Source organism: Heteronotia binoei, chromosome 2, assembly GCF_032191835.1.
Source record: "Heteronotia binoei isolate CCM8104 ecotype False Entrance Well chromosome 2, APGP_CSIRO_Hbin_v1, whole genome shotgun sequence".
NCBI lineage: Eukaryota > Metazoa > Chordata > Lepidosauria > Squamata > Gekkonidae > Heteronotia > Heteronotia binoei.
In genome coordinates, this window is record NC_083224.1 from 87,550,950 (window position 1) to 87,623,038 (window position 72,089).

At 43.9% G+C, this 72,089-nt stretch overlaps 1 protein-coding gene across 3 annotated transcripts; it reads left to right on the forward strand.

The window, feature by feature from the left end:
• Positions 1-542: 542 nt before the first annotated feature.
• Positions 543-36,173, forward strand: PI16 (peptidase inhibitor 16). 3 transcript variants are annotated; one of them, XM_060231521.1, is made up of 6 exons: positions 543-1,209; positions 17,919-18,137; positions 22,691-22,800; positions 29,462-29,550; positions 32,012-32,911; positions 35,967-36,173. In XM_060231521.1, exons 1-5 carry the CDS (start codon positions 1,048-1,050, stop codon positions 32,893-32,895), a joined length of 1,464 nt encoding a protein of 487 aa, XP_060087504.1. In that variant the 5' UTR covers positions 543-1,047; the 3' UTR covers positions 32,896-32,911; positions 35,967-36,173. The 3 variants fall into 3 exon arrangements, with proteins under 3 accessions (XP_060087504.1, XP_060087505.1, XP_060087503.1); XM_060231522.1 differs by having other exon boundaries at positions 35,970-36,173; XM_060231520.1 differs by lacking the exon at positions 35,967-36,173 and having other exon boundaries at positions 544-1,209; positions 32,012-33,176.
• Positions 36,174-72,089: the final 35,916 nt, after the last annotated feature.

Below are 72,089 nucleotides of genomic sequence, written 5' to 3' on the forward strand. Positions count from 1 at the left end.
TTTCAAGTTGCACAGAATGTTCTGCCAGTCAGAATGAAAGACTGGTAATTGTCAACTATATGCACAAAGGTTACTTTTTAAAATAATGAGTTGGATCATACAGCTCCACAGTCAGAAGAACCTCTTGTATTGGCAAAAGGCTCCATGCTTCAAGAAAACTCTGGCGTTAGTGGAACAGAGGCATAGGATCCTATTCTGCATGGTTTACAGTGCCAGAGAGGAAGAATGTGTTGTGTCAAAGAACTGATACAAAATACTTTTAAAAGCTGATGGTTTACAGTGGGATAATGTTGCAAGGAGAAAGGGGATAGCATTGCTGTGGCTGAACTCTTTCATTATCAAGCGAGTGTTAGAATGGAGCTGTGGGGTGGCAGCCCCTTGGGGCACCAGAATTTCCCCAGTTATATAATTTGTGCTGTGCTCTGCATTTGCAGTTGACTTTCTATACAGACTTATAGATCAATCCTGCTACAACCCCCGCCCCCTAGCCTGAGCTCTTTATATAGACAAGGGTCTGGAAGGACCACAGGGTTGATCCAATTTGGTAATGGCTTTGGTCCTGATTTTTGCTCAGTATTGTTGGCCACCACACACAGTTCCAGTATCCAGTACAATTTTGCTAATGGGTACAGGCAGCCTTGAGTATGTTTTGTGTCTGGTTGGCATGTAAAATGTTTGGGGAGGAGTATTCCATGTGCAAGCTTGAATGGGCTAGCTTTTAGGGTTTTTGGTGGGTTAAGCATCAGATTACAGCAGCCTGGTCCCCAAACCAACTTTTGGAGAACTAGTTGATGTGCAGGTTTTTTGCACACAATTGATTTCAGATAATGGGCATGGCTTGCCTGACTGTCCCTTAAGGACCATTATTCTTCTTCCATCAGTGATACTATGTGAGATGGGTGTGTTCCCTCTATGGCTCTGAAATGCATTCTAATAAAAAGATAAATTTCCTCCTTGCAATCTTGGGCTTTGGGTGTTCCTTATTCTGGGAAGGGATTTAAAGCTGTCTGCCAGACCCGTGGGCTGTTAAAACAAGACAGTGCCACAATGCTGAGCTCAGGCCTGCGAATTCCGCCCCTCCTCCTCCTGTTGCTCACAGCCATGGAGCTGAGCTGGTCCCTTATAGAGGAGGACAAGAAGCTGATTGTGGACCTGCACAATCAGTATCGATCAAAGGTTTCTCCTCCAGCTGCAGACATGCTGAAAATGGTAAGCAAGTTGTGTGTGTGTGTGTGGGGGGAATTCAGAGGGTTTCCTTTGTAGAAGAAATGAAATGAAAAGAGAGAACTCTTCACTATTTCTCTTTAAATAGCCACTTTCCTTTTGTATTTTTAAAATGAACTTTTCAGACTTCCTTTTGCTTTGTGTTTCTGCATCTGATTTGCAAGACAAGGATGTGTGAAGGTTTGGCTTTGTTTGTTGACAGCTGAGTGCATTCACAATGTCCTCTGCAGATCTACCTACTTTTCCCTAGTGCACTTTACAGACAAACATTTATTATATCTAATATGATATATCTGTATATAAGATATACTACCAAACTGAACTTCAGAGGTTCAGCTTAAGTGGCTTGGTTTCTGTAAGCACTAGCCGCTTTACTGGTATCCTAGGATTTCACAGTTTACCAGCATCCTGTAGTAATGAATTAGATGGTTTATAAATGAAAGGCAGAAGTTTGGATTCCATCGCCAGAATTCTGTGTGATGCAGTTCTGGGCTCCTGTATGAATTTGGGTAAGTTCCTTTTCTTCTGTTCCCATTGCCTCTGAATGAAGAGCACATATCTGCTAAGATACCAGATCTACCTGATTATTGTGGGACTATTACAGATGTTTGTTTGATTGATTAAGTTATGGCTGCATGCTTGTAACTCATTAACTGCAGGGAATTAAGAACTTCCTCTTCAGGCTATGCCATTGTTGCTAATTAAAGGGGATTCTTCCCTCTCCCCAATTAATGACGCCACAGTTAATGCAACCCTGTTTGTAACACAGTTATATAGATGTCACAGGTATCTTTTGGACAGTGCCTGTGATGCCCTTGGTGCCAGTGTACATCATTCATTTCCTGACATGCCTACACAGATTTTGATATGGTTTTATGAAAGTTTGTTTTTTTAATTTGATTGTTGTTTCATTGATTTCTATTATTTTGTAGGAATGCTCTTCTAACCCTTTAAAGGAAATAAAAGTGACAAGCATGTGTAACAGTCTCCAGCCACATCCCATACAGAACTTCTCTGTATTACTGGAATGCATATCTCCCATTTGGCTGCACTCCCCAAAATTAGCCAACCCCTTTTGTGACATTTGTGCTGATTTCATGCCACTGATGCAGGAATGAAGAGCAAAAGAGCATAAAATTTATGGGCAAAACCATACCCCCATCCAACCTCTCCTCTAATCACAATCCTTAAAACCTGAAGCAAAAGCTTCCTAGTTAAGACAACACAGCTATTATTGGCAACAAGGTTCAAAGGAGGTTTGCCCTTTTCCATTCTATTCTTGCCATAAATCAGTACTTATTTGTCCTGTGCAGTACCTTGAAATATTTAATGTGAATGGGTAACTATTCCCTTTTGCTGTCTATGAAGTCTTTCAAAGAGAAGAAAGGGACCCTTAAACAAGTGCAAAAACTCCCAATGATGTGTCCTTGTGAATTAATTTAAAGGAGTAGCAATATACCTATGTAGCCTTCATTTTAACTTTATGTCTTTAACTTTAGGTTTAATTTTTAAGATTATCTAAATTTGATTAATCTATGTGAGTTTGCAAAATCTATGGTTAGGTGGCAGTCTTTAAGCCATTTGACATCTTAGGTTGACTGCCATCTTTCTGTTTATTTGTTTTAGATTGTGATTTAACTTACTGTGGATTCTGGAGCATAAAAAGATTCACAGCATCCACTCCTGGTATTTCCCAACAATGGAGGCCAGAATGCTACACTTTCACCTGTGGAATTTTTAAGTGGAGGAGGAGCCTGGAGGAGAGTATAATGGGGCAGAGTGGCTGCTGATTGGACAGCAGCTACTAATTTAATATTTGCAAATCCCTTTGCTCATTGAAAAGAGCCCCATGGCACAGAGTGTTAAAGTTGCAGTACTGCAGTCCTAAGCTTTGCTCACGACCTGATTCGATCCCCAGTGGAAGCTGGGTTTTCAGGTAGCCAACTCGAGATTGACAGCCTTCCATCCTTCTGAGGTCGGTCAAATGAGTACCCAGCTTGCTGCGGGGAAAGCGTAGATGACTGGGGAAGGCAATGGCAAACCACCCAATAAAAAGTCTGCCGTGAAAATGTTGTGAAAGCAACGTCACCCCAGAGTCGGAAACGACTGGTGCTTGCACAGGGGATCTTTCCTTTCCTTCCCTTGATCATTGAAGCTTGATTTAAAAGTTTTGCTGGTGGGGTAAAACAACTCACCTGTATGGTAGGGTAAAACATCATTGCTAAATGAGGCGAATCCCACCTTTTTAAACTGGAGGAGGGAGAGCAAACAAATGAATTGGGCTGCACTAAAAGAGAGCTCTAAGACACCATGACTGCAGGAACTGGGACTGGGTGGGGTGATTATTTTACACATAATTTAGATGACTGGGGGGATCTGAGTGTGCAATATTAAACTGAAGGGAATCTGTGGGTGGAAATTAATTTGGGGGAACATTAATTGAAAGGGAAATGTTTCGAGTCTTCAAAAAATTGGGGCATCTCATGCCCTCCACTGCTTTGAATTCACCTGTGGTTTCTGGCATGAAGCGTCTCTCATCCTCTGTAGTTTGTCTTCTGTAACATGAACGTTGAGGCAGCAAATGTGAAGTCATAGGATGGGTCTGATAGGTGAGTATCAAAGTCTGGGTCTGATAGGTGGGTCTGATAGGTGAGTATCAAACTGTCACTGTTTGTAGAGAGGAACTCCATGAGCACAGTTGGAGCACACAGGAAGAAACTGAGGTAGAATCAGATGAAGAAAAAGTAGTGGAAAAGGCTTGCTTGGGTACGTGGGACTTGTAGCACCACCTCTTTGGGAAGGCTCTACCTGACCCTAGTTATGTAGTATGTAGATAAGTTAATTTTTAAGTGTTAACTTTAGATGTTAACACATTAGCACCAATGCTGAATCATCAGATGGGAAGTGACAGCCAGCCCACATCAAACTAATCATCTCTCAGATTAGCTCCCATTATTGGGAAATTACTTTGTTTGATGGGTGGCAATAACCCATGATGACTAAACACAAGACAGATAATTCAGGATAATGATTTCTTGTACTTGGCAATATGTGCCGTTATCACATAAATGCCTTAAGAAATAAAGTCATCCTTAATCATTTGCTTTTTGTTTTGTTTGCTAATTGAACCACATTACCTCCATGGTTTGTCATTTGGTGACTCACAAACGAATGAACAACCAAGTCTTTCTTTTTGCATCCAACAAAGTAGGTTCTGGTGCACAAAAGCTTGTGCCACAAAAAATTCATTAGACTTTAAGATGCCACAAGACTCTGTGTTATTTTGGCTGAAGCTGCATAATAATGGCTACTCCCTCCCAAAATTGTGTTTGAAGTGACTCCAGTCATTATTTGATGATGCAGTCATTGAGCAATAAAACTGCTTGTGCAAGCCTACTCTTTAAGTCTCTTAGCTTTGAGACAACACCAGCTCTAGCTGTGCTTTTGCTGAAAGAAATTAGCAGAGATCAGCTATGTAAATTGTGATAGATGACTATATGGGTAAATGGTGCAAATTTAATCTGAAAAACACACATGGGGAGGAGAAGTAGGACAATAGCCCAGAAGGAGATTAAGCAAGATTTTGCGAGGACTAGTTGCATAGAACTTTGTTGCAGTATATGTTTTTGCTTGGAACAAACAATCCCCCAAACCTGGAAGCAAGGCACAAACAGTGACATGTTCTGAGATGCAGGGCTGGCTCTGCCACTAGGCAATTGTCTAGGGTGCCAGCCTTCTGGGGGCGCTGAATTGGATGCCCCCCATATGACTCAGTGATGTTATCAGTGTGTGTGTGTGTGTGTGGGGAAACACTAGAAGTTAGTCTTGCCCAGGGTCACAGACAGTCTAGGGCTGGCCCTGCTGATATGCAATGAAAAAGCTGACCGGACTTTCAGTGATTTTCAGTAATGAGTCTTATGAAAAATAACTAGTCTAGAGGACAGACTTATGAACCTATTCATCTTACTGAAAGAAAATGTGGTCATGGTAAGAGGTGTATCTTGTTTCATTGCTGGCCTACACCCTTGCTGATATTGTGAGGTCACTGCCAGCTGGCAAGTGCTGTGAGCATCATGAGTCAGGTTTAATCCCACTAGTAACACACAGAAGGGACTGCACCAGCTCCTGTGACAATCACCATAAATCTACATGTAGCAGCAGGATCAGAATCGAGGACATGGCAAGCATCCATTATACCCAAACAATGCCAGGAGTGCTGAACCCCAATGCTGGCCAGTACCTGTTCCTAGGGGTGCCCTTGCCCACTTTCTGTCCTGTGTTGGTGGTTTCAAAGGAAGAAGCCCTCTGGAAATGTTCCTTTCAGCCCCAAAATGTGGATGCTAATATTATCTCCATCTGTTTCAGCACTATTTTTTATGGCAAGGTTTTTGGTCCCCTGGTCAGTTCCTCATGTTGCCAATTCCCACTCTGAAGTCACACTTTCTACTTTTGTTTGGGTCAGCAAAGCTGGTTACCATGGCAATGCTCATATATATTGAGCTATACTGGCCAGCCCATATTTTAATGAAACAAAAAACACAGCTGCTGGATGCCTATATATGGAACCTGGCTCTGGATCACAGAAAAGGGAATAATAAACCTAAGTTGGACTTGCTGTTTCAGCTTCTCTCAGAGCCTGTATAGAAAGCTGCCACAGCCCTAGAAAGTGAGGAATGGCTTGTCCTATGGCTTCAGTCTTATACTCATTCTCTTCCATCCTTTCAAAGCTGTTTTAATTTAAAAATGCTTCTTATTTGGTCTTTTAGCAAGAAAGAGTATTATGCCAACTCAGACTTAATCTAATTTAATTGTAATACTTCCTTCCCAGGAAATCTTAGGACCTGTAATTCTCTGAAGGGCGCTAAAGAAATTCACCAAGAAAGGCTCTGCACCCTCACAAAACTACAAATCCCAGAATATGTTAGGGGATGGTGGCAAGTTAAAATGGAATGAAATCAATGTTTCATTGGATATGACCTAAGAAAACAATATCTGTCATCTTTTACAGCTGTTCTTAGATTTCATAATATACTAACTATGGGCCTAACTATATGTTACATTATCCTTGTGTTCTCTCCAGGTCTACCACAAGGTCTTTAGATCAGATGTATTTTGCAAGATTCGTGCTTGGAACTCAGTTCTCAGGCATGTTGGGACGTAATCTAGTTTGGGATTGTAGCATGTAGGGGGGAGTGAAGTATACCCTACCCAGTTTTCCTGACCTAAAACAGTTTTGGGATGTCAACATTTACCTGTTGAAATTTACATGTAGCAATTAATACACTGAAGCTTCACCAGTGCGACAGACAATGGCTCCCCAATACAAATTGGGTCCCTATGTACCTAGGGACTGATCTCCAAGTAACGTTAGCAGCCAGAAGCCAGCAGGAGCCTATGGAGCAGGGAAGAGGCACTGCCAGCAAGTGATGTAAAGTCACTTTCTGGAGGAACCAAGAAGTAACATCACTGCACTCTAGGAACTGCTGGAAATCCTATGGTAAACCCATAGAGTTTATGGTGACTCTTAGAGCAGAGTGATTCACTTCCAAATTTTCACTGGAAGTCACATAACACTGTTGCAATGATTGCAGTGAGGGTTGGAGTTGGAGATCTCACATCTCTAGCAGGTAAGTAGCAACCCTGTTTCCAGATATGGAACTTGCCAGGCACATCTGAGCAAAAGTCCTCATGGCATATCCCTAGGCTTGCCAATCTCCAGGTTCTAGCGGGGATTCTTCCACTTTCCCAGGTTCCTTCCCACTCCCAGTGAGCTGGCCAGCGGGGGGAAGCCCTGCCCCCACAGCCATCATGTGCCTTTCCACCTCCAGAGGCTTCAGACTCCGCTTGGGATGGTGTGTCCGTGTCTTTAAGACTGAATGGGGGTGGGGGGAGCAGACAGAAGAACATAGCTGCTCCCCGTCTCTGTGAAAGCAGCGCAGACCCTCTTGGTTGCACAATCTTTTCAGAGGTCGTTTGCATAGGAAAGGTTAACTTGGAACCTTTGGTTGCTCTGTGTTACTTTGAATAAATTGGAAGTTCAACAATGGAGGGGGGAAGAAATGTCTGCTGGGCACTTCATTATTCCCTATGGAGATCGATTCTCATAGGGTATAATGGAGAATTGATCTGGGGATATCTGGGGCTCTGGAGGGGCTGTCTTTTGAGGTAGAGGCACCAAATTTTCAGCAGTGCATCTGATGACTCTCCTCAAAATGCTCTCCAAGTTTCAAAAAGATTGGACCAGGAGTCCAATTCTATGAGCCCTGAAAAAAGGTGCCCCTATCCTTCATTATTTCTAATGTAGGAAAGGCATTTAAAAGGTGTGCGGTTCCTTTAAATGTGATGGCCAGAACTCCCTTTGGAGTTCAATTGTGCTTGTCACAACTTTGCTTATGGCTCCACCCCCAATGTCTCCTGGCTCCACCCCCAAGTCTCGACGTGTGTGCCGTTCCCGACGTCTGTACCATTTGAGTAATTGATCAGGAGATTGGTAGCATAGAGAATACTGAGCACTGGTTCCGGATTGTTAATTATTGATTGAATGCAGCTTTGGCCAGTAAGGAGAACCATCTGTGCCTTGTGAAATTGACTACTGTGTTTCATGTTCATTTTGAATTGAGCTGCAGTTCCAGAATAATTGATTATTTGTCGGACGAAGAATCAACCGAAACATGCCTATTTTTTAGTGGAAGTGTATCACTTCAATTTATTTCTTCATTCTGGAAGATAAGCTGGCATCTTCTTCACATTCATTGTTATTGGAGTGCACTTCATTCATTTGGCATCCATGGACTCTACTTAATAACTTTAGTATTATTCTTTCTAACTACATTCTATGACCTAATGATATTATAAATGTATTGCTGTAATTTCTCGTGATATGGATGAATAATTACAGTTAATAATTGATACTCAATTCTTTTCAATCATTTAGTGACTGTAGTAAGAATATATTGGTAATGTGGTTATCTCCAGGATTTCAATCCTCAGGTGGAGGCAGGGGATCCCACGGGTTGGAGGCCCTCCACCTGCTTCAGGGTCATCAGAAAGCAAGGTGGGAGGCTGGCCACTCCATTATTCCCATTGGAGACCAATACCTGTAGGAGAATTGATCCATGGGTATCTGGGTTTGGAGGGGGTGTTTTTTGAGGTAGAGGCATAGTATCCAATGCCTCTCCTCAAAAGACCCTCCAAGTTTCAAAAAGATTGGACCAGGGGTCCAATTCTATGAGCCCCAAAAAGAAGGTGCCCCTATCCTTCATTATTTCCAATGGAGGGAAGGCATTTAAAAGGTGTGCAGTTCCTTTGCTCCTGGGCTCCACCCCATTGTCTCCTGGCTCCAACCCCAAGGTCCCCAGATATTTCTTGAATTGGACCTGGCAACCCTACAACCAGCTGATTGACAGTGAGGAGGTGGGGGCTGGGACACCTGACTTCAGCAGTAGTTCAATTATGGCTTTCCTCCCCATCCAATTACTAACCAGGGCTCACCCTGCTTGGCTTCCAAGATCTGACTAGATCAGGTTGTCCTGAGCTATCCTGGTCAGGTCAGGTTCCTAATTAGTACTGAGAATAATTAAATGTATATAAAATATTTCTCCTACTGTTTGGCTAGGATTCTATGATACAATGAAAATGAATTAAAAAAAACCACAAATGTGATCAATCCAGAATGTAACCTTGTCTCTTTATATTATTACCAATTCCAGGTCTTTCCATGATTTCATTTGAAACTTGGATTTCTTTTTGTGTACTTTCTTACATTCCTGAGTTAGCCATATAGACTGAGCTGTTCTATTGCTTTCCAAGAATTTAATAAATTTTGCCACCCTACTTTTATTAGCCTGAATTTACTATCAACCATTTTTCAGGCTGTTGGTTTCTTTTCAGTAACATGGTTTTCAGTTCTTCGGTGTAGTTATGCTGAAACTGAATGGTACTTTGAGGTGCAATGAACTACTCCATTTATACCACCAATGCCATTTTCTCTTGCAACTATCGACTTTAAAAAAACAAACGTTAAATAACATTCTCAGAGTGAAGGGCTGAAAGCAAGCCTGCATGAACCAGTATTGAACCATTTAGAAAATACTTCAAAACAAGTGGTACCTCCAGGCTTCTTTGCCCTCTCCCCAGGCTTAGTCTCCAGGCTTATTTTCTCCCACTCTGACCTTTTCTACACACCTCTAGGAGACTTCCGTGCTCCTCCTCCTCAACCTGTCTGAAGCCTCCCCCTTAAATCAGCCACCTGTGGATGGAGACCCCTCAACCTGACCAATCCCTTTCCTCCTTCAAAAGGGGTTGTGAGACTGCCCATCCTGGTGGCCAATGGGGTTTCTTTTGAAAGTCCCCACCCCTTTTGGTTACCCTCAGTGTGGGGTGGGATCAGAGTCCTGTTGTCAGGGCTTTCTTGTAGAAAAAGCCTAGCAGGAACTTATTTGCATATTAAGCCACACCTGCTGAAATCACCATTGTTTCACACAGGATTTTTATTTATTTATTATATTTATTACATTTGACTTATATCCCGCCCTCTGCGCAAGCGGACTCAGGGCGGCTCACAGTATCATATCTACACAGTTAAACCAATAAAATATATAAAACCATAATTTACATTTTCCAGTTTAAAAACATATTACAATTTTTAAAACCATTATATAGTGCTGAATCCATACATTATAAGCGGCATTAAAAATTCCAAGCAGTGATCACCGGCATTCTATGTGATGTCCGGTGGCAGCCGTCTTTTCGTCAAGCATCGAAGGCCTGCTTGAACAACTCGGTCTTACAGGCCCTGCGGAACGCAGACAGATCCCGCAGGGCCCATATGGCTTCTGGAAGGGCATTCCAAAGCTCTGGTGCTGCCACCGAAAAAGCCCTAGATCTTGTCACGCATAACCTGGCTTCTTTTGGTCCGGGGGCAGAGAGTAGGTTTTTTGCCCCTGAACGCAGTGCTCTCTGGGGGATATATAGAGAAAGGCAGTCCCGTAGATATGCAGGTCCCTGACCATAAAGGGCTTTAAAGGTCAATACCAACACCTTGAAGCAAACTCGGAACACAACAGGTAGCCAGTGCAGCTCTTTCAGCACTGGCTGAATGTGCTCCCATCGTGGCAGCCTCATTAGCAGCCGTGCCGCAGCATTCTGCACTAGCTGTAGTCTCCGGGTTTGCGTCAAGGGTAGCTCCATGTAGAGAGCGTTACAGTGATCTATTCTTGAGGTGACCGTAGCATGGATTACCATCGCTAAATCGTTGTGCTCCAGGAAAGGATGAAAAAAGGCAGATCTAACAGTGGCTGCTACCTGGGCCTCCATTGTAAGGGAGGACTCAAGGAGCACGCCTAAGCTCCTGACCTTAGGGACCGGTGTTAGTGGCACCCCGTCAAGAGTCGGCAGATGGATCTCTCCCCTTGGACCACCCCGACTCAGGTAGAGAACCTCCGTCTTTGTCGGATTCAGTTTCAGTCGACTCAGTCTGAGCCAAGATGCCACGGCTTGTAAAGCCAGGTCTAGATTTTCTGAGGTACAGTCGGACCGGCCACCCCTCAATAGATAAAGCTGGGTGTCATCCGCATATTGATGACAACCCAGTCCATACCTCCTGACAATCTGGGCAAGGGGGCGCATATAGATATTAAATAGCATCGGGGATAGGACCGCTCCCTGTGGCACCCCACAACTAAGAGAGTGCCTCTGGGATACTTCCTCCCTGATCACCACCCTTTGTCCCCGATCTTGGAGAAAAGAGGTCAGCCACTGTGAGGCAGATTCCTGAATCCCCACATCGGCAAGGCGGCTGGGCAGTAGCTGATGGTCAACCGTATCGAAAGCGGCTGACAGGTCTAATAACAACAGCACCGCTGAGCCGCCCTGATCCAGATGTCACATGAGGTCATCTATGAGGGCGACCAGAACCATCTCCGTCCCGTGACCTGGCTGAAAGCCGGACTGGAATGGATCCAGTGCGGAAGTGTCCTCCAGGAACCCCTGTAGCTGAATTGCCACCGCCCGCTCTATAACCTTACCCAGAAAGGGAAGGTTCGACACCGGCCGATAGTTCGCCAATACGGCCAGGTCCGCTGATGGTTTTTTTAAGAGAGGGCGGACCACTGCCTCTTTAAGAGGTGTGGGAAAGATCCCTTCTACTAGGGACCTGTTGACAATACCTTGTAGTGGTTCACGCAGCCACGTCTGGCTCGCTTTTATAAGCCAAGACGGGCACGGATCCAACCTACAAGTCGTAGGGCGCACAGCTACAAGGATCCTGTCGACCTCCTCCAGGCTGAGTGGAGTGAAAGAATCCAGAATTGGACCAAAAGACGCGCTTGGTGCCTCAAGTTCTTCTACTGTATCAATTATAGCGGGTAAGTCGCGTCGGAGCAATGAGACCTTATCTGCGAAAAAACTCACAAAAGCCTCACAGCCTAGTTCCAATTCTCTAATATTTTGTTTGCCCTGCGGCAAATTTGTTAATGACTGAATTATACTAAACAATTGTGCTGGGCGCAAGGTCGCAGATGCAATTCTGGACGCAAAGTGAGCCTTCTTTGCAGCCTGAACTGCCATCTCATATGTCCGCATAAACGACCTATATGATGTTCTCGTAGCTTCGTCATGAGTGTGACGCCATTGTCTCTCTAGTCGTCTTAATCGCCGTTTCATTGATCGCAGCTCCAGGGTATACCATGGAGCGGATCGTGATCGAGGATGAAGAGGATGTCGGGGAGCGATTTCGTCGATGGCCGTGGAGAGCTGGTCATTCCAGATCTCCACTAGCTCATCCAGTGAATCGCCAGAGGGCCAGGGATCCCGCATGGCCATTTGAAGCCGCAACGGGTCCATCTGGCTACACGGGCGAGCTAAAACCTGCTCACCGCCTAAACGGGATAGGGGCGGCATGTTCACGCGAGCCTTCAAGGCCTGGTTGTCAGACCATGGCACTGCCTCGGCAGATATCTGATCCACCACTACTCCCGCCGCAAAGATCAAGTCTTTTTTTTTGTAGAAAAAGCCCAGCAGGAACTCATTTGCATATTAGGCCACATCCCTGATGCCAAGCCAGCTGGAACTGCATTCATGCTCAGAAAAAGCCCTCCCTGTTGTACTTTGTTGTCTTCCCCTGCTGTTCAAAATGGCCTTGAACTGTTTCTCCTGCCCCACCCCCATCCTGTTGATGGCTTCCACTGCCAGCAGCTTCCCATCCTGACATAAGCTCACACTGTCATGGTTGCTAGATCCCCCAGTTGAGGCAGGGGGCCCCACCACCAGGCCCTGCCCCCCAGCTGCCAATCAGCTGGCTAATGGGGGACTTAACAGTAGAAAGAGGTCATCACACAGGAAGCGACATCATGCCATGCTCTGGGATTTGGGCAAAAACTCTACAGTAGCATCACCCACAAGTTGTTGGCATGATGATGTCACTAACCTGTGCAATGCCAGTGATGTGGCCTGGGCCTTTCTCCTGGTAAGGCCCCCATTCTCCAACCTGGCAACCCTGTCCTAGAGCTTTGGGTTTGGAGACAGAGGAGGGTGGAATCTGGGAGGAATGAGAGCTCAGTAGGAATGTGATGTTATAGAATCCTCCATTCATACCATTTTCTCCAGAGGAACTGATATATGTAGTCTGCCTATCAGTAGTAATTCCATGGCCCATCTTGGCAACCCTAGTATCTTGGAATTTTTCCTCTATCATTTCAGAATCCACTACCTCTTCTTGCTGCATATGTAAACCAGGCCTTGGTTTGAGAGTTTAATTAACTGTGATTGAAAGTCACTTATGAGAGTTTTATGGTTCAAATCTAAAAAATTCCATGCTATATTCCACTACTTTTACTCGTATAAAGGTTGGGGTCCTTGACACCCATAGATTTGTGCAATATACGCTTAGGCTCTAAGGACCCTACAGACAAACTTCAGAGTGCACAGGATCCTGTCTGGGCTGAATATAATTCTAAACATTTATTTTGTTAGCCGCCCTGAGCCCATCATGGGAGGGCGTGATATAAGTGTAATAAAATAAATATATAAATAAATAATAAAATAAATTTTGTTTAAAAACCAAAGGAGAGCCTGTGATGTAACTGGGCCTTTTGCCATTGTAAAATGTAGATATTGTCTGTAATACAATGGAATTGTGAGGAGCTTAAATGTCTGTCTAATCTCCACCAAATAAAATATTAATAGACTATTAAAATAGTCATTTTACAGCCTTGAAAGTAGAAATTAATCAGCTGCTTCCTTCACAATGAAGCTTAGTAAAGCTTCACGTATTCTGAAGGCACTGTATAAATTATTATTAACAGAACAAAGCAGGAGTCAAGGACCAAATTTAAGAACATAAAAACATAAGAGAAGCCATGTTGGATCAGGCCAATGGCCCATCCAGTCCAACACTTTGTGTCACACAGTGGCCAAAAAAATGTTTATATATATATATATATATATATATATATATATATATATATATATATATATATATATATATATATATATATCACTGTGGCTAATAGCCACTGATGGACCTCTGCTCCATATTTTTATCTAACCCCCTCTTGAAGGTGGCCATGCTTGTGGCCGCCACCACCTCATGTGGCAGTGAATTCCACATGTTAATCACCCTTTGGGTGAAGAAGTGCTTCCTTTTATCTGTTTTAACCTGTCTGCTCAGCAATTTTATTGAATGCCCACGAGTTCTTGTATTGTGAGAAAGGGAGAAAAGTACCTCTTTCTCTACTTTCTCCATCCCATGCATTATCTTGTAAACCTCTATCATGTCACCCCGCAGTCGACGTTTCTCCAAGCTAAAGCGTCCCAAGCGTTTCAAACTTTCTTCATAGGGAAAGTGTTCCAGCCCTTTAATCATTCTAGTTGCCCTTTTCTGGACTTTCTCCAAAGCTATAATAGCCTTTTTGAGGTGCGGCGACCAGAACTGCACACAGTACTCCAAATGAGACCGCACCATCGATTTATACAGGGGCATTATGATACTGGCTGATTTGTTTTCAATTCCCTTCCTAATAATTCCCAGCATGGCGTTGGCCTTTTTTATTGCAAACGCACACTGTCTTGACATTTTCAGTGAGTTATCTACCACGACCCCAAGATCTTTCTCTTGGTCAGTCTCTGCCAGTTCACACCCCATCAACTTGTATTTGTAGCTGGGATTCTTGGCCCCAATGTGCATTACTTTGCACTTGGCCACACTGAACTGCATCTGCCATGTTGACGCCCACTCACCCAGCCTCAACAGGTCTCTTTGGAGTTCCTCACAATCCTCTCTGGTTCTCACCACCTTGAACAATTTAGTGTCATCAGCAAACTTGGCCACTTCACTGCTCACTCCCAACTCTAAATCATTTATGAACAAGTTAAAGAGCATGGGACCCAGTAACGAGCCCTGTGGCACCCCACTGCTTACCATCCTCCATTGCGAAGACTGCCCATTAATACTCACTCTTTGCTTCCTATTACTCAGCCAGTTTTTGATCCACAAGAGGACCTGTCCTTTTACTCCATGACTCTTAAGCTTTCTAAGGAGCCTTTGATGAGGAACTTTATCAAAAGCTTTCTGGAAGTCAAAGTAAACAACATCTATCGGATCTCCTTTGTCCACATGTTTGTTCACCCCCTCAAAGAACTATAACAGGTTAGTGAGGCAAGATCTTCCCTTACGGAACCCATGCTGAGTCTTCCTCAATAACCCGTGTTCATCAATGTGCGTACTCATTCTGTCCTTGATAATGGTTTCTACCAGCTTTCCCGGTATTGAAGTCAGACTGACTGGCCTGTAATTTCCCGGATCTCCTCTGGAACCCTTTTTAAAGATGGGGGTGACATTTGCTACCTTCCAGTCCTCAGGAATGGAGGCAGATTTCAATGAAAGATTACATATTTTTGTCAGGAGATCCACAAGTTCAACTTTGAGTTCTTTCAGAACTCTTGGATGTATGCCATCCGGACCCGGTGACTTATTAGTTTTTAATTTGTCTATCAGTTGTAGGACCTCCTCTTTTGTCACCTCAATCTGACTCAGGTCTTTCAACACCCCTTCCAAAATTAGTGGTTCTGGGGTGGGCAAAAAGTTCTCATCTTCCACAGTGAAGACGGAGGCAAAAAATGCATTCAGCTTCTCAGCCATTTCCCTATCCTCCTTCAATAATCCTTTTACCCCATGGTCATCCAAGGGCCCCACTGCCTCCCTGGCTGGTTTCCTACTTCTAATATATTTGAAGAAATTTTTATTGTTGGTCTTTATGTTTTTTGCAATATGCTCCTCATAGTCCCTTTTTGCCTGCCTGATCACAAACTTGCATTTAAGACTTTAAGACTCCTGTGTTGGTCTTAAAGGTGATACTTGACTCCTGCTTTGTTTTTCTGCTTCAGACCAACACGGCTGCCCATTTGGATCTATTATTAGCAATATTCATTCACTGTGTAGGGGTGGGGGAGAAAACCATTGTCAGGCATAAGGACAGGGTTTTCTGTTACTCTTGCCCCAACTAGCATCTTTATGCTCTATTTCTCTCTCACCCTTATCTGTATTCATGGGAGGACTTAGCAACATGCTGATGCTGGGGTAGGATAGGAAACACATCCCAGGCATCCTGTCCCTGTGGCTCGTGTAATGTCTAGATCAGGTCTGAGTCTCATGCTTGGAAATGGAGTGAAACCAGAACAGTTTCATTCACCTCCATCAAAGCAAATGTCTTTTCCCTCCTGTTTAAATAAATGACATCTCTGCATTATAAGCAGCCAGCCAAATGACTAACTTCAAGAAAATTTTCCATGTGTGCCTTGGAGCCTGTTAGTCAAAAATCTGTTTCATTGCCTAGGTTTTTTTGGGGGGGGGGGCGGGGGCTGGGGGGCTGGACCATGCTTAGAATCATGGATACCTTGGGGTTTTTTTTATTTTATTTTTAAACTGACTCTGTATCACAGTGTTCCCTAAACCTCTCCATATATTTATTTATTGGCAACATTTCTATCCTATCTTATCTCTTTGGACTCAAATTCTTCTCTTCTTGCTTAGCAACTGCTGCTAAGCAGTCTATGGAGCACAGCTGGAGAAGAAGGGACTGTCTATCACTGCACTGGAAGGATCTGTTGGCAAGCAGCTGTTGGTCTCTGTTAAGTAACAAGCTTTCCAGATGTTTATATTGGCTCTAGTCTAGCACAGCTGTTAAACTGGGCATGCCTTTCTCTTCTCAGGAGGGAGGAGTTCTTAATATTTACTACGCATACCTCCTAACATGGTTGGATGAGGGAATGGGAGGGGGGGTTGTTCTGTGCTCTGTTGCAGGCTTCAAAGTCACTCTGCACATCATGCCAAATGAAGTGGAAGACTGTGGGACTTCTGGACTATAGCCTGAGATGCTAGCTTACTATACTCAAGACTATATAGTTTTATATGTTATCCTCTGTAAAACGCTTCCTGGATGCTGTAGACTAGCACAGACAGAAAAAAGCTAAATATTTCTTGCTGAAATGCTGGCTTATTACACTCCGAATGTTTTTAAAAATATGTGGGCAACATTAAAAAATGAAAGACTCCACTTGCACTGCAGCCTGGAGTGGTCATTCCAGAATTTTCTGCTTCATTCTGCATAATGTATAGATCAGCTGTCAGTTTAAAATTGATCAAGTTTAATTTTTGTTTTATTTAAAAAGTAGTGCCTCAATTTTAATGACTTTATGCATATATGTTTATAATCATTCATTTATGGTTGTGTAATCTTGGACAAGTATCTTCTGCTTTTAGTACCTCAATGATTCAGCAGTAAAATGGGATAAATTTTACTCGCTGAAGGCCAGCTGTAGCTGAGGGAATTCTGTTGACTGCCCATACTGAGCCACGTCCCCTTCCATCATCTTGTCCAGGTTTAAAATTAACTCCCTGTTATTAACTCCAATTATGAGGTTGGAGTTGAGTTTGTAAATATATGGAGCCTAACTGTTGGACTGTCTCATTTGGAAAGCTCTTATACAGAGACTTTGGGAACTGAAATCGCCACAGATATTCAGCATTGCAAAGAGAATGAGACACAAACCTACTGCCGTCTGATATGCTTTCAAGCAACAAGCTCAAATTGAGTTAAACAGAGCTCTTGGAGACTTAAGTCACAACATAAATTCAGCATTGCGGAGAGTGAAATGTAACCTTATTGCTGTTTGATATGCTTTCAAGCAACAAGTTAAAATTGATGGTTTATGCTACAAGCTGAATCTGATAGCACAAAAATACAGGATATGCCTTCTAGCATCAGATTGATACTTTGGACGGTTGTAGTGTACATTTCGACAGACAGCTGGCTTATATGTTTTATTATCTTACTGTTTTAAATTGTTGTAAATTGATGTTTTAAAGCTAAACCTATGTTAGATTTTATATGTTGTAAGCCGCCATGAGCTGCTTCGGTGGGAAGGGCGGGATATAAATTGAAATATAAATAAATATAAATAAATAAATATTGAAATAAATACTGAAACTATAAGATATTTTGATATTGTATGTGATTTCTATACAGTGGATAAATGTGGTTTTAACATTCTTTAGTAATTTTCACAGAATATATTATATTACAGATCACTGTGCATGCCAGATACTCTGACCGATTTTCAGTAGGCACTCCTCACCCCTGGTGAATACAAAAAGGCCATCTGCATAATGATGACATCTTGGTTTGTCCTAATTTTAGAGCTGGGATCCAGAGCTGGAAACTTTTGCCAAAGACTATGCAACAAAATGCATCTGGGAACACAACAAGGAGCGTGGCTGGCGAGGCGAGAACCTCTTTGCCATGACTGGTGACTTGACTGTGAAGACAGCAGTGGAAGACTGGTACAATGAGTACCAGCATTATAATATGACCACGTTAACATGTGCAGAAGGGGAGATGTGTGGCCATTATACCCAGGTATTTATCTATATTACATGCTTATTGGAGATTAGATCAACAACTGAGAAATGGCACTAACTGTGCAAAATGAAGAAACTCTATGGTGGTTGTCTAGAATAAAAAGGGCATTCAACAACTGAGCGCTAGGAGTTGTATGGTCTCTTGTTTTGATCACCTAAAGTTCTCATTTTAGTCCTCAGTCATGACCAAGATTTCAGCAAAATGTCATCTCCCACAGCTTTGTCTCAAGAAAAGTACCTATGGATGCTCCCAGGTACCCCCCTTTCCTCCTCTGGCCAGTGTTGTACTAGTGATATCTCTATTTTGGTATTAATGATATAATCCATGTGCAATGGATAGCCATCTTTTGCAGCTGTTCACAGAACATTACCTACCCACTGTGGAAAAATGGAGTTTACTCAACAGGTACTACTTAAACTGCTAGTCCTCAACAAGGAGGTGACAACTTTAAGTGAATCTAGAGCTTTTTAAATAATAATAAAAAAGCAGGAATGCACAGGAATGCAGTTCTGACTGGCTTGGTGTCAGGGGGTACAGCCAGGGTGCTTTTTTGTAGAAAAAGCCCAGCAGGAACTTATTTGCATATTAAGCTACACCCCCCTCTGACATCACCATTGTTTCACATAGAGCTTTTTTGTAGGAATAGCCTTGCAGGAATTGATTTACATATTAAACCACACCCCCTGACACAAAGCCAGCCGGAACTGTGTTCCTGTGCATTCCTGCTAAGAAAAAAAGACATGGGTGTGGCCTAATATGAAAATGAGTTCCTGCTGGGTCTTTTCTACAAAAAGCCCTGTGCAAAACAATAGTGACATAAGGGTTGTGGCCAAATATGCAAATATGTTCCTGCTTTAGAAAAAGCCCTGAGTAAATCTAGATATTCCCTCTCATATTTAGAGTTTAGTCAGCGTTTCCAGCAGTTGGTTTTTAAAAGAATAGTAGTTGGAAGCTGACAGTCAGACTCTCTGTAAAAAGTAAGAATTGCATCCTAGATCTTCAGCCAGCCCCAAGGTAGGGGGGAAATTATTAAAATCTTACTTGTTAAAGATATTCTCGACTGAACAGAAACTTTCAGTTTCTCTCTTACACTTCAGGAAGTGTGAGCTGAAGCATATGGCTAAATTCATGGGTGCAGGGACTAAGTTGCCCCAATTTCAGAAAAAAAAAACAATTATAGACTACAATTGATACACAAGAAAAAACACAGCTGAATAGCAAAAGACTACAACAGGGATGGCCAAACTGCAGCTCAGGAGCCACATGTGGCTCTTTGGCACATATTGTGTGGCTCTCAAAGCTCTCACTGTCGCATTGGCTGGCTTGGAGAAAGCATTTGTCTTTTTAAGTCACTTCTCCAAACCAAGCTAGCCGGCAGCTTGGAAAATGCATTTAAAGTTAGTTGCTTTCTTTCCACTTCTCCCTCCCTCCCCCATCTATTTTCCTCCCTTCCTCCCAAACATCTAATGTTTGTGTCTTGTGGCTCTCAAACATCTGTCATTTATTCTATGTGGCTCTTATGTTAAGCAAGTTTGGCCACCACAGGACTACAACATCTGAGCACAGAGAAAATTAAACAGGTTTAAACACACATCCTCTTCCCTTTAAATGTACAGTTTATCTCTATGGCGTTAAAGAGATATAAGAAGTGACTTAATGGTTCCAGGTCTGATGTTCAGGCTCAGTCTATCACAGATTTTCCTTCTCTCTTTCCGTCTGGTAGCCTCTTTTTAGATCATGTGCCTTTGTGTGTCTTTTAGTGTCTTGAATATAACCACTCTCCAATAATGACTTTTCCTGAATGTTTCTCTAAGGATGGCTGCTCCCTTCTCAAATGGAGGCCTTCCTCTTTCTACAACTCCCCCCTCCCAATCAAAATATACCAAGGCAGGGAAAGGTGAGCTTAATTCAGCCATCATTGTCTACAATGACCAGGCCAGAGTCTGATCTTTTCATTCTCTTCTTGATTTGCATTAATTATGCTTCTGGTTTTATGACTTCTTTATTCAGCTTAGAAAGTAGGAGTGGGGGCAAGGAGAAGTAGTTCTTTCTTCTAACCAGACTACCTATCAAGGAAGTTTGAGCATCTCTGAGTATTCACAGAGTATAAACCCAAAATTTACAAAACAAAACAGAAAATTCTTAGACTGTTGTTTGGGTGAAGTGTCATTATATCACACTCACCCCTTTCCTGCTTCCACCATTGCTGCTGCTCTGGGAAAAAGTTTCTTTGGGTGTTTTCGCACTCACCTTCAGCCGGCGCCGCGACCCTCTTGACGACGGAGGATCTGTGCTGATTTCCCACACGAAGCGCTGGAGCAACCAGAAGAGCCGCCAATTTCCGGCGCGAAGCCCGCTCAAACGTAAATCGCCAAGAAGCAGGAAAACGCTTGAGCGTTTTGTCTTTAAAAAGAAACAAATAAAAATTGTGTGTGTCAATGCAGACATGCAGTTCATATGTTAACATTAGCATCTACATTTTTGGTCTACATTGAAATTGCCATGATTAGGTAGGGTTGCTACCATTAAGGTGAATATCCTTTCCAATTTTTAAAATTTATAAATGTTATTTTAGAGATTATCAAGTTGTAGTGTTTGCTGCAATGAAAAACTGGAAATGGTACAGTAAGATGTAACTTTGAATTTTAAAAAAATCACCTTTGGTTGCACAAAAGAGCCAGGAAAGAGAAAATGGGCATAATCCCCACTGCTATCTTCTCTGTGGTATAGATTCAAAACTTTATTATTATCAGGTCCTTTTCCATTGGCTTTGCAACTTTACAATTTCATGGTCTAATACTGAGTGGCAGTATTCTGGAAATAAAATATGGTGTGTGTTTTTTAGAAAATTTGCTTCATAGTGTGTAAGGTTTATATCTGGATCAATGTGACTGAACCAATGGAAGGTTTGAAGCCAAGTATTTAATATTAGAAATATTGTAGCAACAAGAGTGAGAAAACATGAGTCCCTTAAACAGAAATCTAATTTTGAATAACTAATAGTAAACTCTGCTACTAATAAAAAAAACCTGAGTGATTTGTATTAACTCTTTCAAATCTTAAATATTAAACTAGTAATTTCCAAAGAAAATGAAGAAAAAACTTGGCATAGCAATATCAATGGAAATGGATTTGAATGAAAACTTTCTCTAAGTCAATAACAAAAGATCTGAGAGGAAATTTTTACTAAACCTAATTTCAGTGTTATTTAACACTAAATAAGTTGAGCGGTGTATATAATTCATTAATTCAAATTTCTTGGTGCTGTCTTGGCTCAAAAACAGACATTATACATATATTCTGACAATATTCTACAGCACTAATAGTTTGAAAAGATGTAGTATAATTATTTTATTCTATTGACTTCCTTTCTTACTGAAACTCAAGGCAGATTGCAGAATATAAAATAATCAGACAGAAAGGCCCTCCAATTAACAGTGCAGTAGGACTAGAATTACAGAACTAACAATAATGGAAACAAACATACAAACAAAAATGGTTTCTGGTAAGATATAGTGTAACTGAGAAAATGGGTAACAAAAGTAGAAGACAATACAGTAAAAGAAAGGTGATATATGCAAAAAATGTGATAGATCATGAACCTATCCCTTATAAAGCAACTTCCCATGCTGTTCCATTGTACTACAATTCTAATTCCTTCATAAAAATGTCCTCCTGAACATTTCTGCTTTACATAGTCTGTGGAATGATATGGTTGCCAACCTCCAGGTGGTGGCTGGAGATCTCCCACTATTACAACTGATTTCTAGGTAACAGAAATCAGTTCACCTAGAGAAAATGGCCACTATGGAAGTTGGACTCTATGGCATTATGCTCCAAATCTCACCCTCGTCAGGCTCCACTCACAAAATCTCTAGATATTTCCCAGCCTAGAGTTGGCAACCCTGTAGTAGGCACATGGGCGGGGGGGGGGGGGACCCCTTCCTGACCTCCTCAGGCAAGCCATTTCACAAGGTGGAAATTGACTGAATACCAATGTAATTTAGTTGTAAAATTGGGATAGCATAAAACTAAAATTCAGGATGTGGATTTGCATAGCCTCACATTGGAAGGAGTTGAATCCATATCCAATCTTGGATTGGTTTAGGGGGGTTTAGAATGGTAGAAGCAGTGTCTAAACGAACATATCATAAAATAATGGAAATGAATTCATAATCAAATTAACATTTTTAGGTGTTCAATTGTTGAATGGGTAATGGTGGATGATTAAGCAGGTAATGGAGAGAGGTGGGATTACGCACCATTGCCAGTCAGGAGAGTACAAATCATATTGTGAGAAAACAGTATTATATCAATTCATTCTGGAACAAACTGAACTATCATTGTGATGGAAATTCCACAAAAATCATTATAAATGGACCATTTGTAAAGAGGGAAAATGAAAATATAACGGTTTAGAGAAAACATCAAGTAGATTCTCAAGAATAAGTGATTTAGCAAATGGTGTCAATACTAGAGTAAAAGTCTAGTGCAGAGTTACTTGTAGGCTTGAGTACCAATGGTAACATGATCTTTTTCTGCTGCTGTAGGTGGTCTGGGCAAGCAGCAAGCGTGTTGGCTGTGGGACAGAGTTCTGTAAAACCCTGGAAGTTCTGAATGAAACCGATATGCACTTGCTGGTCTGCAACTATGAGCCACCGTGAGTTTCTTTGAGCCAAGGGGTAGGGCTGCGGTATTCCAATCTTGAATCCTTATCACATGAGCTCAGGGTGATTTTTCCTCACTCCTATGATAAGACTGTGGCTGTACTGTCACAAAGCTGCCACAGTGAAACACAGCTGGGGAGGCGATCTGGCAGATACGTGTATGTGTCCAGCATGCCATCTGGGAAGTTTGGTTGCATCTTGTGCTAGCAAAATAGAAGAAAATTCTGATCAACTAAAATTAATGAAATGGCAACATATTCATATAAATGTACATGTGCAAAGGACATACAAAGAAATGGTCAGATATGGATTAATAAATCATAATTTACAAACTTCATGCTAAAAGACTGTGATAAGTTCCACTGGATATACAGTTGGCTTCTACTGGCTGAAGATTTACAGCTGTTGTGCTGGCAGTTGAATAAGTTCTGCTGTGGTGTAAACCATTCCACAGCAGAATGCACCTGTTTAAAGCAGAACAATGTGGTGTGAAAGAAGCCAGTACTGCTCCTGATGAAGTGTAGAGAGCAACATTATGATCTTGCCAGCAGCCACATCTGTTTGCACTGGAGACCGAGTGGCTCAGTTGTATGTTTGTTTATTTACTGCATTTATAGTCTGCGTTTCTCACTGGGAGTCATGGTGTAAAACAATAAAATCAAATAACAGGAGATATCTAATAAGTAATGCAATAGGACTGTGATTACCAAAATTAGAAAAAGTATCAGGCTTGACATGCCAAGTGTAGAAAATGGAATTACAAAAGTAGAAAGCAATGCAAGTAAGAGTAGAATGAGGCATACAATGAATAAATAATACATACCATATACAGTGGCATAGTCTACAATCCAGTTCCCGTTATAAAAGCACATTCCTGAACTATTCTCTTATAATGACAGCCTTATTCCCTTTATAAAAATGCCCTTCAGAAAAATTCTGTTTCACATAATTCGCAGAATGACAGAAGCCTGAAAGCTTTCCTGACCTCCTCAGGCAGGCCATTCTGCAAGGCAAAGGCTACAACTAATAGGTATTGATCTTACCCATTTGCAGGGTGACACCTCAGAAGGCTTTGCTCAGGTGAGTGAAGCTGTTGTGGCAAAGCTGTCACTGTGGCACATATGTGTATGTATTCACCACGCAATGAGTTTGATCTGGAAAGCTTGGTTGCATCTTGTGCCAGCAGCCTGTGAGTTTTGCATTAATTCAAGTATAAGCAAATCTTACTTGATAATTGTCAGGTGATAATAAGGGAGAAGATTCCAAGAAGGCTTCATATACATAAATACAATGGTAAAACAGGGTAGCCTGGTGGTATTTTTTTATTTATACACTTCCAGAGTAAAATCTCAGCTCAGTTGACACCAAAGACTGCCACCTACTAGTTCTAGGCATTTTCCTATGTATGTGGTGGAAACGCCAGTTCCTGCTTAGTTAGCTCTGTTTAAGAACAATCCTAAACAGGTCTACTCATAATTCTTCTCAGGTCTCTTCAGTAGCACTTACTCCCAGGAAAGTGTTCTTAGGATTGAACTGTTTGCTAGCAAGAAGAATGGACTGCATGAGCTCCCTTATTCTGAAACCAGTGGCTCATCTCTTCTTATCTTTGTTAATAAATAGAATCACAGAATCATAGAGTTGGAAGGGATCTCCAGGGTCATCTAGTCCAACCCCCTGCACAATGCAGGAAACTCACAAAAACCTGCCCCTAAATTCACAGGATCTTCATTGCTGTCAGATGGCCATCTAGCCTCTGTTTAAAAACCTCCAAGGAAGGAGCCCACCACCTGTTGTTTTGAGCACACCTGCCTCTGCTGTATGAATCTGCAGGATCCTGAGTGAGTACTCTAATTATGACCTGCAGGTAAAAGGGAACATCACAACAAGGATCTGACTCAATACAAGGCAGCCTCAGGTGTTAATGTGCCTTTGTCATAACTCCAATTCACAATCCAGTCTCCAACAGCTACTATTAGAGAGTTTATTGTGTGAGTATTCTTGATATGCTTTAACATGCTGGTTGGGGACAATAGTTGCATAAGACTGTGCAGAATAGGAATTTAATATTTTCATAGATCCTCTTTAGGAATCAACCATGGTTGAACTACCATTTGTAAGCCGAAATGCCCTCAAAACGAGGTTGGGGAATTAGTTAGGTGGGCACCTGGCTCACTAGGAATCTTTTTACCAATATATACCAGGCTCAACCATCCAGAGGGTGATGCTCAATAAAAGGACTCTAATTTAATAAAACCAATTATAATTTATTGTGAAAAATATAGTTCTTTCATACAAGATAAAAATACAATCACACATTCACACAGTCCTAAGAAAATACAGATAGATAGGGGAACATATAAGGGTAGACAGACAGGGCGATATTACCTCTCATAGTCTTCAAGGAAGGCTCCGGTGGCGACAGTTGAGGGAATGGGGGAGGACCCAAAACTGATCAGGAATCGGGGATGGATCTATGCAGCGGAATGTGGGTTGCTGATAGAAGCACACCTGTGGGTAGCTAGTCCACAGGTTATAAGGACTCACCTGAGCCCTTAGGGAATGGGAGGTGACGGGGAGGAGAAATGGGAGGCTCTGTGATGACCATGAAGGCTGGACATCAGCAGAGCCAATGGTGAGTCCCTTGGTGGCCCCTAATTGGGTGCCAGCTTTGACCAATGAACTTCACCTTCGTCCTGGGCAACCTGGAAACTTCCAAGTTGCGACAGGGCCTGAGGCGGCTCCAAGGGTGTCAGTATGGAAATGGCTAGGTACTTGGGATTAAGTGGGCTTATCTGGGAAGGTGACAATAGGGAATCAAATATTGACCTAGGTATCCCCGGTGTAGACAAAAGACTTGGTTGTGACAGGAGATGTTCTTCCTCTTATTCCATTGTCTTCTGGGCAGGAACCATTGTCTAGGGTATTGCCAGACAATCAGGACCAACAGTTGAGCTGTTAATCCATTCATGGGGCAAATGGGTTGCTTGCGGGCTCAGGGTGACTCAGGGTGTGTACGTGAGCTTCCCACTATGAAGGAATGAAGTCCAGCCTGGCAGGAAGATGGCTACGAGTGGTGTTAGCGATACACAGTGGATTCCGTGTACAGAGCTTCATCACCGGTCGTCTGGATAGCTCTGTGACAGCGTAGCTTCTTCCCTACCATGGCGGACCCACGCAGTGACGGGGAAACGTCCGTGCACGTTGGCAAGCACTCTATACCGGTTTAGAATGCCTGCAAACTTAGGCTGTTTGTACACATGAGTCCCTTTAAGTTCCTGAATGGCTTTGCCCACACCCTCTGGCCAAAGGTGTGTGAGCTCACTTCTCCAGGCGCCCTGGCAACCATGCTGGTGACTATGATATTGGGGAAAGAGGGGTCTTTTCCTCACACATTATTCATGGTATCGTTAGTTAATGTTGAACTCCTCAGAGGCCATGCTGTATTCGTCTTCACGCTATGGAATATGGAGGGTGGGACAAGGCCTTTTCTTCAGTCGCACCAATAACATAAGAGAGGCCAGATAACATAAGATCAGACCAATGGCCCATCCAGTCCAACACTCTGTGTCATACAGTGCCAAGTTGCCATCAAGAGGTCCATCAGTAGGACCAGGAGAGTAGAAGCCCTCCCATTGTGCCCTCCCAAGCACCAAGAATACAGAGCATCACTGCCCCAGACAGAGAATTTCAACAATACACTGTGGCTAATAGCCACTGATGGACCTCTGCTCCATATGTTTATCCAATCCCCTCTTGAAGCTGTCTTTGCTCGCATCCGCTGCCACCTCCTGTGGCAGTGAATTCCATACGTTAATCACCCTTTGGGTGAAGAAGTACTTCCTTTTATCAGTTCTAACTTGACTGCCCAGCAATTTATTGAATGTCCACGAGTTCTCATATCATAAGAAAGAAAAGTACTTCTTTCTCTACCCCATGCATAATCTTGTAAACCTCTATCATGTCATCCCTCAGCTGATTCTCCAAGCTAAAGAGCCCCAAGCATTTTAACCTTTCTTCATAGGGAAAGTGTTCCAACCCTTTAATCATTCTAGTTGCCCTTTTCTGCACTTTTTCCAATGCTATAATATCTTTTTTGAGGTGCGGGGTACGCAGTACTCCAAATATACATAGAATTGTATACAGTACTCCAAATGAGGCCGCACCATTGATTTATACAGGGACATTATGATACTGGCTGATATGTTTTCCATTCCCTTCCTAATAAATCCCAGCATGGTGTTGGCCTTTTTTATTGCAGTCACACACTATCTCGACATTTTCAGTGAGTTATCTACCATGACCCCAAGATCTCTCTCTTGGCCAGTTCACACCCCATCAACTTGAAAACGTGGGAAGTGTGCCTTGCTCCTTCCTTGTTAGTGCTTAGGCTCTTTTTTAAAGGAGCTTTTGTGATGTTTTGGTTGCCATGATACAGATTGCTATTCTCTGCTTTATTCAGCTCTGCATGTTCTGGTTTTATGTGATTTTAGCTTGTGTTTTGGTTATGATTAACTTCTTGTTCGTTGCCTTCAAGATGTTAGGTAAGCAGGCTATACATATTTTAATTTTTATAAAGCTAGGACACTTCCATTTCTGAAAAAGGCATGATTTTTTTTTCTGCCCAGAGCTTGTACTTTTTGCTTGCTCTGTGCCTTATTTTTCCTCATATTACAATAAAGATGGTTCTCAAAATGGAGTCTTCTTGAGGATGTCAGAGGAATTGTTCATCAGTTTGGGACCTGGAGGAAGTGTACTCTACACTATGAGCACACAAACCTGCACATTTCTAGCTCTTGAGGATTTACTGAAATTCAAAGAGTCCAAATTCTTTACATGTAATTTTTTTCTTTAAATTCAAATTTGGCTATTTCATTTAGTCAATGTTGATTTTTAAAGTCTTTAAACACCCTTTGGTATGTACATCTGTAATGTTCACTGCAATTTTTAGTGTATAGCATTTTTTACAGTTACGTCTAAGTTGCATCACCTGTTGTATAGCGATTAAAACCTTTGAGCAAATGGAACAGTGTGTACTGTTCCATTCTTAGGAGGCTGGGTGTGCTAGCAATGGCTGTCTCCTAACATTTGGCCCCCACTGAGGAAAAATCAGGTAACCATTTTGAATTGTCAACACAACAAAGTTAGAAGAACTGCATGTTAGGAAAAAAGTAACTTTCAAAGGATCAGTATTGACACTTTTTAAAAAGTTCTATAAGCCAGGCATGTTTGGCAGCCACAGTTTGGACCCATGGTTTTTTAAAAGAAAATCTGAGTAGATCACTCATGTATGAGTTGGATTCTCAAATTCTTCTGCATCCCTACTTTGCAGCATTTACCGTAATTTTTATAATTTTCTTCATTCTGTATCTCTTTTTTGCTCTTCAAAGTAATCTACTATAAGTACATGTAAAAAAATTAAAAGCACATAAATTAAACAATGAGAATACATATTCTAAGCTGTGCAGTCTTGTGAGCAAGAATTCTACTTCATGAGCTACTGGCATTAAAGTTGTGAGTTTGGCTACTATATAAATTAGTTTGGCCTGGGGTCATCCTTCCTAAGCTAAGACAAAAAGGTGTGACCCAGAGGCTAAAAAGCTGTGAGCTAGCTCACATTCACTCAGCTTAGGGGGAACACTGGTTCTAACACCTTTTACTAGGTAGAATATGGCTACCCTATATTATTGCCCATCTTGAAAGGCCAGTTTGGTGTAGTGGTTAAGTTTGCGGACTCTTATCTGGGAGAACCGGGTTTGATTCCCTACTTTTCCACTTGCACCTGCTGGAATGGCCTTGGGTCAACCATAGCTCTGGCAGAGGTTGTCCTTGAAAGGGCAGCTGCTGTGAGAGCCCTCTCAGCCTCACCCACCTCTCAGGGTATCTGTTGTGGGGGGGGAGAAGATATAGGAGATTGTAAGCTGCTCTGAGTCTCTGATTCAGAGAGAAGGGCGGGGTATAAATCTGCAGTCGTCTTCTTCTTCAATGGGGACAGGTTTTTATGGTCCTTCTCAAGGTCTGTGGGTCAGGCTCAAGTAGACTCTCTCTCCAAATGGTATTCCATACTGTCATGGCTATAATAGAGAACCAATATGATGCATTTGATAGAGTGGTAGACAAGGACCAGGCAGGCTTGGGTTGCCATAAAGCATGGCAAGAGTTAAATGCAGTCTAACACTGTATTAGTTGCCTGATAGCTATCACCAGCTATCAACATGGACATGGACTTAAAAATACAAAATATTGAAATGAAATGAAATATCAAAAAATGTAAAAGACTGACACTCAGTATATAATACAGTGGTGAGGGTGTCATACTGAGATTGGGGAGCCCCAAGTCCAATCAGCCATGAAGCTCTCTGGGAAACCCTAGGTTCATCACTATCTCTCAAGGCTCTTCTGAGAATTAAGTGGAAGAGGGGGAAACCATGTCCATCATTCTGTTTGGGTGGGGAAAAGATGGCATAAAGTGTGATAGTAAAAATATCTCTAGGGATCCAGAGAAGTAGTTAAAGCAGAGTATTAAAGCATTTGTATGTGAGGTTGTTAATATGGGAAAGAAATAACTTTATAAATATTGATTTGCATCATGTCAAAGCTCTCCTCTAAGAAAATGTCATTTTTTGTTGAGTCACATGTGGGTCTTTTCATCTTTAGGGGGAATGTAAAAGGTCGTAAGCCTTACGAGGAGGGATCACCATGTTCCATGTGCCCTGATGGCTATTCCTGTGAGGATTCTCTCTGTGGTAAGTGAATGGAATGAGAGAAGTCAACTCTTCTGATGTGAATGATGGTGAGGCAGTTGTGGGCTTTGTTTACACCCAGGACTTTTTTTCTAGCAGGAACTCCTTTGCATATTAGGCCACACACACCTGATGTAGCCAATTCACAAAGAGCTTTCAGGGCTCTTAGTACAGGGCCTACTGTAAGCTCCAAGAGGATTAGCTACATCAGGAATGTGTGGCCTAATATGCAAAGAGTCCCATTACAAAAAAGAAAGCCTTGTTTACACCTTAAAATAATCCCCTTCCTGGCAAATTTCTGCCAAATGAATTTCTGGTTGACACTGGCCACTGATAGATGCAGACTATCTTGTCACCTAAGAGTTTTGTTTTCTTCCCCAGCAACATTCACCAAAGATTGTCCTCATCAAAGCTGTTCTCCCTGGGAAGAGTACATTCATTATTTCATTTTGATGTATGGCTTTACCAAAGGTGGGAAAATATGCCTGAGAATACAATCCCCCGTCTCCTATCATCCATGCTAGTTCTCCAGACAGACACAAGGGTTTCTTCTACAAATGATTACTTGTTGGCAGTGGAGCATCCACATAGGAGGATTCTGTGTATTTTCCCTGGTTATTCCTTCATGGCTGCCATTTCAAGCCCCCTCCCCCACCTGCACCACTAGAGGGCATTCTGCTGGCCTAAAAAAATCAGCATAAAAATGATGGCAGCAAAATGATGCAGATGTGGATGGGAAGTTTCAAAATCCTCATCATCCTGTCCACACAACATCCAAATCTGCTTGGATTGCGATCGTTCAAGACATATTGTATTAAACATACATTTGTGCATTAAGTTGCTCACAGTGACTTGAAGTTTGGAGACTTTAATTTCTTGGCATTCATACCCTTGTATCTGAAATTGATTACTTGATGCTTGAAGAAGCAATTTTGAAGCAAGGCAATAGTACATCCTTGTTGCAATAATTGGATTGCTGACTGCCTTAAAATTTGAATTTACTTGGACATCACTCATTCTTCTCCAGGGCTACATCAGATCTTTCATCAAGGAAACAGCATTGGACTGCTTTAAAAATTGGACTTGATTTCTGATGGCTACTTTGGGATGTTCTGTTTCTTAAATTATTGAGTTGTGTCTGTGCTTTATGTTACATAGAATACGCTAAGCTTTTGATAATATTGTTATTGTTTCTTTAGTGTCTGAGGCTGGTAATCATGGAAGCTTTGTGCTTTATTTTCTTGTGGCCTAAAAAAATCAGCATAAAAAATGATGGCAGCAGATGTGGATGGGAAGTTTCAAAATCCTCATCATTCTGTCCACACAACATCCAAATCTGCTTGGAATGTGATCATTCAAGACATATTATATTAAACATACATTTTTCCAAAGCAGGCAAAACCTTGGAAAGTGAATTAAATAAAGATAACATCATGTGGTTGCTCTGACAATAGTTGCACCAGTTTGAAAGCCAAGGTGGAGCAAAACATTCATGTGAAAGCCACCAAGAACTTCTCACAATAATTAGCTTCCACCCAGAACTTGTTACATTCATTAGCTTCCAGTCCAAGGGAGAGGGTGGTATGTTTCAAACATCAATGATCCTAGTATATATGCTGGAGTTTTTAGGCCTGTGCCAGTCTCCAGTGTCTCCAACAAGACCAATTGGAGTGTGCAACCAAACATACAACAAAGGTTTTCTCTTGTCTGTGTAGCTGGATAGTTATTATGTGGATGTGCTCTCACTCTTAGGGTAAGTTCCAATGTAGACATTAATCACTTCAACTTTTGGCAACAACTTGCATGTGTGAAATAGCCACTACAGACTGAGCTTTTTGGTCACTTTATATCACCACAAACCAGATACATTTCAGTGAGGTCAATTTCTACATTCAGCTAAGACTCATCAAGTGATACACTGCGCAATAAAATATCAAGAGATTTATATGTATACTGAATTATAGATGCCATATTCTGAAGCTCATTTGATGTTTGTTCTATGCAGCTGTGAAACTGAGTAGGTAGAATGGTATGATAGTGATCACTTTCTCCAAGAATTCTAGCTTTATCTAAGTTCATTCTGGCAATGGTAGACAAAAGGGACCATTTTCTCCAACCATTAGGTGAACCCTAAGAAATGAGTTGGAAAAATGATGCTCACTTTTCAGTGATTTGTTTCAATGTCAGTTCTGGTTTCAAGTAGTTCTCCATTCATGATGATTGCAAGAAACTAAAATGATATCCTAATCCATTAGAACAACAACAAACCCTGACAACTTGTTCCGCTTATTTAAGACCACCGCAAATGCACTTCCTGCAAGTTGTTTTACTCTGTCCCACAGCAGGAGCAACCTTGCCAACCATACAAAAATGTTTATGAAAGAAAAGTATCTAGGGTGTGGTTTTATAGTTGATTGTAGAGATTTTGGTTCTAGTCTCTGTTAACCTTTCTATTTTCTGCCAGTGTCTAGTGGTGACTTGGAAGGAACCACTGCATCCCCCGGGCCTACAGGACTGGAACCAACTGCCATCATGACCACAAGTCCCAAATCCATCTCCATCACAACAGGTCCAGCATCCGCCACATCAGAAAGTCCCCAACCCCTTACAGAAGCAGAAACTGAATTTCCCACAACCAAAGGGCCAGCCTCTTCCCTAGAACCAACTTCAGACCTAGGCCTTAGAACATCTCCTGAGTTACAGACAAAAGGAACTGAGGCCGCTTTTGCAACAGGGTTTACACCTCACACAAACTTGGACCCCACTCCTGCCTCCCCAGAAACAGAAACTACACAAGTCTCCTACTCAGAACTTCCTTCATCAGATGATTTAATCACTTCTGAAGCCAGCATGAAAAATGTTGAGCAGCCTCCAAGTACTGAACCTGTGCACTCTAGTCCTAAGGCACTGCCTACCACTAAATTGCCTCCCACTCCTAAGAGGCCCTCCCCTTCTAAACTGCCCTCCCCCCATAAGCCACCATCTCATCCTAAGCCTGCCTACCATAAACCTCCCCCTCCCCTTAAACATACCCCCATTTCTAAATCACCTGCAAGCTATCGTTTGGCAGCATATTCCAAAGCAATAAAAAGGCTCAATCATGTTGCTCAGTCCTCTTTAGGAAAGACAGCTCACATCTCTGTCTGTCTGCCCTGCCTTGGTTGTAAACAAATTAGTCAACCTGAAGAAATAAAGACTGCTCTTAAAGAGCTAACTTTCACAAACCCCAACACTTCTTGCTTTTCCCCACTTCCCCGATGGCGGAGACATAGTAAATGCCGCTGGTGTGGACGAACCTGGAGCCATGCACTTACGAGGGCCAGCCCCTATTGGCTGAAGAGTTTATAGCACTATGCAACCAAATGTATTTATGTGCAGTGTTCTTCATCTCTGCATGTATATGCATGTATATGTGTGTCAATGTGCATGCATGTATTTTCCTTTCTGCGCTTACGTGCACATGCCAGTTTGAGGGCCAAGCCCTGTGAGACTCCCAGTACCAGAAGACTCTTCTGTTACTTGTACAAAGCTCTCTCAAACAGTCAGGCATGCAACAATGCTGAAGGGTTTTGTTGGGAAATCTAGTGTATTTCCATAGCTTCCATGTTGTTCTCAGTTCCAGAGAGTGGAATACAAATATTTTCCAACTTCCCTCTCCCAGTCAAAATATCGTACAACAGTCCAGCTGCTTCAGGCTCTTATCGGATTCCATGCCCCAAGAGGCTTGTTTATAACTAGTCAAGGGTTCCACAATTATGCTTTCTCTCCCCCCCCCACCCCCACCACTGATGAGAGCCTGATATGTCCTAAGATACCTTTTCAGCTCATGAGTTGGAGATAGGTGTGTTCCAGATTCCATACCTCCTCACTATTTTCTCCATTGTCAACCTGTTCTTTATAAAGAAATCCCAGATTATGTAAAAACCTAGGTCCTGAAACAAGTACAATTATGTAATTGTATGCAAACCTACTGAATTTATTTAGCTCATTCCAAAACATGAATTTGCATTTTTGTTGTACTGAATTTCAGCATTTGTAGGGGGTCTCAGCATGGCAGAAGAGCCTCACTGAGCTGCAGGCACTGTTTCATCCTGCCCTCAGAGGTGTCTGGGCATCAGTGGCTGTCCAAGGTCTCTGCCTGGTCTGTGCCACCACATGCCTTTCCCAACCCTCAGAGGGGATTTTCCCCCTCCCTGTTTTGGTTCAACCACTGCTACCACTTGGCCTTTATAGGAACTACCTGCTGAGAGGACTAGGGTTCCTAGCTTTCCTTGCCTGTGTTTTTGTTCTCTCATAAAATGCCTGTGTCTCTTGCTACTCAGTATCTGATTAACACAAGGACATCTTACCTCATTTGCACACCACTGGAAGAGTAGCAACTTGCCAGTTGTTTGTTCCTCCTCTTCTCCTGGTGCTCATTTTAAAACAGCATGTCTGAAATGGCAGAGGTCTTTGTGGTACAGAAAATAGCTATCAGCATTTAACATTATAAAACACTTATTAAAAAGAAAACACCCACAAGCAGATTTTTAACACAGCAACAGACTGAGCAAGGGATCCCAAAAGAAAAATATGAACACACAATTCCTCTGTCCTTCCCTCTGTACCAGCCCTTGCAAGCTCCTTCTTAAAAGCTACAGTGGTTCTAAAGTGTTTCCAGCACCCTGGAGCCTCTCCTCAGCCCTGCAGTCCTCCACATGGCAATGGCCACCTTCAGCAAGAGCCCAGGTGTGAGAGCTCTGTCTGATTTGAATCAGTACCAAAGAGATCTTCCTAGTGGCAAGGAGTTTTGATATCTCTTTTGCCCACCTCATAGGCAGGTCAGGTCAGATCTTTTCCTAATGTCTCCAAAAAAGGATTTCTCTAGGATTTTCAGCCCCCAAAACTCTGTTACATGTCTGGGTGGAATTGCAGAAGGTGTGAGCTGACTATTTCACTGTATTTAGTTTGACCTATTTGAATTTATAAAAACTAGTTGGATGTGGCTGAAGAGCAATTGATTTGACTTTGCTCCTCCTGCTTGTTCTCTGCCAAGTGAGAGAAAACCTTTTTAAAACTAGAAATGAAGGTTTTGCTCAGTCCAGACTTCCAATGAAAAAATGCATTTCTCTATACTCAGAGTCTGAACAGTGATAGGTTTATGAAATCCTTCGGCTGAGGAGGTAAGGGGTACATATCCCCTGAGTGAAAGGTGGATGCAGGTGCATGGAATGAATTAATCCTTAGGGTGACTGATGTGAAGAAACACAGTGCATAATAGCTATGTTGATTAATAAGTGATATGTGTAAGGATCAGGTATTTGTGCATGAATGTGAAGCGTATTTCTGTGTATGGTGCTTCTATATTTGTATGTCTTCAATTCTAAATTATAGTGGATAAGCCTTCAGAACTCAACATTGCAACAGTATTTTGAAAAAGCAACATTATTGAGGACTGGCTGGCCCATTTCCCTTTTTATGCCATACAAGTAGTCCCTTTTCAAGACTCAAAAGGACATAGGAGCTTAATGTTCATTTGAGTAGCTGAATGATCAATCTGTTGCAGTTGTCAGAATAATAGGTATGCACAGAACCATTTCAAAAGCCATGTATGCTAACCCAGTGTTCAATACAGCAGCATGCTGAAGTTTTATCTCTTAAAAAACAGACTGTTCTATCATCTATCTATGATTAATTTGCAAAGTATAGCACTTCTCAGCAAACAGGATATTTCCACTGGTTTAGTGGGATTTGGATCTCATTGTTAGTTGGATTCTGAAAACAAATGTTGGTAATGCTGCCTCTCAGGATCCTAAGTGGAAACAGTGAGTATTTCTTGCAGATATTGGCTGGGATGTTGGTTCTGTTACTTCACCCTCCAGCCAGTCAATCTGCTTGGTGGAAAAATAAAAATATTCATGGGCAGTATTATTATATTGCAAGCCAACAGAACAATAAGAGCATATTGTTCTATTATAGTCAATGGACCAATTGTGAAATTATCTTTAGTTCAGCTGTTACATTTTCATTTACTCATGTCACTGAATTGAAAGGGGGAAAAGATCTGATTATTTCATACACTGAAACACAGAACTAATGATCAATGTAAGTATTGATGAATCCTGGGGCAACTGTCCTCCTGACACAAAGGCTCACATACAAGCATCTAAAGCTTTGGCCTTTGTCCCCTGCCACTGCCTTTGCACTTCATGAGGACTTGTTTGCATAGACTTGCTTGTGAAATGGGCATAGATTAGACTAGTAGATTTCCACTCCCTGTAGACAATGGGCAGTTGAGCTATGTCTCTAGCTTTGTGCAGATCTCTTGTATGGTACATCCCTACTTGATGCTGTTGAAGCATGCTGCAGGGGGTCTGCATGGAATCAGGCAAAAAGTCTCTGATGCCCCATTTATCTCCCCCCCCCCCTCAAAACACAAGCAGGTGCCTCAGATACTGAAGATCTACTGATGGACTCAACCAGGAAAAACTCTGAGCAGCCCACAAATTCACACAGCAGCAGTTTCTTGCCTTTCTTCCTTCTTTCATTACTGGTTTCACTAATTCTGTTAAGTCTTCTCTGAAGGCTGCTTCACAGTCATCTTCACTGTTTTTCATACTCCTGTGAAACTGATTTTTTGTTTCTTCATCCTGGACACCAAAAGAGAAATGAGGGTGAGAAGTCTCCTGTCGGTTTCTCTCATTTCTTACCATGGCCATCCGTGATAATTCTTATTCCATTAGGAAACTGTGTGGCAAATCCATTCTGATAAGGCAACTTACTCTTTAGTCTTGGCATCCAGTTCCAAAAGTGAAAGGGTAATACATTTCTCCTTTGATGTGCAAATTAAGAAGGTAAAATACATACAGTTCTGTGAGCCTGATTCACTACATCATTGTTATTTGATGATTTTATCAAATAGGAGTTAAATGGGTAAAACTGTTGCAGATCAGTTCTGATCACTTTACTGTTTGGAGACTAATTAACTCATGTGTAAGCCATGTGTGAGAATAGGCTGACTGCTTTTCTAACTTCAGCCTGAAACTATTTGACCATACCAGAATCCTACCAATGTTTACTGGGATGTTCCACCAATTTCAGTAAAACTTATTTTCAAGTTACTTGGTTTAGAGTTGGAACCATATTCCATAGTCTTAAGTGTGTGCAACTTGTAGCTTATGACATTGTAGTATCAGTTGTATTCTCTTGGCAAGCCTTGTTACCTTCTGACTTTCATCTGCACCGCAGCGCCAGTGTAGGAAAGTGGTCAGGGTGCTGGATTAGGGTCTGGGAGACCAAGGTTCAAATCTTCACTCTCCCATGAAAGTGCATTGAGTGACCTTGGGTCAGCCACATACTCTCAGCCTGACCTACCTCACAGGATTGTGAGAATAAATTAGATGAGTTTAGAGTGATGTAAATTGCTTTGGTCCCCATTGGGGAGAAAGACAGGGCACAAATAAAGTAAATAAAAATTGTAAAAAGATTAGCATTCTTTAATAGCTAAAATGACATGTAGGGTAAAGGTAAACCTTGAGCTGGCTACCTGAACCCAGCTTCCATCAGGACTGAACTCAGGTCGTGAGCAGAGCTTGGACTGCAGTGCTGCAGCTTACCACTCTGCACCACAGGGTGCAGGTTAGTGAAGAAGAGACTGGATTTGTACCCACCCCACCCTTCACTTGGAGTCTCAGAGCCGTTTACAATCTTCACTTCCCTGCAACAGACACCCTGTGAGGTAGATTGGGCTGAGAGAGCTCTGAGAGAACTGCTTTTGAGCAGAACAGCTCTGAGAGCTTTATGATTGACCCAAGGCCATACCAGCAGGTGCAGATAGAGTGGGGAATCAAACCCAGTCCTCCCAGACCCTTGCTTAGAAAACCCAGGGAGGTATGAATCCTGGTATGGAGGTATAAGGGGCTCATTATGATACCCAGTCTTCCCTATTGGTCTAGAGAGCTGAGTCTGGATCAGCAGATTTATTCTGCCTGTTGTACATACATCTTATCCCACCTGGCAGAAGAAAGGCTTAGTTGGTTTCCCAAATACTTGGAAGCATGACTTGCAACATTTTTATATGAAATCTTCAGTTCAGGGATATATTTAAAGCCAGAAGCTAATCACACATTAACAGACTGCATCTTGGATGGCTCAGAAAAAGGCATGAAGTGGTCTTAAATAAATCATAAATAAAGACCAAATTGCTGGACAAGTAGGCTCTTTGCACATCATGCCCAGATTTCTTTCCTCTCTCTGTCATTGATTGATGCATGAATATTCCAGAAAGGGTGTGCTAATTTCATGACAAACCTCAGCTGGCCCAGCTAAGATCCAGTTGAAGGTGCCACTTAAAAGGAACATCAGCAAATGTGATGCACTTTGCTAACAGAACTGTGGAGAAGGGATGGCATTTCTAACACCATAATTAATTTGCATATAATGCATGTTTATTTCAATGCACCTGGAAAAGTCTCTTTCATAATAAAAGTCATTCCAAAAGCTATTGGTCTGAAAAATGTCCTCTTTATCAGATGACTGATAGATCCCTGGAGGCTTATCACTATGGAGGTTTTGAAAGGAAGGATGCAAATGGAGAGGATTTGTTCTCAGTTCACTTCAACAACCAATCGCAAATATCCTCCAACATTCTACTTCAGGGATACCTGGAAGCTGTAGTTTATACATGCTTGAGATTTTATCCCATGTTGGTCCCTTCCTACAATTTGCCCTTGGTGGATGTCATCAATTTGCAGCTGGCGTATGGTGACCCCCTAGGGTTTAAAAGGCAAGAAACATCAGAGGTGGTTTTGCCATTGCCTGCCTCTGCATAGCAACCCTGGATTTCCTTGGTGGTCTCCCATCCAAGTACGAAGCAGGCTTGACCCTGTTTAGCATCCAAGATCTGATGAGAATGAACTAGCCTGGGCCAAATGAAGGTGATGGCAGCTATATAACCAGAAAGTTTAATTAGGAGTTTGCCCTTCCTATGACATGATACTTGCACATTTAAGCATAAGGTTAATCCCACATCTATTGCTTAGTTTTGTTCACAGACTGCACAGCAGGAACAAAGGAAATTGTCAAACACAGTTCACAACCCAAGTGATCCATGCACCAGAATCTGATGAAACAATGAAATCCCACTAGTACTTGGCTAGGTCCCTGCCACCAGCAGCACAGGAGGAGGTGATGGGTGTGGCTTCTGCCTGTCTTTGCATTGCAGACCCCTGCTGCCACCACCATAAATTCCCATGGGCCCAAAATGAACTCCAGATGGACTGGCAAAACCTCTGAAGCTTTTCTTTCTCCTAGTCACTGGTGGCACAAGTAGGGTTGCCAACCTCAAGGTAGAGCCAGGAGATCTCCCACTATTACAATTGACCTCCAGACAACAGATATAAGTTCCCTTGGGGGAATGGCTACTTTGGAGGATGGACTCAATGGCACTGTATCCTGCTGAGGTTCTTCGCCTCCCCAAACACCAGCCACTGAATCTCTACCCCCCCCCCCCCCCCAAATCTTCAGGTATTTTCCTATGTAGAACTGGCAACCCTAGGCATGAGAGGAGGTGATGAACATAGCCTATGCTTGCCATTGCCTCCTAGACTGTGCTGCCTGTCCAGGTCTAAGAAGTGCTCTCCCAGCACAGCCAGCACTGCTGGGGCCCATGATAGTCTGTGGTGCCTGAACGGGCAGCAAATATTTTGAGCCGCCCCCACTGCCAATGGACAATGCCCAAAGATGTGGGTACTGTGAATGAGAGGGATAGTATTACAATGGTTATTACACTGAGGGCATACCAACATTATATTGATTTTCATTTTTACCATTTTATTCGACATGTCTCCCATGCAAAGAAAAAGGGGAACTCTTGTTTGGAGAGGGTCCTAAGAATTCTGTATTGGAAATCCCTAATCCTCTCACAGACCCACAGCAATTCTCTCAGAGCAATTCCCATGCTTTGTGCCAAACTTGCTTGCTGGTGTTCTGAAAATCTGTGCAGGAAAGGTCACTTGGTTGTCCAAAGGATCCAGGCAAATAGTATAAAGATATCACATTAACTAAAACTATTGAAAATTAAGTTATATAGACCTTTACATGCACAGAATATCCAAATAAAGGAATTGCTCTAGAAAAGAAAATACTTATTTTTCGTTTATTTATTTGAGCACAGGCTCTGTTTCAGTTCTGAAGGAAGAGAAAGGGCAAACTTAGAGTATGTAAAGGATTCTCACTCATCAAAACCTGATGGTTATGTTAAGTCCTGGGAACAGAAAGAGAAGTAGGGGAGCTGTTGTCAGCCACCAGCGTCAATCAGGAAGCATGGCACCAAATTCCTTTGTTGAACACACTGGTCGTTTTCGCACTCACCTCCAGCCGGCGCGACCCCCCTCTTCACCGCGCAGGATCTGCGCGGATTTTGCACTAAATGCCGCGGAGCAGCCTTTTGCGCCGGAAACTCCCGGCGCAAAAGCCGCTCAAACGTAAATCGCCAAAAAGCAGTTTGGCGTTTGCGCGGCTTTTGCAACAGGAGTTTCCGGCGCAAAAGGCTGCTCCGCGGCATTTAGTGCGAAATCCGCGCAGATCCTGCGCGGTGAAGAGGGGGGTCGCGCCGGCTGGAGGTGAGTGCGAAAACGACCACTAAGTAGGCTTCATATCCCATCCCAGGAAACAACAGTTATCTGTACTGATCTTTGAAAGGCTCTTCTACCACCTAGTTTCCAACTACTGGGCAGCAATTGGGCAAGGGAGGAGACAACCTGTCTCACTCAAACTCCAGCCATGTGTTACAGAGTACTTATGTTTGTTGTAGAACAACACAGGTACTTTGCATTACACATGTGATAGGAGTTTTGTGTCTCCCAGATGCACACTGTCTCTTTTCTGTTTGTGACAAAAACAGGCACAGAAAAGCAGTTTTATCCTCTTCCATCCATGCTGTTTTTGGATCTACAAACTGTCAAACGAAGCTGCTGTTGGCTCAGTTGCGAAACTTAGATGTAGCTATGTAAATTATATGATTTTTAGAATGACGCCAAACCACAGGGTTCTTTGAAGATGCCAAATCATCCTGGGTAGGTAGCTGCTAAAGCTGCTTCTCCCTGCCTGCTTTGGTGTCTGGGGTCAGACCACCTGCCCCTGTACTTAACTCCAAGAGACCAAGGCCTCCAGATCCTGCCAAGGAAACCATCTATGGAGGGCCACAGAAGCCCAATGTGATGCTGCAGGAGCAGATTCCAGCCCACCATGATGCCCAGAAACCCTGGGCAGGACATAGGCTGACCAACACGCAACCCCCAGGGGCCAGCAGCAGAGGCCTGAAGGAAGAGAAGCAGCAGAACCCACCACAGGCAATAGCCGTTTCCTTATCCCTTGTAGAAACCTGGAAGACTTCTTTGGAAGAGAGAGGCAGAAAACAGGCTGCAATGACTGCCTTGGGCCAGAAGGGGTCAGAGAAGAAGCCTTGTAAGACTTCCCATGTGGAAAGAGCTGGGGAAATGGGATCATAGGCAAGCTGCTGCCATTGGACCTAAGACCCATCACTCCTATAGGTCCATCCCCCAGGATAGAGAGAGTGGTAGAGGCCAGAGTTGTCCCTATACTCGTGGGCATTCGATGAAATTGCTGAGCAGGAAGGTTAAAACGGATAAAAGGAAGTACTTCTTCACCCAAAGGGTGATTAACATGTGGAATTCACTGCCACAGGAGGTGGTGGCGGCCACAAGCATAGCCACCTTCAAGAGGAGGTTAGATAAAAATATGGAGCAGAGGTCCATCAGTGGCTATTAGCCACAGTGTGTGTGTGTGTGTGTGTGTGTGTGTGTGTGTATTTGGCCACTGTGTGACACAGAATGTTGGACTGGATGGGCCATTGGCCTGATCTAACATGGCTTCTCTTATGTTCTTATGTCCCACTCCCAGGCAGTCCTTTAAAAGATGCACCCTGGGAAAACCAGAGAGGAAAGGTCAGACCTCACTGAAGGCAACTCGGAAGAGCTTACTGGCAGGAGTGGGTGCTGTGCCCCCACTTTGCTATTTTCTGCAGTTCTTTCCCCAGAGCAAGCTTTACTAAAGGAACCTTGGAGAAAGAGACAGCCATGTACTCCAACCTAATGCTGGAGACATTTGGTTACAAACAGAAAAGGGCCAGTGAGCATCTGGGAGGCATAGAAGTCCCATTGTGTTATGAGAGGCAAAATACTTTTTGTTGTCCTCCAGCAAACACAAGGACTTTATAATATGTGGATGGAGGCTCACGGGTGTTTATTAGCACTTATTATCAGGTCAGATGTCAATGGATGTTGCAGCCTGTTCCTCTTTGCAGGAACAGATTAGCCCTGTCACTTACCAGGAACATTTCCAATGCTCAGACCCAGCCAATGACAGCAAAGGTATAAGCTCACCTCTTGCCTGCTCCCTGCTGTTGGCAGGATCTTTTGAAACCACTTAACTTAGAGTCTGTCTGGGGGCATGGGAGGAGACTGGTGAATGTGGGCTGCTGCTTGTGTCTGAGCCTAGGATGCTCATAAGGCCATTCTGAGCATGCACTGGTACTGTTTTAAAGGTCTAGTCAACACCAGTTTCTTTAAATAACATCCCTATATTAAGAGTAGCATTTGTTGCATGGTCCTAGTTTGCACATCTAGTTCTGTACTTAAAATGACAAGATAATGACTCTCCATCCATTCGTTATGTGACTGAAACACAGGAACTAGAGTTGGTGGGGATGGGGGGGGGGATTTACTAGGAGCAGAAGGGAGACACAGGCTATGCTGCTGGTGATATGACTTTATTTCTGACATGCACCAGAAGTGACATTATCATGTTGGAATTTCCTGGCAATGCTCTGCTATTTGGGTAGAAACTCTATGATAAAATGGTTTCTACCATAGAGTTCTTGTACCAGATCATTGCCTCGGTGTCACTGATGTGATGATGTGACTTCTGGCATCTCTCTCTCTCTCTCTCTCGGCTTGACTTCGCGAACGAAGATTTAAGAAGGGTGCAGTAGTCCACGTCTGCTGCAGGCTCGCTGGTGGCTGACAAGACCAATGCAGGACAGGCAGATCCGGCCACAGTGGCTGCAGGGAAAAGTCTGATTTGGGGTTGGTGCTGTAGCAGTGCGATTCTTCCTCAATCTCCTTTTGTCCTCAAGACCAGCTATGCGTACGTTCTCAAAGGAAGAGACAGCCTGGTGGATGGTGTGCCTCCATGCTTTGCGATCTGAGGCTAGGTCAGACCACTGGTGATGGTTGATGCGACAGGTGCCAAGGGATTTCTTCAAGGAGTCCTTGTACCTCTTCTTTGGTGCCCCTCTATTTTGATGGCCGATGGAAAGTTCGCCATACAGAGCAATCTTGGGAAGGCGGTGGTTTTCCATCCTAGAAATATGCCCTGCCCAGCGCAGCTGCATCTTCAACAGCAGTGCTTCGATGCTTGTAACCTCCGCCCTCTTGAGGACTTCAGTGTTGGTCACAAAGTCACTCCAGTGGATGTTGAGGATGGTGCGAAGGCAGCGCTGATGAAAGCGCTCAAGGAGTCGCAGGTGATGACGGTATAAAACCCACGATTCGGAGCCGTAGATGAGGGTTGTCAACACAACCGCTTTGTAAACATTGATCTTTGTGCCTTTTTTCAGATGCTTGTTGCTCCATACTCTTTTGTGCAGTCGGCCAAATGCACGGTTTGCCTTTGCCAGCCTGTTGTCGATCTCCTTGTCAATCTTGGCATCTGAGGAGATGATGCACCCCAGGTAGCTGAACTGCTGGACTGTCTTCAGTACTGATTCACCCACAGTGATGCAGGGAGGGTGATAATCTTCCTGGGGTGCAGGCTGGTGGAGAACTTCTGTCTTCTTCAGACTAACTTCTAGGCCGAATAGCTTGGCAGCCTCTGCAAAGCAGGACGTCATATGCTGCAGAGCTGATACCGAGTGGGAGACGAGTGCAGCATCATCAGCAAACAGTAGCTCTCCGATGAGTTTTTCCATTGTCTTGGAGTGGGCCTTTCGTCGGCTCAGGTTGAACAGGCTGCCATCAGTGCGATAGCGGATGTAGACACCATCGTCATCATCTAGATCTACTGCGGCTCTTTGAAGCATCATGCTAAAGAAGATCGTAAAGAGAGTTGGCGCGAGAACGCAGCCTTGCTTTACACCTGTGCCTATTGGGAAGGGCTCCGAGAGGTCGTTGCAGTGTCTGACTTGGCCTCGCTGGTCTTCATGTAGCTGGATGATCATGCTGAGGAATCTCGGAGGACATCCTAAACGTTCCAAGATTTGCCACAGGCCTTTCCTGCTAACGGTATCGAAAGCTTTGGTAAGGTCGACAAAAGTCACATATAGACCCTTGTTCTGTTCCCTGCATTTCTCTTGGAGCTGCCTGAGAACAAATACCATGTCGGTGGTGCTCCTGTTAGCTCTGAAGCCGCACTGACTCTCTGGGAGGAGTTCTTCTGCAATGGTGGGCACCAGTCTGTTCAGAAGTATTCTGGCAAGGATTTTGCCTGCGATGGAGAGCAGGGTTATCCCCCGGTAGTTGGAGCAGTCTGACTTTTCTCCTTTGTTCTTGTATAGAGTGATGATGATTGCATCGCGAAAGTCCTGTGGTAGTTTGCCTTGTTCCCAGCAGGTGACAAGTACTTTGTGAAGTGTGCTATGTAGTACTGTGCCCCCATGCTTCCAGATCTCTGGTGGGATTCCATCAACTCCCGCTGCCTTGCCACTTTTCAGTTGCTTGATGGCTTTAACAGTCTCTTCTAGGGTGGGGATCTCATCCAACTCTGTTTTCACTGGTTGAAGTGGGGTGAGGTGGATTGCTGAATCTTGAACTACGTGGTGGGCACTGAAGAGAGCCTGAAAATACTCCGACCACCGGTTCAGTATGGATGCCTTGTCTGTGAGGAGCACTTGGCCGTCTGCACTACGCAAGGGACTCTGAGCCTGATATGATGGGCCATATACTGCCTTCAGGGCTTCGTAGAACCCTCTTAAATCACCAGTGTCTGCACACAGCTGGGTTCTCTCTGCAAGCTTGGTCCACCACTCGTTCTGAATGTCTCGAAGCTTGCGCTGGAGGTTGCTACATGCAGCGCGAAAGATTGCTTTTTTCCCGGGACAGGAGGGCTGAGCAAGATGTGCTTGGTAGGCAGATCTCTTTTTCGCTAGTAATTCTTGGATCTCTTGATTGTTCTCGTCAAACCAGTCCTTGTTTTTCCTTGTGGAGAACCCGAAGACTTCTTCAGAGGTCAACAGGATGGTAGTTTTTAGGTGTTCCCAGAGTGCTTCTGGAGAAGGGTCTATGGGGCAACTGGGGTCCTCAATTCTTGACTGGAGTTTTGCCTGGAAGGCAGCTTTAACTTTGGCTGACTGAAGGCTGCCAACCTGAAGCTTCCTCCGAGGGATACCTCCTCTCCTGGGTGTGGGTTTAAAGTGAAGACGGAGATTGCAGCGTACAAGACGATGATCCGTATGACATTCCGCACTGGGCATTACTCGGGTGTGTAAGACATCTCGAAGGTCTCTCTGGCGCACCAGAATGTAGTCGATAAGATGCCAGTGCTTGGACCGTGGGTGCATCCAGGTTGTCTTCAGGCTAGGGTGACCATAATGTCTGAAGGCCAGCCAGGGACACGTTGGGGGGGGAGAGGTAGGGGCGTGCGCGCGCGCCGCCGGAAACAGGAAGTGACGTCACTTCCGGCGACGGCATGCCACCACAGGAAACAGGAAGTGACATTACTTCCTGTGACATCATTTCCCCGCGTCACCTGCCGGAAATGGGAAGTGACATCACTTCCTGTGACATCATTTCCCCCAAATGACATCATTTCCCCCAAATGCCACTGCCGGAAACAGGAAGTGACTTCACAGCACTTCCTGTGACATCCCCAAAAATCCCCCAAATATCACCGCCGGAAACAATTTTGTTCTGAAATCCTGTATATACTTCATCAGTATATGGGATAAGGCACTTTCTCAACTGTGCTGCATAATGCAGCCTATTTATTTTGTCCTGTTTGCTCTGTTGGCTCTATCTACGCCACCTTCATCACTTTCGGGGTGTGGATCCCCCAGTGGGGTGCTCTCCCGACTCCCTCCGCCGGCTGTTTCTGATAGCCCTGCGCCCCCTCTTTCATTTGATATGTGTCCCGTGCGGGTGCCACCCTCCCGCCGGGAGATGCCGCAAAATGAGCCCCCTTGAGGCTTATGGCGGCAGGGCTCGGGGGAAGCGAGCTAGACTGCTGTTCTTTTGAGGGGTTATAGAGTGTTTCGAGCCCGTCCCTGTGGCATCGGTCCCATCGTTGTGGGGCCCAGGGGGCCGGCGCAGCGGCATGCCGAAGCAGCCTGTCACTAATAACACAGGTCGAGATGCAGGACAGGAACCCGGAAGTGACCGACAGGCTGCTTCAGCGTGCCGCTGCGCCGGCTCCCTGGGCCCCACAACGATGGGACCGATGCCACAGGGACGGGCTCGAAACACTCTATAACCCCTCAAAAGAACAGCAGTCTAGCTCGCTTCCCCCGAGCCCTGCCGCCATAAGCCTCAAGGGGGCTCATTTTGCGGCATCTCCCGGCGGGAGGGTGGCACCCGCACGGGACACATATCAAATGAAAGAGGGGGCGCAGGGCTATCAGAAACAGCCGGCGGAGGGAGTCACGAGACCACCCCACTGGGGGATCCACACCCCGAAAGTGATGAAGGTGGCGCAGACAGAGCCAACAGAGCCAACAGGACAAAATAAATAGGCTGCATTATGCAGCACAGTTGAGAAAGTGCCTTATCCCATATACTGATGAAGTAAATACAGGATCTGAGAACAAAATTGCACCAGAAGACACAAACACAAAGCTCCCTTACACTGAATCAGTGCTTGGGTCCACCAAAGTCAGTATTATCTACTCCAGTCACAAACACAAAGCTCCCTTACACTGAATCAGTGCTTGGGTCCACCAAAGTCAGTATTGTCACATAAGAACATAAGAGAAGCCCTGTTGGATCAGGCCAGTGGCCCATCCAGTCCAACACTCTGCGTCACATAAGAACATAAGAGAAGCCCTGTTGCATCAGGCCAGTGGCCCCTCCAGTCCAACACTCTGTGTAACATAAGAATATAAGAGAAGCCCTGTTGCATCAGGCCAGTGGCCCCTCCAGTCCAACACTCTGTGCCACATAAAAATATAAGAGAAGCCCTGTTGCATCAGACCAATGGCCCCTCCAGTCCAACACTCTGTGCCACATAAAAATATAAGAGAAGCCCTGTTGCATCAGACCAATGGCTCATCCACTCCACCACTCTGGTCACATAAGAACATAAGAGAAGCCCTGTTAGATCAGGCCAGTGGCCCCTCCAGTCCAACACTCTGTGTCACATAAGAACATAAGAGAAGCCCTGTTAGATCAGGCCAGTGGCCCCTCCAGTCCAACACTCTGTGTCACATAAGAACATAAGAGAAGCCCTGTTAGATCAGGCCAGTGGCCCCTCCAGTCCAACACTCTGTGTCACATAAGAACATAAGAGAAGCCCTGTTAGATCAGGCCAGTGGCCCCTCCAGTCCAACACTCTGTGTCACATAAGAACATAAGGAGGGAAGGAAGGGAGGAGGGAGGGAAGGGAAGGGAAGGGAAGGGAAGGGAAGGGAGGAAGGAAGGAAGGAAGGAAGGAAGGAAGGAAGGAAGGAAGGAAGGAAGGAAGGAAGGAAGGAAGGAAGGAAGGAAGGGGGGAGGGAGGGAGGGAAGGAAGGAAGAAAGAAAGGAAGGAAGGGAGGAGGGAGGGAAGGAAGGAAGGGAAGGGAGTGAGGGAAGGAAGGGAGGGAAGGAAGGAAGAAAGGAAGGGAGGGAGGAGGGAGGGAAGGGAGGAAGGGAAGGGAGTGAGGGAAGGAAGGAAGGAAGGAAGGGAGGGAGGGAGGAGGGAGGGAAGAAAGGAAAGCCGCCCCCCCCCCGCTTTCGGCCCCCTTACCTGTTTCCAGGGCGGCGTAGAGTCCAGCGGCGGCGGCGGCGAGTCCTGCGGCGGCGGCCTCACGGCGAGGGAGAGAGGGAGCTGCCGGCGCTGGCCTCTGGAGGCCTCCAGGGACCAGCGCCGGCTGCTCTGCGGCCTCTCCGCGGCCTCCGCTGGTCCCTGGAGACCCTCCAGAGACTCTGGAGGGCCTCCAGGGACCAGCGGAGGCCGCGGGGAGGCCTTCGCTGGTCGGCGCTGGTCCCGGAAGGCCTTCCAGAGGCTCTGGAAGGCCTTCCGGGACCAGCGCCGGGTGCTCCGCGGCCTCCGCTGGTCCCTGGAGGCCCTCCAGAGACTCTGGAGGGCCTCCAGGGACCAGCGGAGGCCGCGGGGAGGCCTTCGCTGGTCAGCGCTGGTCCCGGAAGGCCTTCCAGAGGCTCTGGAAGGCCTTCCGGGACCAGCGCCGGGTGCTCCGCGGCGTCCCCCGCGGCCTCCGCTGGTCCCTGGAGGCCCTCCAGAGACTCTGGAGGGCCTCCAGGGACCAGCGGAGGCCGCGGGGACGCCTTCGCTGGTCGGCGCTGGTCCCGGAAGGCCTTCCAGAGGCTCTGGAAGGCCTTCCGGGACCAGCGCCGGGTGCTCCGCGGCGTCCCCGCGGCCTCCGCTGGTCCCTGGAGGCCCTCCAGAGACTCTGGAGGGCCTCCAGGGACCAGCGGAGGCCGCGGGGACGCCTTCGCTGGTCGGCGCTGGTCCCGGAAGGCCTTCCAGAGGCTCTGGAAGGCCTTCCGGGACCAGCGCCGGGTGCTCCGCGGCCTCTCCACGGCCTCCGCTGGTCGCTGGAGGCCCTCCAGAGTCTCTGGAGGGCTTCCAGCGACCAGCGGAGGCCACGGAGAGGCCTCCACCACCGCCTCCGGGCCCCGCGCGCGGGCGGGGAAGGCGGCGAGTGAGGGAGGGAGCGGCCCTGCGCAGGCGCAGGGACGCTCCCTCCCTCACTCCCCGCCTTCCCCGCCGGCGCCCGCGGCCCACTGCCTCCGGGGCTGGCTAAACCGGGACCTTTAATGGTCCCGGTATAGGCAGCCCGGGAGGCGGGATTGGGTGGCCAGAACCGGGACATTCCCGGGCTCCCGGGACGGTCTGGCCACCCTACTTCAGGCTGTTCTTCTGCTGAAAGATAGTGTTGGTGATGGTAAGCTGGTGCTCCGTGCAGAATTCTAGTAGGAGGCGCCCGTTATCATTGCAGTTGCCAATGCCGTGTTTGCCAAGTACTCCTTTCCAGGCTTCCGAGTCTTTACCTACTCTGGCATTGAAGTCGCCAAGGATGATCACCTTGTCCTCTGTAGGGGTCTTCCGTACGAGGTTGCGTAGATAGGCATAGAACTTGTTCTTTTCTGCAGGATCTGCTTGAAGAGTTGGGGCATACACACTGAAGAGTGTTGCATGCTGCTTGTTTTGAAGTGGGAGGCGCATGGACATGATGCGATCTGAGTGACCTGTTGGCAGGTTTTTGAGTTTGGAGGCAATGGAGTTCCTGACCATGAAGCCAACGCCAGAAAGGCGGCTCTCAGCCTTTGACTTACCCGACCAGTAGAGGGTATAGCCAGCACCATGTTCTTGAAGACTACCTTCCTCAGGGAAACGGACCTCACTGAGAGCTGCTATGTCAATATTTAACCTGAGAAGTTCGTGGGCAACTAGAGCAGAGCGTCGTTCAGGGCGACCACTGTCTACTGCGTCAAGCATGGTTCTGATGTTCCAACACGCAAGCTTAAGTCTTTGCACACTTTGTGAGGCAGGTGCATGCCTTTTCTTTGTTGTTATTTTTTGACCGCAAGTAAGGATGCCCGTTGACCGCGGCTAGCCAACTGGGGTGGGGGAGACGAGCTTTGTTTAGGCCACCTTTTCTAGGCCCCTCTCCGTGTGGAGCAAGCAGTGCTGTCCCTAGATAAGGCTGCTTGGTCATTCAGGGTGCTGCCGAAAGATGCTTTCGTCTCCGGGTCAGCATCAGGCAACCAATACCCTGAACCGCCTACATGCAGGATCGGAACTGCGGCTTCCAGTGGCATCTTCCACCTGCCATTTCGCCCCTTGCCCATCGCTGCAGGACTTGGTGTGTTGTGGGTTGTGGATGTGGATATGCCCTTCAGGCCTGCGCAGAGGAATTTTTAGGTGAGGCACAGTGTGCGCAGTACTGGCTCCACCCTTTCACCTTGGGGTCATCTGCCATGGCCCAGTAAGCCGGGACGCCGGCAGCGAGTCCTCCAGGTGGTAGGTGTTACATTAACGAGCTCTATCTGCCCGGGTTTGATGTTAGAGTTTTCCTTCTCTTGGCTGACGAGGTTGGTGAGCCCAGCCTGCCCATCCGGTTATACCGCCGGACATTTGGTCGCACCATGACGTGGCAAACTCTGTGAGAAACGGGGGGGACCAGCGAGAAGGTGTTGCCACGGATGCAGTAATGCAGGAGAGGCCATTGCAGTGACCATCTGCCAGGCATAGCCGGACAGTGACCACGCGGCGTTCACTACACCGGGAAGGAGAGGCTATGTATTGCGCGTACACTTTCCGTGGGGGGGCAGGATACCCAAGAGGGAGTCCCCCCTCCCCCCAGAAGTAACATTGTCATTGCCAGCAATGTAGCCTGGGGGCCCCCTCCTGCTTCTGATAAGTCCCCCTAGATGGCCAGCTGATCAATGGTGAGGAGTGGAGCCTGGGGGCGGAGATTCCTCACCTCCAGTGGAGGGATGGCAACCCTAGACAAGAACAATTTAACCTCACACTGCTTTGCCGGCAGAGAAGAATGACCCTTAAATGAGGATCAATTCCTACTACAGAAGGGCAAAAATGATACTAATTGGGGCATCCTCAACTGGTAATTGTAACATTCAACTAGTAAAGAAACCGAAGTGTGGGTACACTCTAACAACATCATTGGATTATTTTGCTTTGTAAATTAATGTAACTAATGTATTTCCCTCCAGTAAGGTTTACTTGTATTTCAGCAAGAATGTGACAGTATGCATTTCCTAAGTGTAATATTTGGTCAATTCTACATTAAAATAGAATGCTTTTTTCACTCATATCCAAATGACAATATGTAATGACAATGGAAGCAGGGTTTTTTGAGGTCACAGATTGTCACCAGCTGTACTAACTTCTAGCCAGCAGATGGCACTGATGAAGACATGCTTAAAAAACAAACAAACCCAAAAACAAATATTTCTAAAGAGCATTGAACAGAAAGCCAGTGTGTTTTCTGACAAATCCTCCAGAGACATTAACCACATTAATCAATCAGAAAATGTGTTTCGTCTTAGGCATCAAATCAAAAGTAATGCTCACATTTGGTTGTCTTCAGCAGTTTTTGAATCCATACAACTGAAGTGTGAAAATGGGTCCAGTGAACTGGGACAGCACCACTGTAAAGCTCATGTGGGCTGAGTTATAACTGGACATGTACAAAAAGAATCACTCAGCCATGCATGCTTTGTCCATTTTTATAGCTGCATTGGCTTTTTTGTTTTCTTAGATCCTAGATTGTAAACTAATTATGTGGCTCATTATTAATCAAGGACTGAATTCATCTCAGGGACTGTAGTTAAATGTAATATATAACATAGCAGTGATGAAAAGGACTAAAAGGCTTTGCATTCTGCCACCACTCCAATGTAATGCAAGGCCACCAGCTTTCCATGATCAGCCTTGGCAATGTAGACCACAGTATGCTCAATGCAGAAATCAGGCAATGAAAGAAAGACGTACTGGCTAACAATGTTTAATAAAACCATTTAAAAACCTTTAAAATATCTTTTTGTACTTCACTAGAAATAACAATTTCACATAACAATATTATCACAGAGGTCCATTCTCACATGCCAATATTACAAGAAAGGTCATATGAGCACCCAGATATAGGCTCATTTTGTCAATGGACTTCCTCAGGAGTAATCCTTCCTATGTTTCTTCCAGGGTTACCAGCCTCTTGTAACAACCCAATGTTAATGCTCTTCTGCAACATCTTCTATCTTAAGTTTTCTCATCCTGGAATAAACCAAGGTAATAACAACAAGATAAACCACAAAGCTGAATGGAAATAGATAATTCTTAATTTTATATATCAGGGGTGGCCAACGGTAGCTTTCCAGATGTTTTTTTGCCTAGAACTCCCAACAGCCCCAGCCATTGGCCATGCTGGCTGGGGCTGATGGGAATTGTAGGCAAAAAACATCTGGAGAGCTACCATTGGCCACCCCTGTTATATATAGTTGTAAAAAACTTACCACTCAATGACACTTAAGTGCATATTAGGAGCTTAAGCCAGTCCAGACTTATTCATTTAACCAGATGCACAAGTCTTCTGGAGTTTGCTGGCTAATAGCTCTCTGCAATATTTTTATTAGAAGCAAGCTGTTCTTATAGATGGCCAATTGCCCCTATACTCTCTATAATAATTATTTATTTATTTATTCATTCATTCTAAAAAAGGTTTTAAAATTGTTTTATTAAACATTGTTAGCCAGTACATCACAGTATTTGTTTCTTTCATTGCCTGTCTTATCAACTGTGATCCCTTTATGTTGATTACAATGCAGAAATCAGGCATCCTGCAACAAAGAGCTGGCAGAACAAGTAGCATCAGATAAGCCAAATAAATGAGCCAGCTCACATAGTGCACTAACCTGCCTCACCTGGGCAAACCTGCCCCACAGTTCCAGGCAATTTATACCACAATCCTATGCAGAATTACTCCAGTTGAAGCTCTGGAGCAGGGGTGTTGAACTCATCTGTTATGAGGGCCAGATCTGACATAAATGAGACCTTGTTGGGCTGGGCCATGTTAGGTTGGGCCATGTCAAGCCAGACCTTGTGTGTGCCTTTTTAAGATTAGGTAGCAGAGATATAAACTTTAGGAAGAACACAAACACAATTAAATATATATTTTTTAAAAACGTAAAGCATATTTAAAATGTTAGCTCTCATTGGTCTTAAAAGTACTTTCTTTGTATTTCTCTCATGGGATCTAGGGAACTGAGCAAAGGAAGCTGTGGCTCTTTCTTTTCTTCCCCAGGGGACAGGGGAGGGAGGAGCCTTAACCAATAGAAGGGAAAGAGGCTTGGCACAGTAGCTCTGCTGTGTGATTGAGAGAACCTGGAAAAACAAGCTCTACCTTCCCCCCTTCTTCCTCAAGGGAGGAGCCGCAGCCAATGGAAAAAAACAGGTTTTGCTCTATAACTGCTATGTAAATAAGCAAGCCTGGCAAAGCAAACTGTTATGCAGAAGAAAGCAAGGGAGAGGGAAGCAGATGACAGCCGATTGCTCAGGAGCCTGATAGTAGCTCTCTGGGGACCTGATTTGGCCCCCGGGCCACATTTTTGACACCTCTGCTCTGGAGTAACGGCAGAGACTTCCTTAAGCAGTCTGACCTAAATGAAATTTTTTCTCCTTGGCCTAAAATGTACATACTGAAATAATCTCAAAATAAGTAATGTTGGGTTTTTTTTGTCAATATTACCTACCATCACTGCTAACCCATGGAGGGATATAATTAAATTTTGAGAAACCCTAAAATCTGGTAGATTTCCAAATTCAAATTGCAGATTTTTGGAAAATTTCAAAATGTAATATCAAAATCTAACATGGATTTTTGAAAGTATTAATTCATTTGCGCTTTTTTGTCTAGCTGGTGGATATTTCCTAGCTGTTTTCAGAAATTAATGGAACTGAACTTTCCTACCACCCCCTTCCTACTACAGCCTGCTGTGTTTGCCAAAATTCTGCAGGGTGTGTGTGTCAGTGGACCCTCATGATTCTAGGAGTCTGCATTGGGAGGGGGCAATAAGCAGAAATCACAGGAAAGCTGTCAATAGCATGAGTGGTACAAAGCATAGGAGTCAGCCTTTTAAATGTAACTGCACATCAGAGGTTGAATACCATGAAGTTTTGACTGGTCCAACATATACATTTATGAAAAATATAGATTGTTATTGAAAAAGAATTGTACATCAAAATCATATAATTTTACCTTAATATTCATGCCAGGGGAGAATATTCAGCACCAAAACAGAAGAAGGAGAAGTTTCAGTTTTATTTTGTTTTTTGAGCTTGGATGGCAGGGGAGTCCTTAATATATGTAATGCCCCACCACTTCTTCCCCTCTATAGTATTTACAAACTCTTACAAGCTTCCTCCCTGTTCATTGTTTACTGGGATCAGAGTTACTAAAACACTGGCATAGCTGAAGATTAACCTTAAGAACAATGTAAACTATATCCCCGCCCCAAAACTGGGGAATGTGTGGGAGCCTGATAGTTTCACCCTTACTTGCCCTGCTGGCCCTTGGTATTAATAATTCCTTTTTGCCCACACTTGCTTTGAGAAGCAAGGGCATTAATTGGCCCTGGACATTAATTGCTCCTCTTTGCCTGCTCTTGCGCAGAGTTGCAGGATGGGACAGCTTACTCTCTTTATCTGCAGCCATGTTGCTATAGCAGCTGAAGCTGTTGAACACAGGACCTTTTGTTAGCGTTCATGGACCAGCTCCAAGCTGCCCCTCCCCTCACTCTGTCAGAGGCTTTGCAAGTCTCTAAATTACACATTCTGCACATAGTAAAGATGAGTGAAGCTCCAGGGAGGCCAGTTTTGTATGGCTGGGTTTACAGCCCTCACTATGGTGACCACCAATGGTGAGGCAGTTGCCTGCAGCCAGGCACCAATGAAATGGTTTGCATGTGTTTGGCAAGGCTGCCCTCTTCCAAGGTCATTGCTGCTGGAGCTCCGAGCCCCACTCTGGATTTTCATGACTCATGAGACAGCATCTGCAAGCTCCCTGTTGGTCTGATAAGAGATACTAGGTATCTATAGGGAGGCTGAGGAGAGTGTCCATCCCTCAACCCTTTCTACACAATACCAGGCAGGTACTTCAGCATAAAGCCTTATCACAGAAAATGAAGGCAGTTCAAGAAGTCACAGGTCTGACTTTCCCCAGTATCTCACCTCCTGCTCTTCTATTAAAAACAAAAAAAGAGTCTATTAAACTGCATTTCTCTTGGAAATATATTGTTGTATGAGGCTGAAGTAACACAGCAGCAGCCATGCTGGGCCAGACCAAGAGACCATCCTGTCTTAGGGATGCCAGGTTTCCCTGGTCACTGGCTGGGGATGGGAATCTGTCTAGTGTCAGATCTAGATGCTGAAAACATTTATAATTGGGGGGGGGGGGACCCACGGGGGAGGGAACACAACAAATATGGCTGTCTCCTTTTATCTGTTATCTGGCAAGCTGATGAACAGGGATATTTTACATATTAGTTTTAAACAACATTAATCCTAAGGTTGAATCAAAATTTCATGGCAAAAGGTTTTGGTATGGAAAAGGACATTTGAGGATCCTTTTGTTATCCATGTGACCACTTAAAACCATGCCTTTAAATGCAGTTTTGCTCCTCTTTGCTTCCTTTTTCATAGTCACTCTGTTTTTATAATGTTTTCATTTATATTTTTAAAAGAGCAGATTCTGTTTACTTGCCTTCTGATCCAGCCAATCAGGGATCATGTAGCCATCCTAATGACATGGCACCATATTTGGTTGTCATGTTTGGATATGTGCTAATGCTAAATGCCCTCACTCTGAATGCAAGAATATTTTTGCTATTCTGTGAACTCCTATAAGTTTTTACTGGAAAATTTCCCACTGGTTGGTGCATAAGAACATAAAAGAAGCCATGTTGGATCAGGCCAATGGCCCATCCAGTCCAACACTTTGTGTCACACAGTGCCAAAAAACCCAGGTGCCATCAGGAGATCCATCAGTGGGGCCAGGACACTAGAAGCCCTCCCACTGTTGCCCCCTCAAGCACCAAGAATACAGAGCATCTCAGCCCTAGACAGAGAGTTCCAACAATACGCTGTGGCTAATAGCTATTGATGGACCTCTGCTCCATATGTTTATCCAATCCCCTCTTGAAGCTGGCTATGCTTGTAGCTGCCACCACCTCCTGTGGCAGTGAATTCATGTGTTAATCATTCTTTGGGTGAAGAAGTACTTCCTTTGATTCATTTTAACCTGACTGTTCAGCAATTTCATTGAGTGTATAGTGAGAAAGGGAGAAAAATACTTCTACCTTCTCTATCCCATGCATAATCTTGTAAAACTCTATCATGTCACCCCCTCAAGCCAATGTTTCTCCAAGCTAAAGAACCCCAAGCATTTTAACCTTTCTTCATAGGGAAAGTGTTCCAACCCTTTAATCATTCTAGTAGCCCTTTTCTGCACTTTTCCCAATGTTATATCTTTTTTGAGGTGTTGTGACTGGAATTGTACACAGGACTCCAAATGAGGCTGCACCATCGATTTATACAGGGGCATTATGATACTGGCTGATTTGTTTTTATTTCCCTTCCTAATAATTCCCTGCATAGCGTTGGCCTTTTTTATTGCAGTTGCACACTGTCTCAACATTTTCAGTGAATTATCTACCATGACCCCAAGATTTCTCTCTTGGTCAGTTCCCACCAGTTCCCACCCCATCAACTTGTATTTATAGTTAGGATTTTTGGCCCCAATATCCATTACTTTGCACTTGGCCACGATGAACCACATTTGCCATGTTGATGCCCACTCAACCAGCCTCAACAGATTCCTTTGGAGTGCCTCACAATCCTCTCTGGTTCTCACCACCCTTAGTGTCATCTGCAAACTTAGCCACTTCGCTGCTTATTCCCAACTCCAAATCATTAATGAACAAGTTAAAAAGCATTGGACTCAGTACTGAGCCCTGCGGCACCCCACTGCTTACCACCCTCCACTGAGAAAATTACCCATTTATACTTGCTCTCTGTTTCCTATTAATTAGCCAGTTTTTGATCCACAAGAGGACCCGTCCTTTTACCCCATGACTCTTGAACTTACTTAGGAGCCTTTGATGAGGAACCTTATCAAAAGGTTTCTGGAAGTCAAGATAAACAACATCTATTGGGTCCCCTTTGTCCACATGTTTGTTCACCCCCTCAAAGAAATGTAACAGGTTAGTGAGACAAGATCTTCCCTTACAGAACCCATGCTGAGTCTTCCTCAATCACTTTTGTTCATCAATGTGCCTGTTAATTCTCTCTTTAATAATGGTTTCCACCAACTTACTTGGTATTGACATCAGAATGACTGGCCTGTAATTTGCCGGATCTTCTCTGGAACCCTTTTTAAAGATGGGGGTGACATTAGCTACCTTCCAGTCCTCAGGAATGGAAGCAGATTTTAATGATTTTTGTCAGGAGATTCACAATTTGAGTTCTTTCAGAACTCTTGATGTATGCCATCCAGGCCTGGTTACTTATCAATTTTTACATTGTCTATCAGTTGTAGCACCTCCTCTCTCGTCACCTCAATCTGACTCAAGTCTTTCAACAACCCTCCCAAAATCAGCGGTTTTGGAGTGGGCAAATACTTCTCATCTTCCACAGTGAAAATGTAGGCAAAAAAGTGCATTCAGCTTCTCAGCCATTGCCCTATCCCCCTTCAGTAATCCTTTTACCCCTTGGTCATCCAAGAGCCGCACTGCCTCCCTGACTGGTTTCCTGCTTCTAATGTATTTGAAGAAATTTTTATTGTTGGTCTTTTTGTTTTTTTGCAATATGCCCCTTAGTCCCTTTTTACCTGCCTGATCACAGACTTGCATTTGATTTGCATTTGATTTGCCACAGCCTGTGTTCCCTTTTATTAACCTCACTTGAACTACCTTTTCCACTGCTGAAAGTAATCCTTCTTTTACAGCTTCCTTGTTAACAATGCAGGCCTTTTTCTATACCTATTAGTGCCTTTCCTGGCTTGCGATATATATTTTATCTGAACTTCTAGGATTGTAGTTTATATTTATATTTTACACACACACACACACACACATATACACTGTGGCTAATAGCTACTGATGGACCTCTGCTCCATATTTTTATCTAAACCCCTCTTGAAGGTGGCTATGCTTGTGGCCTCCACCACCTCCTGTGGCAGTGAATTCCACATGTTAATCACCCTTTGGGTGAAGAAGTACTTCCTTTTATCCGTTTTAACCTGTCTGCTCAGCAATTTCATCGAATGCCCACAAGTTCTTGTATTGTGAGAAAGGGAGAAAAATACTTCTTTCTCTACTTTCTCCATCCCATGCATTATCTTGTAAACCTCTATCATGTCACCCCGCAGTCGACATTTCTCCAAGCTAAAGAGTCCCAAGCGTTTCAAACTTTCTTCATAGGGAAAGTGTTCCAGCCCATTAATCATTCTAGTTGCCCTTTTCTGGACTTTCTCCAATGCTATAATATCCTTTTTGAGGTGCGGCAACCAGAACTGCACACAGTACTCCAAATGAGACCGCACCATCAATTTATACAGGGGCATTATGATACTGGCTGATTTGTTTTCAATTCCCTTCCTAATAATTCCCAGCATGGTTACAAACAGAAAAGGGCCAGTGAGCATCTGGGAGGCATAGAAGTCCCATTGTGTTATGAGAGGCAAAATCCTTTCTATTATTTGAATATTTATAATATTTGTGAAGAATAAGCAAGATCATTCTATAGCAAGACAGAGAAATCAACATACAGAAGTAGATCAAGTTTGAATTCATGAAGATGCAGAGACCTTGACATAGCTGATTTTGTTTCATTTATTCTTGAACACATAGATACATTTTAAATCCATGAAGTGTCAACCTCTTGTTGAATCTGAAATACACACAGACAAACTGGTTTTCCTAGCAATTCAATAGGTAATTGCTAACACCACTGCCTCCAGTTCACTTTCTACAAGTGCATCCAGTTTTATTTGTGAGTGGATATTCTGCATCATTTTCACAGGAACCTATGGAATAACATCCATAATATCTCTGAGAAGTGAGGGGAAAAAACACTTATCCACTTGTTCCAACCTTAAACACTTGTACAGTTTAGAAATGCATTTAAGGCTTACAGTTGATTTACTATATTCAGGGCTATCAGCCTCCAGGTAGGGCCTGAAGATCTCCTGATCTCCAGCTGGGAGAGATCAGCTCCCTTGAAGAAAATGGCTACTTTGAAGTGTGGACTCTATGGGCGTTTTCGCACTCACCTTCAGCCGGCGCGACCCCCCTCTTCACCGCGCAGGATCTGCGCGGATTTCGCACTAAATGCCGCGGAGCAGCCGGAAGAGCCAGAAACTCCCATCGCAAAAGCCGTGCAAACGGAAACTGCTTTTTGGCGGTTTACGTTTGAGCGGCTTTTGCGCCGGGAGTTTCCGGCTCTTCCGGCTGCTCCGCAGCATTTAGTGCGAAATCCGCGCAGATCCTGCGCGGTGAAGAGGGGGGTCGCGCCGGCTGAAGGTGAGTGCGAAAATGCCCTATGACATTGTACCATACTGAGGCTCCTTCCCTCTCCAAACCCCACCCTCTCTTGGATCCACCTCCAAAGTCTCCAGGTGTTTTCCAACACAGACCTGGCAACCCTACCCCTCATGTAGCCCTCCTTCCCTCTCATTTGACCCCCACTGTTTCACTGTTTTCTTTTTGATTGTTTTTTTTTTTATGACAGAAGGTAGAAGTATACATTCTTCAGAGCCCACATCTCTCTCTGTTTAGGACTCTCTCTCACACACACAAACAGTTGAGAACATGCTTAGCCCCCATAAAAGTTTAACCAGATTTTAGAAGGATTACTACTACTATATTTGCATAGGGAACACACTGCTAATGCTGCATTTGAGCTGCCATCAATGATATACTAAGAAACTCTACCAATTACATTTTAATCTTGTCCCCTCTTCCGTTTTATCCTCACCACACCCTCAGAGGTAGGTTAGGTTGAGAGGAGAGGTTGGCCCAAGTTACCCATGCATAGGGTTGCCAAATACAATTCAAGAAATATCTGGGGACTAGTGAAAGAAGATAAACAATTTTATAAATGGCAGAGGAAACTTTAGGAATTTATATGGGCTGGCAAGAAACCAAGAATTAAGATGAAGATCCTGACAGAAGCAAAAGAAAGGGGAGGCTTCCAAGTACCGGATTTGTTTGGTGTGGATTAAGGATTGGATAGTCGACCATCACCAGTGGTCTGACCTAGCCTCAGATCGCAAAGCATGAAGACACACCATCCACCAGGCTGTCTCTTCCTTTGAGAACGCACGCATAGCTGGTCTTGAGGACAAAAGGAGATTGAGGAAGAATCGCACTGCTACAGCACCAACCCTAAATCAGACTTTTCCCTGCAGCCACTGTGGCCGGACCTGCCTGTCCCGCATTGGTCTTGTCAGCCACCAGCGAGCCTGCAGCAGACGTGGACTATTGCACCCTTCTTAAATCTTCGTTCGCGAAGCCAAGCCGAGAGTGTTATTAAACAGAAATTATTAAAACTAGAAGGCCATGGGAAGGTTTTCGGTTGGCATACATATTTGTGCTATGGGAAAAGTAAAATGGATGGCTTTTTTCTCACACCATTATGTAAGAAGTAATTTGCTTAAAACTTGGTTAAAGTACCAAAATTATGGAGATGAGAGGAAACCGCTTTGGATTGTGCCAACGGAAGTAATAAAATTATATTCCAATATTAAGAGAAATGGTTACCATATAAACAGTTGTTAAAAATACAAGGAGGCAAAGTAGAATTAAAATCAGTGGAAGAACTGGATTATAAATTTAATTGGTTTCAATGGTTACAAATTAAAAGTTTGCTGAAGCAGGATATTAGGAATGAAGGAATAAGACAAGAACAAACGGAAATGGAGAAAATGCTGTTTGGTGAGGACGTAAAATTGATTTCAAGAGTGTATAAACTATTACTGAAATGGTCTACAGAGGAAGAAGTGATAAAGTCTCAAATGATAAAGTGGGCAATTAATATAAATAAGGAAATTCAGATGGAACAATGGGAATATTTATGGAAGAGCTCTATGAAAATATTGACATGTAATAACATAAAAGAAAATTGCTACAAAATGTTGTATAGATGGTATATGACACCAAAAAACCTGTCAAAAATAAATAATCAGATGTCTGATCGATGTTGGAAATGTAAAAAACATTAAGGGTCCTTCTACCCTATGTGGTGGACTTGTGAAATGGCTGTACAATATTGGCAAATGATCCAGCAAGAAATGTCAAAGATTTTGGGATACAAAGTGAAGAAGGAACCAGAAACTTTTTTGCTGGGATTACAAATAGAAAATTTTCCGAAACAAGACAGAACATTACCTTGGTACATGCTTTCAGCTGCACGGACATTGTATGCACGGTTGTGGAAGCAAAATAAAATTCCAGAAAAATGGGACTGGATAATGAAAACTATGCACTGGAGTGAAATGGACAAATTAACAAGAACATTAAAGGAACTTCACTCCCCCAGGAAATATGTAATGTATTGGAGAAGTAATGTAATGTATATGTAATGTATTGGAGAAGTATATTTGAATCTGAATAGGTGAATGTACTTCAATATATTGCAAAATAAAAGTTTGGTCACACAAGAAGAACATTAAAGGAACTTGATATGGAAAAATTTAATAATGAATGGTGAAAGTTTCAGAACTATGTGGAAGAACATTGGAGAGTGAAAGGACACTTGGTGATATTTGATAATGGATAACTTGTTTAAAGTAAAGTAATATTAGCTATTTTTAATTTACTGAGATAAGAATTATAGTTAAAATGAGAGTATGAGAATATATCTTGTTCTTTCTTAAAGGATTACAATAAGAGATAATACGACTTAATTTAGTATTATATTGGACATAAAGAATTATAAGTTCCTTTTTTTCTTTTTAAACAGTTTCTTAAAATGCTAAATTACCTTTATTGCTTGTTATATTGTAAGTAACACCGGGGAAGTCTTGAAAATGGGGATGGGGAGGTAGAAAAGGTGATGCAACATATTGATTTTTATTTGAGGAAAGTAATTGAAATAGTGATATAATGTTGTAGAATAATAAAAATTGTTTTTACAAAAAAAAAAAAAGAAATATCTGGGGACTTTGGAGGTGGAGCCAGGAGACATTGGGGTGGAGCCAGGAGCAAAGTTGTGACAAGCATAATTGAACTCCAAAGGGAGTTCTGGCCTTCACATTTAAAGGGACCAGACACCTTTTACATGCTTTCCCTCCACTTGGAAATAATGAAGGATAGGGGTACCTTCTTTGGGGGCTCATGGAATTGGACCCCCAGGTCCAATCTTTTTGAAACTTGGGAAGTGTTTTGAGGAGAGGCACTGAATGCTATGTTGAAAATGTGGTGCTTCTAACTAAAACCCCCCAGCCCCCCTGAGCCTCAGATACCCATGGATCAATTTTCCATTATACCCTATGGGAATCTGTCTCCACAGGGAATTATAAAGTGCCCAGCAGACATTTCCTTCCCTCCCCTGCTTTCTGATGATCCTGAAGCACAGGAAGGGCCTCCAAACCATGTTCTACTAAAGAATAAATTAGTTATGTGAAGTTGTTTCTGAACAATGCTGAAACCCTTTGCAGAATATACTTCTGAAAACTAGATGCAATAAATGCAGGATGTCTTATTATCTTAAGTGCTTAGCACTACATAGTTTATAATGTACAACAAACATTCTTGCAGTTTACAAAAAACATTTACATAAAGGCAATTGCCAATTTACAATTTAATGAAAGAGTCCACTCAGAACAAAGACTCCAAAAGGTGCAAAGTCCTGATAGATGCGAAAAAACCTCTCCAGATCAGTAATGATATTGCCAACAAAGTCAAGGTTACTTTGCCAAAAATTAAGGCAATGTCTTTATACTTGTAGCTGATATGAAGTGCAGCTGATAACACGTTCCCTAGGTTTACAAAGCCGTGTTTCGGTGTCAGCCTTCATCTGATCATTCACTTCATATTATCTGGAACCAATGCTCACAGCAGAATAAGTGCATGCTTTGAGTTCAGTATATGAGAGTGGAATCAAACCTGGGTCTCCAAATGTCATCGTTCAGCACTCTAATGACTACATCACTTTAGCTCTTAATGTTTGCCAGTGGTCCAAGAATTGTTCATACAAGCTGTAAGCTGCTCTTCCTTTTATGTCAAGTTACAGCCAAAATTTGCAGGTGTTTTTCAATTAATTAATTGATTGATTAATATCCCACTTTCCCCACTAACATGGGGCTCAGTGATGGGTACCATCATATAATATGCAATAATACAATCAGGAAATAAGATTGAACATTTTGAAATTGAAGAGTTAAAACATTACAACACTACAATATTAAGTTAATTTGATGGTGCAAGACCATCATACCACTCTGGAAGATTACAATTATACCATACCAAACACTGACAATGCACGGGGATGGCTGTTTGGGGGTGGGGTTTCCCCTGGCGGCAGGCCAGAAACCACATAATTGCTCTGCCTAGCCTAGGATCATGAGCGTGTTGGTGTATATTGAGTGCAGTGCTCTTTGGGGGTGTGCCAAGAGAGGCAGTCCTGTAGCCAGTATGTAGGTCCCAGACCATACAGGATTTTAGAGGATAGAACCAGAATTTTGAACTTGATCCAGTATTCAATCTGGAGCCAGTGCAGCTGGTGGAGCATTGGCTGAATGGAGTTCCTGTAAGAACATATACATTAAACCTTGCATTGGCAACCAGTAGGTTTTAAACAGCTGTTTTACACACAAAAATATGTGAAGCTGAATTATCCATTATCAAATTCGCATTGTGAAGCAGAAGCACAAGTTGCCTTGTGTTGCATCTATATAGTCTGTTTACTTTAAAGCTTGCCAATTTCCTGACAAGTCAGAATCCAAGGCAGGTAACAACCAGATAAAAGAATAAAGAATACAATAAATATCAAATACAGCAAAACAACAACAACCCATTAAAACTTAATAGCAGCTAAAACATTTTCTTTTTTTGGCAAGACTCAAACTGCGTACGAAGCATCACGAAATAACTCTGTTTTACATATTTGCCTGAAAGCCAGGAGGGTAGAGACTTCCAGAAAGCTGTTCCATAGATAATGGGGCAGAAAACAAACAAACAAAACCCCTCAACCCCTGCAGTTGCAGAGCAAACCTTAGATGGGAAGGGGGGGGCAGCAAAGATCCTGTTGGGAAGAGTAAAACTGCTGCACAGTGACATACTAGTAATAGGCGTCTGCCAATAGCAAGGTGGTTATGTGCAGATGACAAACTGCAAACATGCATAGAATATAAAATGAAACATTTGTTTCACGGTTTGTGCCTGCACAGGCTTGGAGACTGTAGGGTGCTTTCACACACTTTCAATCCACTTTGCAACTGGATTGTACTGTGCGAAGTGGCAAAATCCATTTGCAAACAGTCTCTGTAGTGGATCAAAACTGCATTGTTTTGCATGTGTGAAAGCACCCGTAGTCTGAGCCCTCATTCACGCAGTGGGCTGAATCCAACCATGCAGTTCCTAATGGAATTGCATTTCTATTTGCAGAAAAGGGGTTGGTAGTTTCTACTGATTCCACTGACTGTAGGTAAACACATAATCGCCCCATGCTTTTCTTGAAGGTCTGCTGACCCTCACAAACAAAAATTTATAAGGCTCAATGGGCTGTGCATGTGTGTGGGTGGCAGGGGAAGCAGAGAATTCCTGCTCCATGAAATCTGTGGATAGTTGCATACAACCATCTGGCATCATGGTAGCCACCTGAAAAGCCTGATTGTGCTGTCTCACAGTACCCAGGAAACTGATTGCATACCTCTGTCCTCCATGTGCAGGATCTAGCTTTTGGCATGCAACTGTAAGGCTCATTTTTTAAAGCAAGTGTCAAGACATTTGTATTATGTCCCTATATACTGTTCCAGCGCTAATGTGAACAGTGAAAGTGGGAAGGCAGGCAACAAGGAGATACTGTAAGGAATACTGTGTTAATTTTTAAAGTATGTTTGTATAACCATGTGCCTAATGAGCAGTCACATATATCTCTAAGTAGCAGGGGTGTCAAAATCATTTGTTATGAGGGTCGGATCTGACATAAATGAGACCTTGTCGGGCCATGTTGGGCTGGGCCATGTGTGTACCTATTTAAGATTAGGCAGCAGAGATATAAACTTTTTAAAGGACACAAACACAACTACATTTTTTTTTTTAAAAAACCCTTAAAATGAAACATGCTTAAAATATCTTAAAACATTAGCACTTTTTGGTCTTAAAGGTGCTTTCCTTGTATCTCTCCCATGAGATCCAGGGAACTGGGCAAAGGAAGCCCTCTCTCCCCAGTGGACCAGGAGGGGGAGAAGAAGAAGAAGAAGATGATATTGGATTTATATCCCGCCCTCCACTCCGAAGAGTCTCAGAGCGGCTCACAATCTCCTTTACCTTCCTCCCCCACAACGAACACCCTGTGAGGTGGATGGGGCTGGAGAGGGCTCTCATAGCAGCTGCCCTTTCAAGGACAACCTCTGCCAGAGCTATGGCTGACCCAAGGCCACGCTAGCAGGTGCAAGTGGAGGAGTGGGGAATCAAACCCGGTTCTCCCAGATAAGAGTCCGTGCATTTAACCACTACACCAAACTGGCTCTCCACACCAAACTGGAGCCTCATCCAATGGAGAAAATTGAGGTTTTGCTCTGTAGCTTTTGTGTAATTGAGCAAGTCTTGCAAAGCAAATTGAGATGCAGCAGGAAGCAAGAGAAAGGAAGCAGACAAGAGCCAGTTGTTCGGGGGCCTGATAGCAACCCTCCAGGGGCCTGATTCAGCCCTCAGGTCACGTTTGACACCCCTGTCTTAGATTTTCCCAGAAGGACCGACAAGATTTCCCCCATCAAGAATAATGATTCCACCAAGAATAAAGTGGAATCAATCTTGTCTTAAAGGTGCCACTATCTCTTATTAATGTTTACTGAGGAAAAGGCAATATAAACATGGCTACTCTAGCTTTCCAAAGGTGCTCAATAAAAGCAGAAAGAAGGGAGAAAAGGAAAAAGCCGGATGAATGGTGGGGAGAATGTGGCACGTGAAAGAACGCTGAAAAAGCTTCTGTTCTTAGTCTACATCAGGGGTGTCAATCATATGACCTGTGGGCCAGAACCAGTCTTTCTTAACCATCCCATGAGCAACTGATCATTACTGTTACTGTCAGATGACAGAGGCTGTGCATTATGTTTTTATTTTGAGTCAAAAATAATACCGTTAATCAGATATGCCTATGTCCTATCTCCAGTATCGGTAGGAATCCCAATCCCTCGGTCCCAGTGGGGAATCCCCAGATTTGGGGAGGGCTCCCCTGCTGCCGGCCAGCTGGGCAGTGGGGAAAATCCTACCCCAAAATGACATTTTCGGCCATTTCCGGTAGAACTGGAAGTGGTTCGAAAAACTTGAAGTGCTGCCCTGGAACAGCCATTTGAGTGGGGAAGCACAAAAGACCACTCAAATGGCTGCTAGTAACTTGCGTGGTCCCTTTTGCTTCCCCTGAGGAAACAAAAAGGACCACTCAAATGGCTGCAAACCTTCAGTGATTCTGATCACTGAGCCAGTTTAGGCTAACAGCTATCCCTTTTCAGGGATCATTTTTGCTCCTCCCCCCCCCCATTAGAAGGGGGGAAGAGGAGCAAAACTGGCCATGAAATGGCTGGCAGCCATTTGAGTGGTCTATTTTTACCCCCCCCCCCAGAAAAAAATACTACTCAAATGGTGGCCAGCCATTTCCTGTTTGGGCTACTTCTGCTTTTACCAGAAGTGGTCCAAAACTCAGTTTGCATCCCCATACACCTCCCGGAACATCCTCTTCAAAGGCCTCCACTGGAAAGGTAAGGGGACTCGGCAACCCTAATGAGTGTGTGTGTGTGTGTGTGAGAGAGAAAGAGAGCAGCCAGCTACTGGGAAATGAGGAAATGACTGTATTCAGGATGACTGTGCTGCTGTATTTTTATTTCTTTATATTAGAGAATGGGAAAGTCTTCTGGCCACACCCCCAAAGTCTCCAGGTATTATCTTAGTTAGACTTGGCAACCCTAGGTATAGGGCATTACATTTTACACATGGCCTGGCCTGACAATGTGACATTTATGCCAGATCCAGCCCTCATAACAAATAAGTTTGACACCTCTGGTCTACATGTTGTGCCTTGTCAAAAACAACTTTCCAAACACTGGTTGTAGGTTATGTTTGTACTTAAAAACAGAAGAACAATCCGTCACAGCATCCAGCACAGAGATTGTTATCACTCAGGGTTAAAAGATGGAATACAGTAGGGTGCCATAGTATTGTTTGGCTGCCCAGTGACTGGGTCTCACAAAAGGAGAGACAGATCAAAGCTGGGTGCTTCCAACTGTCACTATTATGTGTAAAGAGACAGCTTATAGCATGTGCTGCAGAACAGAAAGTAGATCTGAAGGCTTAGATGATCTACATGACAGCAGGTGGCTGGCTGCCAGAAGTCTTGCATCAGCCAGCAGAGTCAGCATGACGCAGCAAGTTGCTGATTGGCTGTCCACTGTATAAATGTACAGAGTAACTGTGGTGATTGTGGGTTAATGGAGTTGGAGTGCAGCGGAGCATATTGACAGTCAGGAGAGTGAGTGGTATTGTAAATAAATGTATATAGTGGTTTTACAGCTACTGTGTGCAGCCTTCATTCTTGCGTTGCTAAGAATCACCCTCTTGGTCTCTAAGCGCATCGACAGGGTTATGGGCCCAGCACGCTTCCGCTGCGCCTAGAAGACCTGTGAGAGAGGTGGTAAAGAAAGGACGCTGACTTGCTCCAGAGGCTGCCTAGGAGGTGAGACCAGCAGTGGCTGAAAGGAGTCTGAGCAGAATGGCTACAGCAGGAGCTACTATGCTGGTGGAGAAGCTCACCACTACCAACTACAACGCCTGGTCGCTGAGGTTAGAGCATTTCCTGAAGAGAGAGGGGCTTTGAGACTGTGTGTCAGCTCCTCCAGCTAATCCCACGCCGGCAGAGGCCGTTCAGGATCAAAAAGCTCTGGCCACAATCATTCTAAGTGTTTCAGACGACCAGCTGGTGCATGTCCGTGGGCACCAGACAGAAAAGGAGGCTTGGGAAGCTCTCAAGGCTGTGTATGTGCAGAAGTCAGCAGGCACGCTGATATCCCTGAGTAGGAGGCTCTACAGGAAACGTATGTACAGAGTAACTGTGGTGATTGTGGGTTAATGGAGTTGGAGTGCAGCGGAGCATACTGACAGTCAGGAGAGTGAGTGGTATTGTAAATAAATGTATATAGTGGTTTTACAGCTACTGTGTGCAGCCTTCATTCTTGCGTCGCTAAGAATCACCCTCTTGGTCTCTAAGCGCATCTAAGCAGCTTTGCTGCTCCTCAAGGAAGGCAATAGACTGTATAGTTATCACCTGAAATGGGATGAAACCCCTCCCACAAACTATACAACCTACTACCTCACCTCCACAGAGCAGAACGGAGGCATTCCATATTTCACCAAACAGTAGTGGTCTTGGCCTTCAGGCACAGAAATGGCATCATCCACAATAGATGAGTTGAGTGCAGCTAACCCAGCATCAGGAATAGGAGAAACTGATGACCTGACTGTCTCCTTAGGAAAGACAGTAGATTGTATAGTTAGCTCAGAGGGAGAATATGGCTCCACAACTATTCAATCTACTACCTCAGCCTCAAGGACAGCATTATTTCTGCTGAGCATCAGTGACAAACTTGATGAAGTGATAAGGGGAACAGAGAGGAGCTGGAGTCTTCAGTCAAAGAAGGCAGAGAGAATGCTTCCTGCAAAAAAAGAGAAAGATAAAAGGTTTTGTTTCTGTGGAGATCTAACCATTGGGAAAAATATGGCCTCTTGTAACCATGCTTTGTCAATCATCTCTGAATTCCACAGTAACACCCCTATTTAAAAACTAACTTTCTGTTTGGTGAAAATTAGAGGCATATTTCTGAGGCCTAATGAAATTGTTTTTTGTTGAAGAGTATATATTAGTACTGCATATTAAAACAATCAGTTTTAGCTTAAATTCACTGGGCAGAACAGCATTTATTGCTTAGCCACAACTTAATACAAACCCACACAGTATCTAAACACCTTGCTAATTTTTTTGTAATATACTTTCCTCCTCTTTCAAAGCCTAAATATGAGTATGGACTGATTCTAAATCATGGGATTAGATCCAAGAAACCCAGTTTTTCTCTACTGCCCAAAGGCAGTAGAGAAACTTACTGAAATGTGATCTTTTCAAGATACTTGAATGGAAGGTTAGTCCTCACTCAATATTCAACATGCTAGACCTGGAATATTAACAGTGCCATCCTAAACAGAGTTATTACAACTGATGCCCATTGTCTGGAGCAGGGGTCCCCAATCCCTGGACCACAGACTGGTACCAGTCCGTGGCCTGTTAGCAACCGGGCCTCAGAGCAAGGCAGAAGCGCTGCACCGCCCCTTTCACCTGCCCAGGCCACATCACCTCTTTTGTCTGCCTGGGTCCCAGGTGGGTGAAAGGGGCAGCTCTGCTACAACCTTTGCCTACCCCTCATTTATAGACCCCCACTGATCAGCTGTTTGGTGGGGTTCTTTAAATGGGAGGGGAGGCAGTTTGGCCACTTCTGCCACCTGGCCGCCTAGTGGGGAGGTGGCAGAAGCAGGCCCTGTCACCCCCCCCCCCCATTTAAAGACCCATATGGGGGCAGCCTGGGGTGGCAAAAACCCTAGTGGGCCCCCCCCCCCCCCATTCCATGGAAAAATTGTCTTCCATGAAACTGGTTTCTGGTGCCAAAAAGGTTGGGAGCCACTGGTCTGGAGTAACTCTGCATAGGATTGCACTGTAAGGTAAGCATAATCAAAACAAATAATGATGTATCTATCCCTAGATTAAATACAGAGCTGTGATTTAGCAGAAAATATACTGTGGGGAACCTTTGTTAGCTAGAGTTATTTTCTTAACTTCGACACCTTCCCTCCTACACAATTTTTTAGACTATACTTAAGATTTTCATTAGCATTCTGGATATGGGACAGGAGGTTAACTTTAGTGAATCTGCAAATGATAAAAGAAGGAAAGATTACAGGAACAGTCTAGCAAAGGTTTAGATAGGCCTTTAGAGTTGCCAATCCCCAGGTGGGGGCAAGGGATCTTTCAGCTTGGAGGCCCTCCTCCCATTTTAGGATAATCAGAAAGCAGGGTAGGGGGAGGGAAACGTCTGCTGGAGACTGATTCCCATAGGGTATAATGGAGAATTGATCGTGGGTATTGGGGGCTCTGGGGGGTGTTTTTAGAGGTAGATGCACCAAATTCTCAGCATAGCATTTGGTGCCTCTCCTCAAAACATCCTAAAAGTTTCAAAAAGATTGGACCAGGGGGTCAAATTCTATGAGCCCCAAAAGAAAGTGCCCCTATCCTTCATTATTTCCAATGGAGGAAAGGCATTTAAAAGGGTGTCTGGTCTCTTTAAATGTGATGGCCAGAACTCCCTTTGGAGTTCAACCTTGCTCCTGGCTCCACCCCCAAAGTCTCCTGGCTCCACCCCTAAAGTCTCCTGGCTCCACCCCCAAAGTCCTCAGGTATTTCTTGAATTGTGCTTGGCAACCATATAGGTCTTCCATGCTTGATTTTAGTTGGCTTAAATTAAGCACAGTTGTGGTGGCTCTTTATAACGGTATATTGAGAGTATTACTAAAATTTAAGGTACTCTTGATAAACTAAGTTTATGTGTTGAAAGCAACAAATTATATTCAGCAAATCCCTTCTCACAAAATGTAAGAGGAAAGCCTTATTTGCCATATAACTAGCTAATCTGGGTCGCTCAGGAAAGTAATATTGTTGTAGAAATGTCTGTCGGCAAGTTGGGTTACATTAATAGAAGCATCATAACCAAGATGTAGGAAGCAGCTGTGACTATAAATATCCAGTTATATCCCCTTTGAAATCCTGGGCCCAATAGTGACCACCTTGTCCTTCAAACAAGTATTTGCAGATTAGAAGAGAGAGCTGTCAAAGCCAACACACTAGCATTTTATCAGACTACTGAAGACATTTCTTTTTCATATAATTTTATATCAGGATGGGAAAAAAGAAATCCTTTAAAAGTAAACCTGCAAAAAACAAGCAAGCATGCTATCTTTAACTGAAAACACACTAGGCTATTTCTAACAGTCTGTTGGCTTAGATTAATATTTTTCAAAAAGTGATTTCATATGAAGTATGCAGAGTCATTTTATTCAGAACATTTAAACAATATGTTATGTCTTCCTGTTCCCAAATGATATTTGAATAATGTAGTTGTATTTTCACATATGAACTCAAAAGGTTTGTATGTGTGTGGGTGTCTTCTACATATGCACATTGTGCTCTAAGAAGGAATGATACAGCATTTTGTACCTATCTCTGGAAGCTTCAGAAGTTGTTGATTCTCCCCCCCCCCCAAAAAAAAATAAACAGTGGCTACATCGACATGGCACAGATTTTCCATTTTCCTGTCTCTGCCTTTGTGAATGCAGAGGCATTCCCACAGGCAACAAAATGTCCACCTGTGAGTTTGTGAACATTTCCATTTGTTCCATTCTGTTGCCATTTCTGCTGCATTTTTCTCTTGCTGCTTGTTATGAATGGTAACTGCCACTGCAGAATAGATATAGCTAAGTCCCTAGAGATTTATTTTCTTTAAAAAATGAAAGTTGAGCATTTGGAAGAGTTTGTTAATAGAACCAAAAAAGAAGGCCTCCAGTGGTACATTTGTCAGAGAAATGGCCACTGTGGCAAGGAAAATGCATAGATGTGAACAGAATCCTCTAAAACAGGGATGTTGAACTGATGGCCCGCGGAACAGAACTGGCCCTCCCATTACTTTAATCTGTCCCAGGGCTCTTTTCTCTCCCCCCACCCCTCCTCTGCCTGTCCTCACTCTTTGAAGCTGGCCTTGACTTTGCTTGCATCTTTATCTGCTTCAGCAGGAAGCTCTTCTGGGCTTGCAAAGAAAATGTGGAATGGATTTTCCATTAAGGTCTCGGAACCCAGATAGACTATTCTAGGCCAGTTTCTAGAAATAGAAACAGTGCTCTGAGACTGGAATGACAGCCCTCAGAGTAAAATGATGATTCCTAGCAATAGAATCTGTGATCTGGGTCTGGAATGACAGGGTGCAGAGTGGAATGACAGCCCCTGGAAGTAGCAGCAGCATTCTGGGAATGGAATTCCACTCTGGGAGCCCTCATTCAAATCCCAGAACACTTCTGCTATTCCCAGAGACTGTCATTTCTCTCTGGGGGCTGTCATTCTAGGACCAGAGTAGTCTACCCAGATACCTTAAGGAAGTCCAGATACCTTAAGGGAAAATCCATTCTGCATTTTCCTTGCAACTTTGACTGTGCTGGAGTGGAGCTTAAGTAGTTTCACTTTCCAGTGTTTGTATGCTAGCTGAGCTGTTGCTTACTGGAGTTGTCTCCTTGCAAATAAATGGTTGATATTTTGAGCCAGCTTGTCTCTGCTGAATGGACCTGAGAACAGGTGCCTGAGTGAGTACTCTAACCTGATATCCCACAGCCAAAGGGTACATTACACTGGAGAGCCATAAGTAGACCTGGAGGGGAGAAAGAAGCTTGTAATGCCCAGCCATTTCATGTTTTCCTAGGCTCAGAACATTTTATATTTTTAGATTCTGCTATGATCCTTGTGCTTTTTCTTGATGTTTTATTTTAAACATTGCATTGCCAAATCCCACTTCCCCC

What these genes read in the sequence shown, in the direction of transcription:
- PI16 (XM_060231521.1), top strand. Translation starts at nt 1,048, where the DNA reads ATGCTGAGCTCAGGCCTGCGAATTCCGCCCCTCCTCCTCCTGTTGCTC. An exon ending in TGTGTGGCCATTATACCCAG is followed by an intron (nt 18,138 to 22,690) that starts GTATTTATCTAT and finishes CTGCTGCTGTAG; the next exon opens with GTGGTCTGGGCAAGCAGCAA. An exon ending in GTCTGCAACTATGAGCCACC is followed by an intron (nt 22,801 to 29,461) that starts GTGAGTTTCTTT and finishes TTTCATCTTTAG; the next exon opens with GGGGAATGTAAAAGGTCGTA.